At 50.0% G+C, this 70,960-nt stretch overlaps 1 protein-coding gene across 1 annotated transcript; it reads left to right on the forward strand.

Moving 5' to 3' along the window:
* Positions 1-300: 300 nt before the first annotated feature.
* NSG2 (neuronal vesicle trafficking associated 2) lies at positions 301-55,016 on the forward strand. The gene is made up of 5 exons (XM_012765517.2): positions 301-644; positions 1,531-1,681; positions 16,991-17,074; positions 52,544-52,654; positions 54,719-55,016. The coding sequence occupies exons 1-5, from the start codon at positions 409-411 to the stop codon at positions 54,908-54,910; spliced, it is 774 nt and encodes a 257-aa protein (XP_012620971.2). The 5' UTR covers positions 301-408; the 3' UTR covers positions 54,911-55,016.
* Positions 55,017-70,960: the final 15,944 nt, after the last annotated feature.

Below are 70,960 nucleotides of genomic sequence, written 5' to 3' on the forward strand. Positions count from 1 at the left end.
AACCCCATCTTGGAGATACTGTTAGAAACCACATTTTGCAAATGAGGGAAATAGTCTGAAAGAGGCTGGAAAAGTGCCCACTGCATGGGAGATACATGGTAAACACTAATTTCCCTTCTCTCCTGGCCACATTGTAAGTCTTGAACCATTCTGTTCATAATCCTGTTCTGGAAGGTCTTAGGAAGTGATCCCTTCTCCTAATGAATGTGTCTGCTTTTCTATTTTTTCTAAAGGCTCAAGGATTACTGGTTATATGATGCTTTTTTGTTTTTGTTTTTCTTTCTTTCTTTTCTTTCTTTTTTTTTTTTTTTTGGTGTGGCCAGAATCCCTTCCACTTTCTTGAAAGCATTTTGTCCCATGCAGTGGTGTGGCCATGCATAAGAAACAGCAGGTGGTGCCAGATGACAGATGGTGTGGGAGCCCGTTCCCCAGTGGGAGGGGGCGCGAGCGAGCAGGCAGGCAGGCAGCTGCCAGGAGCTCTTCCCTGCTCGCTCCCGCCTCGCTTTCAGAAGCTCGGATCCAGACGCACGCGAGGCGCTGTCCTTTCAGCACCGCAAGCTCAGGCTGAGGAGGGAGGACTCCTGGCCGTCCTCCTCCTCTTCAAATTGGCTTGAATCTGCTCTGACCCCCAAGAGTGCAGCACAGTAAGTAGGCGTTTGTTTTTGATATAACCACTCCCCAATATCCTCCAACCCCTTACCAGCCCTTTCACCCCCATGACAGCCCTGTTTTGTCTAATAACGTTCCATCAGCAGGACTGATGAGAGAAAATCAGTTGTGCTAAGCTTTTAAGGGTGGGAAGGGAGCACCATTTGACTTCCCAAGGGATCTGGAGAGGAATAAATGTGATATGTTTATTTAGTTGGCAATCTTGCAATGTGGGGGCTGCTAACTTTCCATGGAACCAAAAAAAAAAAAAAAAAAATGGCCCTTCGCTATTGAGGAAATGGAGGCATTCCATGGCTGAATAACACGATCGGGCCAAGCCAGCCTGTTTTGTTTTAGGAAATTGCAGCTCATGTCCAATCTACATATGATGTAAAAGGGTAACCGTAGAGACATCAAATGTTTTCATTGTGTTTTAGGAGTACCAGTGAAGAAAAGCCAATATAATAAAATAGCAACCAGAGTGGGGAGGTGAAATTCATCATACTGCAGGGGGACCCTGAATAATGGATTCATTTTGCACTACGGATAAGCTTTTCACTGGGGTTGTATGAACACTTTAGCTTTAGTGTCTCGGGTGTTTTAAGCTTGTATTTTTTTGTGTATAGGTCTGTGATTTTCCTTGAGTCCCCCAAATTTAAGGGCTGTTGAACCCTGAGGGCAGGTGGCATGTTTTGATGATTAAAGAAGTTTTAATGGACAATGGGAATCATGTCAGAAAATCTAGTGGAAGATCAATCACTGATCACTAGATTGAAAGCCACCCGAGCGGAGCTGTTGAGGACAGCGTTATTTTCTCTGCCGTCAGCCCTCTCTTTCCTGCCTCACCTCCGGCTGTAACCAGAACCCCACTGCTTGCCTTAGGTCTGGGAAGAAAGGCGTAAGGATGGTGAAGCTGAACAGCACCCCCAGCGAGAAGGGAACCAAGCCGCCTTCAGTTGAGGATGGCTTCCAGACCGTCCCTCTCATCACGCCCTTGGAGGTCAATCACCTGCAGCTGCCTGCTCCAGAAAAGGTAAAGCAGGTGCTCGTCCTCCCATCAGCCCCCATCGCAGGAAATAAAGCAGCAAAAAACCCCACCCCCAGCCCTTTTATTCCCTCATCTGCCAAATATGCTCCCTTTCTTGTAAAACATAGTTATTCCTTCCAGAGATAAGACATCTCTTGTGCTATTTCAGATTTATGGTAAGTGTTTATTCATTTTTTTTTTGGTTCATAGCTACGTACACAGGCAAGCAAATTAATCTTTCCTTGTTCAAGTTTTATCACAGCATATGAATACTAATAAGCTTCTAGATGATGACAGAGAAAATCCATCTCGATTATTTTGGGGAGGTGTTTCAAAAATTGACTGGTATAGATGTGAGGACAGAGGATTGGATTCACTCCAACAAGCATTCAATTTGCACCTGCTAAGGCCCTGTCCCTGTACTGGGAGATGGTTACAAAAAGACAAAATTAAAAAATCTGTTTCCACTAAGACAAATTAATATAATGCATCCCGGTAAATGCTATAACTGAGCATGACAAAGATTATGAGAGTGCATGGGAGGAAACAACTAAATTCTGTCAGGGTGGGGAGATGGAGGGAATGGTTTGGGGCTGGGACAAGGAGGACAGGTTAGCTAAACTGCAGAGGAGAACATTTGAATTGGGTTTCTAAAGGTGAGTAACACTTGGATCCAGGTAGAACACAGGGGAAAGACATTCCTAAGGTGCAGGGCACACTTGTGCAGAGCATGGAGTGCTTGTAGAGACCAGCATAACTGCAGGAGAGTGTCTTTGGGGGAGGCGTGGCTGGAAATGAGTGACTGGCTGATGGCACATCTCCTGACATGGGAGTGGTCCACGAAGAATGGAGGTGGGCATTCATGCAAAGGTGGGGTGCAGGGGGGTTATGGACACATGGACACAGGTGAGAGAAACCCTATCATTTAAGATCCACCTGAGGCAACTTGGGGTTTATTATGTGAGCTTTTGCACGCCATAAGGGAGAGATTTGGAGGGCAGTGATGAAGTTCCCTGGCTGAAGAATGAACAATGGATCATTCCATCTGTTTGACTCTCTCATTGGCACCTGCAGGAGGGCATTGTGTGTCTTAACCAATTGGCTCCATCCAATCAACAGGAGAGAAGCCAAAGCTAGATAAAGGGCCTGCAGGTTGGCTGGGGTTGAGTAATTTGTTTTGAAAGTACAGAGGCTGTCAACATGACAATGTGCAGGGCTGGGGTGGCAGAAATAGAAAATTCTTGAGCCATCCTGAGAAACTGATGAATTCTTTAAAAATAAATTGTAAACAGGCAATTAACAGAAAAGAAATGAGAGGGGATAGTATTAATTGTGTGCCTGCTACATGTATATCAGAGGTTCTTGGGTTTTGACTGCATATTAGAATCATCTGGGAAGCTCTCTAGGCTACACCCCAGAACAATTCTATCATTGTCACTGGGGGTGAGACTCAGGCATCAGTATTAGTAAAGTCTCCTCCAGTGGCTCCTGTGTGCAGCCAAAGTTGGGAACCGCTGTTTAGGTAAAAATTGCCCTGGAAGTCAGGACTATGCATTCGCATTTATAGATGGGAATTTGGGGAGTTATCCAAGCTCACAGAAGGAATAAGTGGAAATTCTGGAATTTGAACCCAGATGTAAGTGGAAGTTAAATAAGAGAATGGAAGATATTCTATTGAGGTATTGTGAAGCCAGCAGCTACAGACTTGTGGATCTGCATGTCTCTCCCTGAGAGGTATGCAAAGAAAAGGTGTGTGATGAGGTCCCTTTTCCCCCTAACCTTCCATAGTCCTACACATCAGCCAGAGATTACTATGGCCTCTGTCTTCTCTTACTCTCCCTCCCCTCCAGGGATTTATTTTTTTCTTGAGAGGGGAGACAGGCCCAATAACCCTTGAGCATCCAGTTCAGATGTCCCAGAAAGCTGTCCCCAAACCTGAAGGATAAATCCGTTGTCTGTCATGGTAGACCTGCACTCATGGAAGGGGAAACCAATGTATCCTGAAAGATGCACTGGGTCCCAGTTTGACCACAAATCCCTTACGGGGGCAAATCAAAGACTCCCTCTGATGCTCATGACAAAGTCTTTCACCAGGTGGACCTCAGTTTCCTCCTCCGTGAAGTGGGGAGAATCACGCAAACCTCATAATGGTCATAGCAAAGTTAGATGTGGCCTCATACATAAAGTGCCTGGCACAAAACTAACCATAAGAGAAAAACAGTTATCATTTTCAAGTGCTTCCCAAATGCTAGATGCTGCCCTAAGCTATATGTACACCACACACACACACACACACAAACACACACACACACACAATTTTCTTTCATCCTCTCAGTCGTTAATAGGACCCAGTGAGGGAGTTGTTACTTTGATCCATATTTTAAAGACACTCAGACACAGAATGGTAAAGTAACTTCTTAAAGCAAATAGCTAGTAGAGCATCCTGGGTGCAGGACCCAGATGGTGCTGTTCTAGAACCTTCTACCTCAGCGGGAAAAAGGAGGGAGCGTGGCCCAGACTTGGTCTCTAGCTCGAGCTCAGTCTCTGACTCGCAGTGTGACTTGATTCTCCTCCCCTGGGACTCTGCCTTCTCTGAGTGGGGAATTGTATTAGCAGTTTTCTGTGCTAATATTTAGTTTTATAATCATTACAAGAGTAAACATGCTTTTCCCCCTGATGTTAGAACAGATGTGTTAAAAGTAAATTCTGCTCAAGAAGGCAAAGCTCCTCCAAGTGCTAGAAGAGTGTGGTAGCTGCCAGCACGTTGCACTCACACCCCCCACCAGCCTGCTTGGTTGGGGACTCGGTGCGAGTTCTCAACTGCTCGGCCTCCGCCCCCCGCTGTGCGAGACAGGCGCCAGGCTTCCGGGACTCCCTCGCAGGGCCACTGCAGAGGAGGCGAGGGGCGCCGACGCAGGCCCAGCCCTGTGCGGCCACTAAGGGCTTATCAGAAAGAAGCATATTCGACCCCAGTGTGAAGTCATGGCTTTCCCCTTTGAAAATGTAACCTACGGAGCGTGCTTGGTCGGTAGTGCTGGAAATCATCTTCAGCGTCATTCATACTAAACGCCCTCTGGCAGTGTGGAGTCCGAACATCAGGAGAAAGCGTTTGGAGGCTAACTGGAGAGGGCGGGCATGTCTGAAGTACTTGCTCTGGGCTGGGGAGGGGGCTATGCCGGCATTCATGTCTGTTACTTTGGTTAATCTTCCCAACAGCCCTGTGAGGCAGGTGTTAGTGCACCCATTTCACTGATGAGGAAACTGAGGCTCAGATGAATGGAAGTGGCCTGCCCAAGCCTCACTGATGCAGAGTGGGAGGGCTAGGGTTAGAGCCCCAGTGTACCAATGCCCCGACTTTTCCTTCTGCACCGTGCTGCCTTAAGTGGAGAGAAGCCCCTGTCCTGGGAGGTCTCCCAAACTCTACAGTCCCTCGTGTGTGGCCATAGCTGCTCCTCGGCTCTCCCCGGCCGGCTCCTGGACCTGCGGGCTGGCGCTTCTCCAGAGAGAGCACCACGGCCCCCAGGGCCTCCGCCTGCCCGAGCTGGAGGGACTGGCGCCTGCCTGGGAGAGGGGTGCTCGCGCTGGCCTCCCGTCTCTTCTCCCTGCCGCTCCGCTCACTCTCCGTGCTGCTGCTGAGCTTCCTCGGGGCTGTGACCAGATCTCTCCCACGAGACGCTTTCCGCCCCCTGCACCCCCCAGGGCACCGTCCCCCGAACCTTCGCTCTGCTTCCCAGCGCTTCGTCGCCAGGCCTGTGCGCGTCCCCTCCCACGTGGCTGGCACGCAGCCGGCCGGACCTGCCCGAGCACTGTTCTCAGTGGGGCTGTCTTGCCTGCCAGGGGGACTTTGAGCAATGTCTGGGACATTTTTGTCACAACTGGAGGGAGGATTCTACTGCCATCTTATGAGCAGAGGCCAGGAATGCCGCTAAATGTCCCACAGCGCACGGGATGTCCCCCCAGGATTATCCTGCCCCGCGTGTCAGCATGCCGAGGCTGAGAAGCCCTGCCCTGGAGCTTTCCACAGTCCCCAGGCGCCGGTGCCTTCTCCTCCTGAACACGCCGTCCCTTCTGTCCAAAGCGCCCTTCTCCCCCTTCGCTTGTCCGATAAGCCCATACTCACCTTCCTGGACCCAGTTCTGACAGGGGCTGTCCTGGACCCTTCCCTGGCCACCCGTAAGTGCGGCAGAGCTGTGCTTGTCACACTGGCAGGTGTTCTCCACATCTGTCCCTCCCCCGTCCCTCCAGCCAGTCTCCTCAGGCACCACGCATGCACCAGGCAGCGTGCTGGGCCACGCAAACGCAGCCGCGAGGACAGCACGGCCGCTGTCTTTGCGGGCTTCCAGTCCGGTGCGGAAGAGGGCCTTCAAGCTAGCTGTCAGACAAACGGAAGCACACAGACGCACACTGAGAGAAGGGCTCTAAACAACAGAGTGAGGTGTTGTAATGTAAGGAAAGCAAAATTTAGGGGACCTACTTATGACGGGGGCATGGCCAGGAAGCGGCGCTGGCTGAGACCTGGGGCGGCCTGCGGGCAGGCACTGAGGAGGGCGGAGGGGCAGTCAGGGCCGGGGTGGGCTGCCGCACGCCTGGCGAAGGGGATCCAAGGGAGCGAGGCGGGCGGTGCCCATTCACATGGGGCCTGGTGTCTTCTTTGGGAAGCGGTTTAAAGCAGGAGAGGAACAGGATCAGAGCTGGATTTTGGAAGATTGCTCTGGCTGCTGTGGGCCACCGTAGGGACAAAAGACCGGCCCAGCCTCATGCCCCGCATGGGGCTCCTCTGCCTCTTTCCCTCCTATCAGTCCTCTGTGCAGCGCCAGAGTAGTTTCCCCCAAATCGGGGGGCTGGGTGTCCTGCAGCACCCCCACCGTGAATGGCGGAAGAAAAATGTGGAAGCCACGAGGCCAGCGAGAAGGCCACTGCCGTGTGCAGGAAGGAGGGTGGGGGCTGGGCCGGGACGGTGGCAGCAGGAATGGGAAGGCGGGTGGTATGTGGAGGCGGACCGGACTGGGTGGGCTGGGAGGAGAATGTGCTTTCTGCTCCGTGTGTGCACGTAGGCCTGAGGCCCCGCTCCGCGGCACCTGGGCAGCATGAGGGCCGGCGCGCAGGGGCAGTGAGGAGCACTGGCTGCACAGGGCGCCTCTCTCTTGCCTAGCTTGACGCCGGGCTCAATTTCTGCACTTGACAGGTGGGAAATCGCTCGAATCTGAGCAGCTGGGTGGCTTCCTCCAGGCCATGGGGGTGAAGTCCTGAGAAGCTGGAACATTAATCTGCAGACATCAATTCCAAGACATGCTTTGGGGCCGTGCTGCCTTTGGTTTACTGAATAACTGCACTAGCCCAGACGCCCCCACCCCCTTTGTGAGGCCGCGCTGCCCGCCCATGTCGCAGAGGCGGAAACGGTCTCATGCATCCTAGGACACACCACGGGCAGCGGGCAGCGAGACCGGCGCACGGGGCTGCCGAGACAGGCCAGTTATCGGCGCAGGTGTGCAGAAAGCAAACCTCAGGCACACACGCCGAGCCCAGGTGGAACATCGCCCTCTCCCGCCAGGCTCCGGGTGAGTGCGCCTTCCTTTCTGTTGATGATGCGGTCTTTGCGCATCCTGAAGGAGGTGGGCTCACCTGCTTGTGGGAGGCAATGGCAGTAGACAACTAGAGACCCATGACTGATGTTTGGCAGGCCTCAAGTTTTGCAGGGTAGACCACGTGCACCTTGTAGTCCGGCAGACCTGGGTTCAAATCTCAGCTAAGCTATTCACTTACTGTGTGACTTCAGGCAAATTGCTTAGCATCTCTGGGCTTCATGTTTTCTTTCAACTCTAATATAGACATAATATTTACCTAACAAGGTTACTGTGAAGAAAACAGCGTGACAATTGTCTAAGGGGCCTAGCTCAGTGCATGGCACACGGAGGGGTCTCCCTGACAGTTTCCTTCCTTTCACTGCACATGCGGAATGTGTCTCTTGAAGATGATAAGTTTGAAACAAGACTGGGGAAGTGGCACATGCCAAGAAGGATGGGGTTTTGGGGCACGTGGGGAGGTGTGGGCTTGATAGGGGAGACCCGGGAGGGTGCTGGGTAGAGGGAGTGCCACTCCTGTCACCCAGGCCTGCCACCTTCCTGGCCTCTCCCCCGGCTTCCTGCCCAAGACACAGGCTCAGAGAGCGCCAGCCCTGCCCCCGGGGGCAGCAGAGCCGCACCTCTCTGCAGGCGCAGCCCCTCCCGCCGCTGTGCTTCGGACACTCTGAGAGATGGGTTAGAAATCACCCCAGATTGGGGCAAGGGCTCTGACTAGGCAGTTTCAGCAACTAGATACAAAATGACCAATAAACATTAAAAAGAATTCTCTATTGTTTAAAAACATAATTTTAAACAAAATATAAATTTTTACCTATCGGATTGGCAAAAACATAAATCTGATAATGCCTAGTTGATGACGCTGGGGACAAACAAACCTGTCCTCAGTTCACTCTCGGTGGTTACATAATGTGATGCAATGCGCGATGTTTTCAGAGGCTATTTTGATATTGTCTATCAAATGTAACGTGTAGACACCATTTGACTGGTATGCTTCCTACCGGGGGGAAGTTACCCAGTGGGTATATTCTTTTAAGCATGCAAAGGCCTGTCTGCATTTTACAAAACTGGGAACAGCTTGGACCGTTCACGAGAAGGCCCGCCGCGCGCTGGTGCGTGGACGCCGAGCGACTGCTGCGGGAGCCAGGCTGAGCTGCGCCGGCGCGGAGAGACGCAGCAGGCCGCCCGGGACACGCTTCCACGGGGCGTGGTGTGGAGCCGTCCCGTTCGCGGAAACACACGGAGTGTGTGTATGTTTTATTTTTACAATTCATAAAACAGTTTTGGAAGGACACACAGAAACCGTTAAATGTCTGGGAAGTAGGGATGGGATAGGCAGGGCCTGTTGGAAGACTTTTATTCTGTAATTTTCATCTTTTCTCTTTTCTACCATAAGCATGTATCAAATTTTCTATTTAAAAAATCACCCCCATTCCACAGATGGTGAAGAGTGTCAGGGAGCCGACGTGGCTCGCTCACTTCCACGCGCAGGGAGAGCGACGTGCCGTGCGCAGCGCCCCGCACGCAGTGTGGCGTTGCACAGTGTGGATTCAAACCCTGACTCGCACCGACTTGCTGCGCGAACCTGGGCGAGTTTATTAGCTACTCTGATCCTCTGTTTCCTCGTGGCAGTAACATCTTCCTCTAAGAATTGTTGTAAGGATGAAATGGGAAAAACACATGCCAACTGTTTATCACAGTGCTCAGCACATAGCACATGCTCATTAGAAAGCTGTTACTATTATTGTTGCTGTTATTAACAGTGTTATCATCAGCAATTCGGTCCTGGAATGCGGTTTTCTGTTCAGAGCACACATGGCTACAGACAGCAAGGAGAGCTGGGCAGTGCAGTGGGGTGGCCTGGGCTCTGGACCACGGTGGCAGAGCTGTGGGCCTCCACTGTGACGGTTCCAGCCGAGGCAGCTCTCCTCTGCTCAGAGCAGAAAGAGCCGGAAGCCCCTGCAGCGCGCCCCATGGAGTGCACCTCCTCTTGCCCCGTCCTCTGCCTTAGACTGGCTGCGCTAGACGGTTCGTCTGAGGCCACATTGGCCAGACTTTCATTCTGCCTCTGAGAAAACACAGGCCCGACAAGAAAAAGAAGCTTCATTCCAAGGAAAGAGCTGTGGTCTAGTAGTTGTCAGGTTCCGACTAGAGACCTACTTCTGACTCTGAGTCTCCGAGTGTCCTGTGCAAACCCCTCCCCTCTCTGGGCCCCAACTCCCCATCTGTGAGGTGGTGGGGCTGGACAGCACTGCCGCCCCAGTCCTTTGAGCTCTGACCTTTCACCCTGTGTTCTGGGCCTCATACCACGCTTACCGGCCCAGGGAAAGGCTAAACCCAAAGAGGGAGTGTGGAGTGAGGTGTGCGGGCGCAGATGGGGAAGAGTTCCCAAGTAAGGCCCCAGGCTCCGTCTGGGCACCTCCACCTTCGCACTTTAGAAACAGAATATATTTGTCCCGTTTAACGCTATTTGTGGAGCCCCCATTATGTCCCGGGTTCCACAGGCTCAGAGACTGAGTGTTAAATTTAAGTCTCGGCTCTGCCTCATAGTGGTTATGTGAGGTTGTGACGTCATTTCTGCTCTCTGAGACTCAGGTTTCTCTTCTATAAAATGGGTATAATCCCTTAGCTCATATAATGATTGAAAGGACTTGCTGAGATATGGGATGCAAAGTTGTTGCATAATGCCAGGCACATAGTGGGTACCTTTTTTTTAAAAAAAAAAAAAAAACACCTTGATGGGTCGGAAGGAGCTTGATAATCTTGAGTCTGAATGGCCTAAAAGCCAGTTAGTGGATCATAAGCAAGTGATCAAACTCTCTGAGGCTAGATTGCCTCATCTGAAAAATGGGAATAATAATCACGATTTCAAGGGAGAGCACTGGGATTGGAGAGAGTGTAGTTGGAATTGTGAGAACCAAGTGAACGCACATTAGTAGGGCACCAGCACGTGTCTGGCACACAGTAGGTGCGCAGGGACCAGCCATTCATTGTCTTGGCTCTGAACCACGTTCTTCACTGCAGGGGTGAGTTGAAGGGTGTGCTTGCATCTGTTTTCGGCCTGTGCAAGTCCAGCTCATAAAAATACAATCTTGGTCCTCGTCAGCACTTTCACCCTTTGATTTATTGTTCCTGCCAATCCCGGGCCTCTCCATGTGGGAACCTCTTCATTATTGATAATCCCGGGAAGTAGTATTTTAAATTTTTATGATCTGTACTTTGCACCATCTGAACCACCATGTATTATCTGGCCTTGCCAGCAAAATGGGAATTAGATCTAGACGAGGGGTCCTTTAGGGATGAATAATTTATCCCATTTTCACAATGCCAATTATGTTAAATTATGTTCTTTCTATTAGCAGCTGACAGGACAATGGGGGACCAGTGCGTAAATATGAAAAGAAAACAAAGTTATTACTTCGCCCACATCCACAACAATATTTAAAAAACCTGGAGTTTCATTTATCCAAATACCTATAAATCCCACCTTTAATAATAAAAAAGTAGGAAGAATTTTTCCTCTCCACTCTCCCCTTCTCCCATTTCTACTATTAATCAAGACACTCAGGCTCTGTTTTGCTCTATTTTTTTTAACTTTGGGGAAAAAGAAGAGTGCCCAGAATAGAGCCTTTCTTTGCAAATTTATCTCTCTCTCTCTCTCTCTGCTTATGCAAGCTGTTCCTCCAAGGTAAAATGAATAATGATTGGCTAACATTTCTTATGCTTTTCCCTTCATAGTACCAAAAAAAGGTAACTGTTACTGTATCTTTTATAGAAGGGAAGTGTTCCTGGCTGTGCTCCATGGGAACAAACACCAGGCCCCGTGGAACTCCCACAGCCGGTTGGTCTCAGTGACTGCGCGGCTCCCTGAGCTGTCCACACTGTGTGTCTCCACCGTGGCCAGAGGCTTCTCCGCTGCCTGCCCTGCACATCTGCAAGGCCATTCTCATGCTCGTAACCCTTCCGCAGCTCCTCACTGCCCTCACGTTGACCTTCAAGGCGCCCTGCTCGGTGTTCTGAGCCTCCGCGCTGCATTTCTGTCCCCTCCTCCCCTCCCCAGCCCCATTTCTGGCTACTCAGACTGCCTCTTTGTGTCTGCTGAATGTCTGCTGGTATAGGCCTCTCCCTCCGCCTAGAAAGATCTTTTCTAGGGGGTGGGGAGGCAAGAATGGAAACAAGAAAGTTGGCCAGAGCGAAAGTCCCCAGAGAGATGACGAAGCCCTGGACTAGGGTGGAGGCCATGCGACTGGACAAATGGGTCGATTCGGGAGAAATTTTTGAGGAAGCTGGAGCTGGAATAGATGGAATGGTGGAATGAATTTGGGGACTGACGGGAGGGATCATAAGCCATCCTTTATGTGATTTGTCATAACCAGTGGTGCGGATAGTGCTGCTCTTTTCTGAGCCGGGGATTGCGTGGCTGACAATGCCGGGGGTGCCGTGGGCAGGGCAGGGGGGAGAGGACCCGGACCTTTGCTGTGGGTGTCGTAAGCGTGGCTGTGCCGACCCAAGGACAAATGTCCAGCAGGGTAATCTGGGTGTTAGTTGAGGTCTGCATGGAGGTGAAAATGTGAGAGTCATCAGAACAAAAGATGGACTTAGGAAGCGATGTGAGCAAGCGAGACTACCCAGAGGGGCTTATGGAACAGGACAGAAGAGTGGTCGTGACCTGGCCCTGAGAACTGCCAACACTGGGGGTTCAGGCAGGAGGAGGAGCCCGAAGGGGAGCAGAGGAGGGTCAGCCAGTGTGGCAGGAAGACAGCCAAGGGGAGACTGCCACCCGCCCCAGGGAGGGCAGGGAGAGAGTGAGGCTGTGAGAGCCAACTGAGGGGTCCGAGAGATGGGGCAGAGCACCGTCCGTCTGTTCCGGGCAAACGGGCCAAGGCCTTTCGGAATGGGGCTGGGAATCTAAAGAGCTAACATGTCCTCAGTGCTGAAGGCGAAATTGCAAGTAGCAGCCAGGGCGGCTGAGCTAGAGAGAGGGGCAGATGCCGGAGGACTCACTTGGTGTCAGGCACCCACCTGTCCCGTGGCCTGTGCTGAGCTCTGGGGTTTGAGGTGTAGGGCATTGAGGCCAGAAGAACTGCCTTCATTAGAAAGTCACTCAGCCTAAGCAGCATTTTATGGGAGTTCAGAACTAAGCAGGGCATGGATTTGAAGAGAGGCCTGTGGTTCCAGCTGTGTCTAAATTCAGAACCCCCTACCCCCATTGCTGCAGATGGTGAATGGTAGATGTTTGAAATAAATATATTACATATACAAATGATTATACATATAGTTGAAGCTGATGTAAAGGAAATCATACAGTATATAGAAAACCTTTTTGGTGTCTGATTTCTTTTGTTCAATGTGATGTCTATCAGACTCATCCATGTCTAGGCAGCAGTTGCTATGAGGCAGTCCATTTATGAATAAACCACAATTTTTCCATTCTCCTCTTAGTGAACATTTGAGATCTTCTTAATTTTGAGCTATTATGAACAAAGCTGCTATGAATGTTCTCGTGTGCATATTTTGGTGGACCTATTATATTTTTGAGCTGACTTTTTGCTGACACAAGCTATTGATTTTTGGTATGCTCATTTAGTATTTGGCTATCTTATTGAATTCTAATAGCTTTTTCTGTTCATTTTCTTGGGTTTTCTTGGAACACATTTGTATCAGATAGAAAGCTTTTAGTTTCAAGTAACAGAAAACTCAACCCAAATTGGATTAAGGCCCAAAGTGTATGTATTTGCCCCATAACTGTTTGCAGAGTCCAGTATGGATCTACCTTCAGGAAAGGTGTGATCCAGGGGATAGGATGTCATCAGGGCCCATCTCTATTTCTCTGGGTTCCTCTGGACTCTGCCATCCTTGGGTGCTGCCTTTGTCCTCTTGGCTCCCCCTTGGAGTGGCAACAATTGCTACAGCAGTTCTAGAATTCAAGTCCTCATCAAACCATCCAGAGGAACAGCATGCTCTGAGGATACCCACAAAGACCAAAGAAGCTTCTTTCCTCAAGACACTAGTCAATGCTGTCTCATACCTCATTGGTCCAAATTGGGTGACATGCTCATGTCTGAGCCAATCAAATTGTGCAGTCAATAGGATAGTATGCCCTGATTGCCTCAATTTCATGAGGGACGACCCTTGTCATTAAGGGAGGAGTCAATCTCACCAAATCTCATGGCTGCCACACAGTGGGGCAGTGCAGGTTCCTGAAAGCTCCTCAGGGAGCTTTTGAGTGGAGCAGAAAATGGATGCCTGAGAAGCAATGTCAAAATGTATATTGTTATGAGACTAAGAATGGTATTGCCTGTAATGATTATTCATGGTCTCCTTACGACAGGAATATTTTTTATTTCTGTCTCTTGCTTCAACTTGTTGGCTAGAACACAGGGTCTCTTAAGTTTACACAGAATGGAAATGGCTTTGAGCTCTTTCAGAGGCTCTGGGAAGGATGTGTATAAACATAGAGAGGCAGAGGGAAGGCCTAGGAAGCAAATCCTTCTTCACAGTTGGCTGCGATGTGGAGGTGCTCAGGCCAGTCCGATGGCTGTGGACTAGGAGGGGAGGCATCACGCCAGGAGATTATTGAGATAGACTGGACCACGGCAGAAGGTGAGCTAGTTTTCTATTGCTGTGTAAGAAACCACCAAACGTTTAGTGGCTTAAGAAAAACCCACAAATTTATTATCTCATGGTTTTTTTTAGGTCAGAAGTCCAGGCATAGGTTAGCTGAGTTCTCTGCTCGGGGTCTCACAGGCTGAAATCGAGGTGTTTGCTAGGCTGCATTCTCATCTAGCACTTGGGATCTTCTTCCAAGCTCACTCGGTGTGGGCAGAATTCAGCTCCTTGCGGTTGTAGGACTGAGGTCCCCCTTTTCTTGCTGGCTGTTGGCAGAGGGCTGTCCTCAGATACTAGCTGTGTGGCCTTCTCTTGACCTGTCGGTTTGCTTCTTCAAGGTCAGTGTAGAATCTCTTCCAGTCTGCTACCATGGAGTTTTATATAGCGTGATGTAAGCATGGGAGGGACTGTCCCATCACAGTCTCAGGTCCTGCCTGCACTCCCGAGGGAGGAAGTTATACAGCACATGTACACCGGGGGCAGGAATCTTCTGAGCTGTCTTAGAATGCTGCCTCTCACAAAAGGCAATTGTTACCCTAAGCCTCCCACTGACCAGGAAATAGATGTATTATTATGCATATAATAATAGATGTATTATATCTGTATTATAGATAATATGTATGCATACATGGGAGATAAAATTATAAATCCAAGTTTGTTAATATTTATAAAAATGTGGATTCAGAGAAATGATCAGACATCTAATTTTTCCAAACCACTTCATAATCTGACAGTTGATCTAGTGCTAATAACTATAATTTGTACAATATTCTTTCAGTTCACAAAGCATTTTGTCTGATCCCAGAATGTTGTGAATTAGCCTATAAGCTGTGCTTTAGCATTTGCTCTTTTGATTCCATTGGCTCTTGACTTGACTCTCACGCTTCCGTTGCGGTTCCTATGCCAGCCAAACAGGTACTTGTAGATCACATGCTGTTTCACAGTTTTGTTTCTTTGGCCGTGTGGTTCACTTTGCAGAAAATGTCTTCCCTTGCCTTGTCCACCGAGGAAACTTCTATTCATCCTTCAAAACCCTTTTTGTTTCAGGCAGGGCCGTCAGGGGCACGCTTGAACAGCACTGTTCTTTAGAAGTCCTTGTGTTGCTCTCGATGGTCAGGGTAGGGTATACCTCCAGGCTGACAGACACAAGCCAGGCTCAGCTCCACATCTGCCTCAGACGCCCACAGAAGCAGGTGTGATAGCACCCAAGGCTGTGTTCACATAAAGGTTTGCTATTGAACAGTCCGGGTGTCTAATGTGCATTAACTCACTTATGCCTCACAGCAACCCAGAGGGCCGGTTTTGCCTATTTCTCCATTTTATAGATGAGTAAATCAGGATGCAGAAGGTTTAAATGACTCAGCCAAGGTCACCAGCTAGTAAGTGGTGGAGCCAGGATTTGAACCCAGCACACACTTGTGCACACCCCAACGATATTGACAATATTGCCATCTCCCTCATAGCATAGAATTAAGTGAGCTAATGCATGTCAAATGCTCAGTGCCTGCTATACAGTAAATGTACAAAGTATGAGATTTATTGTTCTTACCTATGGTACAGAGGCTTCTGTTTTCCTATTCTTTGGGATAAAAGGTAGGAAGAAAATAAAAATATCAGAACATCCTTTTGCCCTCCCCCCTCCCTCAAGTCCTCTGTGTTTGGCTACACCACTGCCCTATTTAAAGGGGCTCTCTTTTTGTTGTTTGGAGGAACAGACAGCAAAGAAGGGGGTCACAACAGCAGAATATCCATCTGGAAATGGGTTCTCGAGGTGAGGGAGGGAGGAGTGTTGATGGGCTGGGGCCCAGGGCCTCCTTAACCAACATGTTTAAGTGCCACCTGGTAGATGTTAATATATCGTAGTGCTTTGACCAGCCCTGCCTTTTTGAGCTGCACTGAGTTGATGGCATGCATGATAGACTTTAAAGAACATTCTTCAGAGAAGAATTCTTGCTCTAGTCAGTACACTTGACTTGTCTCCAGGGAAAGTCGGTTTGAGTTTTCATGAAAATTCTGTTAATTTAAGCTATAATGGTAAGTAAGAGTGATCATGGTTAGAAGATTGCTCCCTTGTGGCTGTGTGACCTTGGACAAGTGGCTTAGCATCTCTGAGCTTCAGTTTCCTTGTCAGGGAAATGGAAATAGTAGTGGTACATAGGTAAGGTATATGAAATGTTTGATCTGGTTCTGGCACATAATAAATAGTTTGAAAAAAATTGCTCATTATTATCTTATTTAACTCTCAAAGCAACCTTATTGAATAGGTATATGATTACAATGATTGTCCGTATTTCACAGGTGAGATCATGAGGCTCAGACAGCTTCTGTGTGCCCGCTAGGGCTCCAGTAGTACCACGTGGATGGTAACCAGGCAGTAGTTATTGGTTATCTGTCGAGTTTCTTTTTCTTTCACTTTGCTTTTGCAGTGGGATGGAGTTCCATAAATGTCAGGTTGACAGCAAATCTTGATAAGATATTAACCACCTCTGCAAAAAATTCAGACTTTAGAAAAATAGGATGATACAATAGATCCACAGACCTTTATATTTTCCTTTGCACAAGTCCCCAAATCAAATTGAAATTAAGTATGTGCACAAAGCCTTAGATATAGGATCTTCATCATAACTTGTTTATATAACAAAAACTGTAGAAACAACTTAAAAATTCAACAATGAAAGATTGATTAGATCAATTGTACTATATACATAAAGTGGAATGTTACACTACATCAAAAGGCAAAATGAAATCATATATTTGTCTACATTGAAAAATTGGAAGAAGGTATAGTGTTGTGTAATAAAAGCAGGTTATAAACTACTTCATAAAGTATGAGTTTACTTCATAAAGAGAAAATATGTTTTCATAAATATTAAAAACATATATACTATGCCCACATATAAGTCTATAAAAACATCTGAGAAGGCATAACCAAAATCGTCACCTGTGGTTGGAAGGGGGAGGTACAACAAATAATTTGAATTTTTTTCTTGTGTGTGTTTGGGAGGGGGATTCTTTATTTTCTGATCTGTGTGCCATGTATAATAAATTCTGGTTACTTAAAAAAAAAGGAAGGGAAAGAATAATGCTTCAAGTTTGCATTTGTGTTGACACTGATCCAACCTTTCAGGTGATCGTGAAGACAAGAACGGAATATCAGCCGGAGCAGAAGAACAAAGGGAAGTTCCGGGTGCCGAAAATCGCTGAGTTTACGGTCAGTTTCTTGATGGTGTAGCAGAAAGAGTAAAGGTGAGGCTGGCCGCAGCCGGCTCAGCACAGCTCGGGCAGGTGACGCAGCTGCTTCTAGAGGGTTTCTTGGAGCCTCGTGGTCCGGGTTGCTGAGTTTAACCAGGTAACAAGAGCTCTGCCTCTCAGCTCTGTCAAACCTCTCGTGCTCCAGGACATTCTGATGAACCTGGTCATTAGTAAATGCCCCTTTTATTCCTTCCCCTTTCTCCTGGCCCATTCTTCCTGCTTTTCCATCACAATCTCCAGGAAATGTGATTGGAAATGCAGGAAGAAACTCAAGCTTTTGTCCCTGGACACGGCTGCAACAAATAAGAAAAAGACAAAGGAAAGCAGAGCTGGCTTCCTGGTGGTAAAAGCCTGATCATTGACTTTCTATTTCTTGATGGGCAGGGGACTAGGAGCACTGATCAATGCGTGTCACTGGTTGTGATGAGCCGCATGAAGGAGACAGAAGCATGCTGAGGGTGCAAGGAAGTGTCCTGGGGGAGCCACTTAGGAGCTGAGATAGAAGTGGGGAGCGGGCACAGGGTGCTGGTGGCCGAGGGAGCACAGCTTGTGCAAAAGCCATGCAGCTGGAGGGAGGCTAGCCCCAGCACTGAGTAGGAGCGAGAACAGCGGGGCAGGGGGCAGGCCCGGATGGGGCAGGAGAAGTGGGGAGAGGGAAGACAGTTCTAGGCCTTGCAGGCCATACAGAGGGTTTTAGGTTTTAATACCAAAAGCAACAGGAAGCCTCTGCAGGACTTCAAAAAGAGGAGGGACATGACTGACTTTGGGTTTTAGGAAAAGCATCTTGGCTTCTGTATGGCTAATGAAGTGTAGTGGGCAAAAGGGAAACTATTAGGCTACTGCAGTCGTCCAAGTAAAACAACAATAGTGGCTCAGACAAGAATGGTTAGCAGATGGAGAGATGCAGACAGACCTAAAGGATATTTAGGAGGCAGAACCAGCCATGGAGGCAGTAGAGCAAGTGGTTCTGTGGATGGGTATTGCAGTAGTCTGGCTGGGCTTGGGCCTTGTCTCCACTAGCCAAGTGGACACAAGCAGGTCGCTAAACCTCATTTGTTACAGGGAGATAATAGTAGGGTTACTGTGAAGGTGAGTGCGGAATACACACAGAGCACTTGGGTGTGCACAGGATAAGTACACAATTACTCGTAGCTATTTTGTGTCAGCTGTAACTGGGGAGTTTGAAAGTGAACACATCCCTTGGTTGGTTATCTGGGAATTGGAGCGTGTGTAGATATTGGTCTGTCTCTGTCCCTTTTTCCCTGCTCAATCTATGTTGGAGCACTGGGTATGGTCCCTGAGGGGGAGTGTGGCACCTCTGTGTGCATTCCCCAGATGCCAACCCCCTCTTTGAGGGCAGGGGCTGCTCTTATTTATTACTGTACTTCAGTGTCTGGCCTCCAGCATGGGCCTGGCAGACCCGGGCCTGGTCCCGGCTGCACACAAGGACCTGCAAGACCAGCACAGGCCTGCAGCATTGAGCGTTCGCTTTGGGGGGAGGCCTGGACTGTCTTGAGTTCCAGGCCAGGGTGTCGAGTTGACCTGTCCTTGTGCATCATGAGAAATAAGACCAGATTCACATGCAAGAATGTCTGTTGCTATGCTATTTATAAAATCTAAGTATTGGAAACAATGCTAGACTTTCGACAACTTTTCTGTGATTCCATAAATGAGACCACAGCCATATAATGAACTATTTTGCAGTTTCTTAAGATCGCTTTTTCCTAGAGAATAGTTTCTTCTGAATTATGAGCTTAGGAGATATTTATCTCTCCTTTTTGCTTTTCCATGCTTTCCTAATTTTATACAATGAACATGTATTGTTTCAATAATCAGACAAAAATGAGAATTATTTTTAAAAATTTGCTTTTTTCCCAATAGAGAGTTAAGAGTTTTTAATTAAATTATTCCTTATCCAGTAGTCATTTAAAGTGATGTCTATGAAGACATGCAATAACTTGGACAAATACTGAAGAGAGAATGTGGAGTGAAAAAAGCAAAGATTAAAATTGTACACTTTCTAGGATTAGAACTCTGAAAACCCCAGAAATATAGAGGAAAAATGACATGTATTAAGAAATGTATTAAGACACTATCTGTGGCTGTGTTGTGGTGGTATTGGGCCATTTTTTTTTCTCTTCTTTGGTAACTTTTGGTGATGTGGCTGTTTTATCATATTCGGATATGGGAGACAGGTACAATCCCCTACCTCTGAAAGGGGCATGTGGCTCAGAGAACCAACATCACCTGCTCACCCAGACACCAAGTGGCAGAGCCAGAGCGCAAAGCCCAGCCCAGCGGCCTTTCTGCTTGGCCATGGGTGGCTGCCTGCGGTAGCAACTGCTGGGCAGAACAGAACAAGTCAGCTCGGAGAAAAGGAGCCGCCAGGTCAGGGCCCAGGGCCTGCGGAAGCCCCACGTGGTGTCACTCAGTCCCAGGGGCAGGAAAGGCTTTGTGAGTCAAGGCGGCCCTCTGTGGCCCTGTGAGGTGTAGGCGGAGCGGAGCCCTGCCCCTGGGAACAACATGGAAGGAATGAAGCAAATTCTCTCGTGCTTATGTGAAGCTGGGGACATTCATGAGCCTGTCTTTTCGCTTTCTTCAAGAGAGCTCGCTGCGGGCCCTGGGAGGATGCAAGTGCGGGCGAGGGTGGACGGAGGGGCCTGGGGGGAGGCGGTGGTGGTGATTAAGCAGAGTCTGAGCTGAGTCAGCGGACGGGGCTCAGGGCCCAGGGGGCTGTCATGGAGGTGGAGTTTGCAGGACTTGTGCCTGGCTGGAGAAGGGACTTGGGGCCCTCGTTGGTGTTTGGCTGGGCTACCCCAAGTAGGGGTTGGGGAGATGCGCCGGGTGTGAGGTTCCTGGAGGCTGCAGTGGGGTGGGGGAGGTGGTCTGGCCACCCTTAGATGGAGCAGGTCTGGAGGTCAGGATGGAGCTTTGCACTGGAGCACCAGGCTGGAAGTCAGGGACTCTACAGCTAGTCTGAGCGAGCCTGGTGCTGGCAAGCAGGGCCAGGATGCCCTGCCACACACGCTGCCAGGGCCGAGGGAACCTTGGGAACTGCAGAGGCACAGTCTTCTCCTCCCAATCCCTTCACAGAGGGGGAACGGCCTGTGACTTTAAATTTAAAAATTAGCCTGGAGAGAGCAGTTCATAGCATCCACTGTGAGAGAGAAAGGGAGAGGAGAGCAGGGTGGGGAGAGATGAATAGAGAAAGATTGGCTGAAAGAATTGCCTGGAATTTCTGTCATTTCTGAAACCAAGGAGGCTCTTGCAGACATCGTAAAGGGCCACAGCACTGAAAGATTTTCATCAGGATCAGGGAATGCGGGAGCATGCAGAGAAGAAACCCCTCCTGATTTCTTAATCCTGAAATCCTACAGTCTTCTAAAGCTGATTTTGCTATGTAGGGTGCTGGACCTAAAGAGGGTGCTAGTGCCATGGAGGGTGCTAGTGCCATGGAGGGTCCTGGTTCTATGGAGGCTGCTGCTTCCAGGGAGATTGTTGTTGCCATCGAGGGTGCTGATTCTATGGAAGGTGCTGGTTCTATTGAGGGTGCTGTTGCCATGGAGATTGCTGTTGCCATGGAGGGTGCTGATTCTATGGAAGGTGCTGGTTCTATGGAGGGCACTGTTGCCATGGAGGGTGCTGGTGCCATGGAGGGTTCTGGTGCTATGGAGGGTGCTGTTGTCATGGACACTGCTGGTGCCATGGACGGTGCTGGTACCATGGAGGGTGCTGGTTCTATGGAGGGTGATGTTGCCATGGAGGGTGCTGTTGCCATGGAGGGTGCTGGTTCTATGGAGGGTGCTGGTACCATGGAGGGTGCTGGTTCTATGAAGGGTGCTGGTGCCATGGAGGATGCTGTTGCCATAGAGGGTGCTGTTGCCATGGATGATGCTGGTTCTATGGAGGGTTCTGGTGTTATGGAGGGTGCTGTTGCCATGGAGCATGATGTTGCCATGGAGGGTGCTTTTGCCATGGATGATGCTGGTGCCCTGGAGGGTGCTGGTTCTATGGAGGGTTCTGGTGCTATGGAGGGTGCTGTTGCCATGGAGGGTGTTGTTGCCATGGAAGTGCTGTTGCCATGGAGGGTGCTGGTTCTATGGAGGGTTCTGGTGCTACGGAGAATGCTGTTGCCATGGAGGGTGCTGTTGCCATGGAGAGTGCTGTTGCTATGAAGGGTGCTGTTGCCATGGAGAGTGCTGTTGCTATAGCAGGTGCTGGTGCCATGGAGGGTGCTGGTTCTATAGAGGGTGCTGGTTCTATGGAGGGTGCTGGTGCCATGGAGGGTGCTGGTCCTATGGAGGGTGCTGGTGCCATGGAGGGTGCTGTTGCCATGGAGAATGCTGTTGCCATGGAGGGCACTGGGCTATGGAGGGTGCTGCTGGTATGGAACGTGCTGGTGCATCTATCCACACTGCCAGACCTGGTTAATCCAGGCTGGTCTGTGCATGGAGCTGAGTTAGTATTTGGAGGTCATGTGTGCTAAGCTGTGGAAAGGCTTTCTGGGGGAACACCTGGGATTGAGGCTAGGCTCACCTGGGCATCTCAGATCTTGGCCTTGCCACATCATAGCTTCATGACCTTGGCAAAGTATCTTCACCCCAAGCTCCTGCTTCTTCATCAATAAAACTGAACACAATCACAACAAATTGTGCAAGTCCTTGGTGCCTTTGATGGACTGAATAAATGATCATTTTATTTACTTCCTATTCAAATCTTTTTTCTTCCTCTTATGTTCTTAGCTTCCTGCCTAATTAGCTGGATTTTGTCTATTGGTTGGGCTCTAGGCCCATCTTTCCTGACTTTTCCCCATGGGAAGGTGACTGGAAAAACCTGGAGAAACTGTTCAAGGGGCTGCCACTCCAATGTCAGGATTCCCGGGTGGTCTCTGGCTCCCGCAGTGAGCCCTGCAGCCATGTCTTTGCCCACTGGTAGATGTGGGGCATATTTTTTGGTAGGTGCTTTTCAATATGTCAGTTATAAGAAAAATAATCATAATGTCTTAAATATGCTTTTCCATCCACTTTTCTGCCTAGCAACATCCTTATGAAGTAGGACTCTTGTTACCTCCATCTTACAGATGAGGAAACTGATGCTTAGAGAAGTGGGTGGCTTTCCCAAGGTGGCTTGGCCAGGAAGTATCAGAACAAGATAAGAACCAGCTCTGCAGCTCCCTTCCCACGCGCTCTGCCACACCTGATGACACCCTGCCATTGTCCTTGCCCAGCTGTGGCCTTCCTGCCTCCTTTCCTTCCTTCTTGGTCTCCCTCCCTTTTCTTCTCTGTTGTTATTAATATTTGCTCTGGGCGAGGCTCAGTGCTTGTTGCTGGATGGCACAAAGATGGATAAGACAAAATCCCTGCTCCCAAGGAGCTTGCAAATGTGTGGATTAGACAAGAAACATTCTGGCCGGCTTCTCAGCTGTACTTTGCTTGGAGTCACCGCTTCTGGGACCATTCTCTGGTCCTCTTAGCCTGGCTTTGGGCCTCCTCTGGGCTCTGCAGGGTCACAGGGGGCCTCCAGCACCACTGTACTGGCTGATTCACAGCAGCAGCCCCCCTGGCCTCGCTCCCGGGGGCAGGGAGATGTCCGGGCACCTCTGCATTCCCAGCTGCCAGCACAGGGCCTGGCGTGGGGTGGGCGTGGGGTGTGTTGCAATGTGGGCCTCGGTCTTTCAGGATGGTCCCAGTATCCATCCCTGACCACACGTCCTGATTCAGCGTTGAGAAAATCTGTCTTCTTAGGCTACTGCCTGGGTGAGCTCAGGCTAGAGGGTGTTCAGGCTCCTGGGGGAAGAGGCTGGGGGCACCTGCGGAGCAGCGCAGAGCACAGGCCAGTGGGGAGAAGCCACAGCAGGAGGGACGGGGACTCACCGTTCTCCCAGGCAACTGGGCACATTAAAAAATATGAGTGTGGAGTGTGGACTGCAAGTGAGAGGACTAGCCCTTTTTAAAGAACCAGTATCAGTGGAAAATTATAAAAACAAACAACAACAAACAAAACAAAAATAAAACAAAACCCTGGTTGAAGTTTCAGGCCTGACATCATAAGGTATTGATTTTTGACTGTTTCATCCAATCACTGATTATTCAACTTTTTGGGCTCCTACCCCACTCCCAACTTGTGATTGGCACCTCATGTTTGCTGTTCTGCTGAACGATCCCAGCAAGCCAGGCTGGTGAGATTACTACCTCACCTGCAGAGCAAAAAAGCAGGCAGAGGAGCGGGCTGATTCCCCGGTCCACACCCAGGAGGCTGCGGAGCTGGGCTGTGCTCCCAGGCCCTGAGCTTGGGGCCCGTGCCGGGTGCAAGGGCAGGTGTAGGGCAGAGCTGCTCATCGGAGGCTGCACCTGGGGGGAGGGGTTTCCTGGCTGCACGGCTCCCAGGGGTGCTGCTGAGCCACCTCCCCCACCAGCTGCTCCTTCTCTTTTCTTCTACAATATCAGGCCGAGACACAGAGGCCTGGGCGCCCTGTCTCAGGTCTCAGCCGTGCTCACGTTCCCTCCAATACAAGCAGGGGAGAGGCAGGGGAAAAAACCAGCACCCGCCTACCCAGTGCCAGTGCTTTCTGCTCTGTCCTCACTTTGCCACTCCACTGCAGCCTGCACGCCCTCCCTCTCGGCCCCTCCCACCCTTCTCTTCACTGCCCCAAGGAGGCACTTTCTAAGGCACATGCCCCACAGTGGCATCCCTGTGCTTCAAACCCTTCCATGGCCTCAACCCTTCCACTGCTCACCTGGCCCCTCCCATTGGTGCCCGACCTCCTCAAAGCACTGGCCCTTCCCTCATGACACTGTACACTGTATGCCTCTCTGCCTTTGTCCGTGCCGTCCCTTCCAGCAGGGAGGCAGTCCCTGCCTTCATCATGGGGCCATCTCCCAGTTGTCCCCTCTGCACCCAACTCCATGGCTCCTGCATGCTTGCCTGCACCCCACGAGAGTCTGTCCAGCCTCCGCTGGATTCCTGCACCTGCCAGAGGCCCCTCCATGCTAGCACCAGTCACACGGAGTTGGCATCAGCAAGTTACCTGCTGTGTCTCCCGCTGGCGGGGCTGTGAGCTCCTTGTGGCAGGAATGCCGTCTGCCTCATCTCTGCACCCCAACTGCCTTGCCAGCACCTCGCCAGGCGAGGCTCCAAAAGATGTCTTAAGAAACGGATAAGGAGGGGAATGAGCACACACAAAATGCCCTGGCGGACTGAGCAACTGCACGTTGATAGCAACACCAGCTCTGGCTGCCTCATTGTTGATACCGTTATTAAAAATCTGGGCCCTGTCTTTCTTCCTGAGCTTCTTGCCTCTGACACATTCTCGTAACTGCCCTCTTCATGGTGCCACGTTCCTAGGGAGGTGAGACCTCGTTTGTAGAAGCCATTTTCTTCTGCCCATTTTTCATTGAACTCCAGGGACTGCCTTCCATGGGTGGGATTCTAATATTTGCTGATAGCAGCAAATGGAGAAAGAGATTTTACTTTATTATCTGTTGTCTTGGTTTTTATTGCCATCCTTTTTTTTTTTTTTTAATTCTGAGGAACATTTTTAGGCAAGTTATTAAAAACATTGCCTGCTGAGTTAGGAGCAGAGTCATTATCTGGCACGGAAAGAATTTGCACATGAGGACTCGGTGGAGCAAGGCTGCCAGAGTATTTAATGTTTATTATTCCTCTCCTGGCTAGGGTTTTATTGAAAATCAGAATGAAGATGTTGGCCTGTGTTTTTGGCTGGGTGCTTTCTTCTGGCCCAATGGGTGTATTATTAGAGCGACCTTCAAAAATGTATATTGTTATTAATTGATAGTTGAAAAGCAATTGTAGCTTAATTTTTTTAAAAAACAAAGCCTTCCTCTGGGAGGCAAAACACACACGGTACCGTCCTAGGAGGAGTGTGCTGAGGGTTTGGATGAGGGGCCAGGAGGGTCAGTGAACACCCACAGCCAATGTCTGGGCTGCTTTGATTATTGGCTTCTCATTCTCATTGATTCAAACAAATATGGATAAATAAATGCTACAATAATACAAGTCACTTATTAATAAACTTAGTGTAGAAGAAGACTTCCAGACTCCAGTGAATATTCTTGTCTCCTATGGGCCTGCTGCAAGGGAGGGCTGAAGCTGGCTCACACCCACTCCTGAAAGCTGGCTGTTCAGAGTTTGCAAACCAGTCGTTAAACTGCTGGAAGCTCGAAGCCAGTCATGGTGAAGTATTTGCACCATGAAAACCAGCAAGGACTGCAAATCTCTTTTTCTCCCTGCTAAGAGTAGGTTTATCAGCAAACTGTTGTTTGAAAGGTAACACAGAAGAGGGGACATAGGAAGATTGGGGGTTTGCTTCCATTCTTTGTGTGACTAAGACACATCATTTGACCTCCCTGAACCTGTGTTTCCCCATCTGTAAAATGGGCTAATGATGTCTACATCCTAGGCTTGGAGTGAGGCCTCAGCGAGGTAGTATCGGTTAACACTGTTGTTCCATAGCGGCTCAGTAGATGTGAGCTCTCTCTTGTCATTGCGTGGCAGATTCATTTCTAGGGAATGAGTCATCTACTGGATGGAATACTGCCATTGTGTTTGAGTCTCCAGCGGGAAGCCACACCTGGTACCTGTGGGACGTCCACCCAAGTGGCAGTGCCCTGGCTCAGCTGTTCCTCCCTTCCCACTGTGCCAGCTTCTGCCTCGTCACCTCCACCCACCCGTCGCCCATTATGAGTGAAATCAGATTAGGTCATCAGATTGCTCTCTTGCTTGAGAAATCCCTGGTGGCTCCCTGTTTCCTCTGGGCAGCAGTGTGACGTCAAGCATGGCATTGCAGGCTCTTGCAAAGGTGGTCCTTGCCGGCGGTTCCAGTCCTCTGCCACTGGCTGCCTGCACTCCCAGTCTTCCAGGCTCTCAGGGTTCTGCAGAACCGCTGTGCCTTTTCCCACCTCCAGGTCTTTCCCACGCAGTGTCCTCTGCCTCTCTTGCCATCCGTGTTTTCTACCTTGAGACCAAGTGCAGCTCTCACTTCGTCCTGGAGCCTGTCCTTGATTCCCCAAGTCACTTTCTCACTCGCTCTGGTCCTGCACCACTCGCTGCTGCGATGGCACGGCGGCTTCCCTGGGGTTCCCCTGTGGCCCGGCTGGATGGCTGACAGTGGCACTGAGGGAAGGGCTATATAAAGCTTTCCAAATCCTAGGTTGGGGTAATAAAAGAGAGATGTTCATTGAAAGTAAAACAACATCTTAAAAATCACTGTTATTAATAAATATTATAACAACTTTCATTTTATTAAGCTCATGTCATATGCCAGGTAGTTCATGAGTAATTTTCCATTTTATTTTTATTAAAATTCATGATGTGGGCATATTTTTGATATACAGATGAGAAAACCAAGGCTCAGAATGGTTAGTTAAGGCGCTCAGGGTCACACAGACAATAAGGGGCAGAGTCTGGGCAGAGGCTGACCCAGGGGTGTGTGTGTGTGTGTGTGTGTACACGTGTGTGGGTGTGTGTGCGCGTACGCCTGTGCACTTTTGTCTATACCGTCTTCTCAATTGTGAAACCCTGCACCTCTGGGGAATTGCCTATATTAAACTAAACTGAAAAATGGTCACTAGAATACTAAAATATTGCTGCAGATCCCTGTTATTTGCCAAGATTAGGTTAATTTTGCTTTGGCTCTCTTTTGTTCTTTTTTCTCTTTGAATACACTGTTTGCCAGTCAGAAAATGCACTGCTCTCAAAGGAAAAGAGGGGTGTGACAATTGCCGGGGAGAGATGCCATTTTCCTCAAGGGCTTTCGTGTGGCTTCCCTCACAGCCCCAGTCACAGCGGGGAGGGGCTGTCTTTTGACTTCCTTGATCTCTGGGCCTCCACTGCTGCAATGCATGATTATCTTCAATGTGATTTTTAAAATAAATTTTATGATGTTTAAGCTCTTGGAACTGTCAGAGGAAGAAAGGCCCTAACAAAGTAACTGTGTGTGCAGCTTGTCATGTCACCACTATGTTCTATAATTATAAGAAAACTAGTTGTCATAGCAACTGCCATATAGGCCTAGCTTGCTCCTGGAGATGCTAACAAGCTACTCAGCTCTGTGATCTGAGCAATTGGGAAGGAATTTGGTTCTCTAAGGCGATTTAACTCTCACTTGAGTGATCATGATTAAATCATTCTCATTCTCCACAATCTGGACTCAGTTTTACTCTGCAATCTGGCAGACCTGGGTTTGACTGTTGGTTCTGTAACTTCCCTGGCTGTGTGACCTTGAGCAAGTCACCTTGCCTCCATGAGCCTCAGTTTCCCTGTCTGTAAAATGGGGATATTGATACCCACTTCAGAGGACTGTTGTGCTAATTATGTGTGTGATTGCCTAGCGCAGTGCCTGGCACACCGTAGCCCCAGATCCGTATTGGACATATTCCCCTTAACCTCTTTCACTGGGAACAAAACACAATGAAAATGCTAACGGTAGAGAGGGTAGGAGTTTTCATGATCTTTAAAAAAAGTTACTGTCATATATATGGGTAGTGGTTATGGCTAGAAAACCAGGTTATTAAACAGATTTTAGGCTGAATCATGTATAAGAGATGGGGGGGGGGAAGAGAGAGATGGAGAGAGAGAAGAGAAAGAAAATATAAATGAATATTCGGGTAGGTGAAAACTGATTTGAAGGAAAATTTCTCAAACTTTTTTAAATTTTGAGACAGGGTCTTGCTGTGTTGCCCAGACTGGAGTATAGTGGTGCAATCACAGCTCACCGTAACCTCAAACTCCTGGGCTTGAGTGATCCTCCTGGCTCAGCCTCCCAAGTAGCTGGGATGACAGGCATGTGCTACAATGCTCAGCTATTTTTAAAATTTTTTAGTAGAGATAGGGTCTTGCTATGTCGACCAAGCTAGTCTCAAACTCCTGGCCTCAAGCAATCCTGTCTCAATCTCCCAGAGTGCTGGGATTAGAGGAGTGAGCCACTGCACCCAGCCTCTCCAACTCTTATTGCATTTCTCTGAGGGTAAGAAAAAAATTCCGATCTCTAAAAAAATCTCTAAACTGAGTCAGGAAACCTGGTTTCTGGTCTCAGTCTTGAGCCTCAGTTTCCCCATCTGTACATAAGGAATTTGGGTGAGATGACTCCCAAGGACCCAGAACAGAAGTTCTTACTCAGAGGTCATTTATTTCTCAGGGGATGTTTGGCAATATCTGAAGATGGTTTTGGTTGTCACAACTGGGTCTGGGGGTACCACTGGCATTTAGTAGATAGAGGCCAGGGATACAGTTAAGCATGCAGTGGTCCCCATTCTTTTTGGCACCAGGGACCGGTTTCATGGAAGACAATTATTCCACGGTCCAGGGGTGGTGCAGAGCTCAGGGGATGATGTTCAGCCCATTTCCCAACAGGCCCTGGGGTTGGGGACTGCAGACTGCAGGATGGCTCTTTACAACAAAGCATTATCCAGCCTGAAATGCCAATAGTGCCAAGACTGAGAAACCTTGGTCTGGGATTTACCTGCATGTTTGTTGGGTCTAAACCCAGAAATCACAGCACACTCACGCCACCAAGACAAGTCATATTTGTCCAGTAGTTTAGTTTCTTATCCTAGCTATCTCCCAGAGATTTGGAGCCTTAGAAAAATTAGTAAAGATAAAGACAAAAAGCCTTCTCAAAGCTGTAGGGAGCTTACTTAAAATGGCATGGCTGCAGTAGTGCGGTACTGCGTTACTCTGAACAGACCAAATGTGATTGTTTCATGTGCAAGGCAAAATGGCTTTATTTTAGGTCCATAAATAGCCTTATTATTTTTTCTATAGAGGAGGTTAAAAATAAGTCTTGCATATATTTAACTGCTCTCCTAATTTTCAGCTCCTGTCTTTGATTTTGACATCTCAAGCCATAGCCAGAGTGTCTCTCCTAAAACTCGCCTGTAATCCCTTCCTTGCCCTGCTTCAAACCATTCTGAGGTTTCCTGGCCTTCAGGGTAAAATTAGAACTCTTGAGGCTGAGCTTCAGAGCCTGTCTCCTGCTCAGCCCTTCAATCTCCTCCCATCAAGCTAAATTACCGAGGGAGTCCCCAGCACACTGCACCCTGTCTCACCGCCACTCCTCTGCAGAGCTGTTCTCTCCACCCCAGATGGTTTTCTCTCCCCCATGGGAGAGGCCTGACCATTTCCTCGTGGGACCTACTCACTGGGCAGGATTTGTCCTCCTTACCTTCGCCGTGCAGTTATTTCCTTGCATGCGGCCTCTCGAGCACAGAAACTGACCCTGATTCAGTTGTGTAGCCCCCATGCCCATGTACTCTGGGGCCTGGGGTGCAATAGGTGGTCAGTAACTTTTGCTTTTAAATGGAGCAATACATACACATGCACAAAATTCCAGCAGTGCAGAAAGGCATAAGCTGAAAAATAAAAGTCTCCCTTTCTCTCCCTTCATAATCCTTCTCCCACAAAATATCCATTGCTATGTCTGCAATGTCCAAATTGGATGCCCCTGGCCACATGTGGCTACCTATTAATACATTTAAGTTAATCAAAATGAAATAAAATTTAAAGTTTAATTCTTCAGTCACATTAGGCACAGCTCAAGTACTTAGCAGCCACATGAGCCTAGTGACTACCCCATGGACAGCTCAGGTTACAGAACACTTCCATCATCGCAGAAAGTTCTACTAGACAGCCCAGGAATATGTCTTTACACATACTATGTATGATTTTATATATGTATCATATATGTACATGTGTATATATATATTATATATGTATATACATTTGATATCCTCTTTCATTTTCTCAAATAGGACCATTTTATACGCATTCTGCTGTGCCTTGCTGTTTTTCTATTAATAATATATCTCAGAGTCTTTTCCACATCAGCTCATTCAGATCCTTTTGTTCTAGTTAATGACTGTAGACAGGATGTTTCCTAATCTTTCTCAATTAGTCTACTATTGTTATTCTCGCTTTAAGCTTTCTGTTGCTAAAATCATGCTGCAGTGAATTTCCTTGTATGTATATCTCCACACGCACACACACAAACACACTGCTATGGTTCAAATATTTGTGTTTTCCTCAAATTAATGTATTGAAATACTAATCCCTAAGGTTATGGCATTCAGAGGTGGGGCCTTCTGGGACATGATTAGGTCATGAGGATGGAGCTCTCATGAATGGGATTAGTGCCCTTATAACAGAGGCCCAGGCGAGCTTGTTCTATCCTCCTACCATGTGAGCGCACAGCTAGAAGGTGCCATCTATGAACCAGAAAGTGGACCCTCAGCAGACACTGAATCTGCCACTGCCTTGATCTTACACATCTCAGCTTCCAGAACTATAAGAAATAAATTTCTGTTGTTTATAAGTCATCCAGTCTATGGTATTTTGTTATAGCAGCCTGAATGGACTAAGACACAAATATACACTTTCCATATATTTTATAAGGATTTTTGTAGGCTATGAGAATCTACAATCTTAAAAACCTTGCCAGGGAGTATGTAAATCCTCAATTTTAATATATAGATTTTGCCAAATTGTCTTCCAAAATTTTCCACCAATCTATACATCCTCCACAGTGCCCCAAGATTGTATTCCTCCCCACGTGCCAGCAGCAGGTTTTAACAAACTCTAAAAGTTTTGATAGTCAGAAAATGGCACCTCATCCTTGTTTAGGTTTGCATGTCTTCTGCCGTCAGTGAGTGTGAACTTCCTTCCATGCCCTTATTGCCTATTTGACCTTTGGTTCCTTTCTGGAAAAGTTCCTGCTTGACTGAACCACTTGTTGTTCCTTCCTACTGATTTACCTGGCCACTTCCCAAAGCTACGAACTTAGTCTTTCTGACTTATTTGGTATTTTCTCAGTTGTCCTTTGTCTTTTGGTTTTGTTTTTGGTTCAACTTCTTTTTTCATCCTACAGAATTTCTTTCTTTTTATTTTTTATTTCAGCATATTATGGGGGTACAAATGTCTAGGCTACAAAATTTCTTATTTTTGCTTTAACTCAAGTTAATCACCAAATCTAGAAGGCACAAAGGAAAACATTGATTCATTTGACTCTGTAAAAATTAAGCCTTTTCCCACCCTAAACTCATATTTTCTTCTGGTGCTTTTATGATTTTATTTTTTATGTTCAAATTTTGATTATCTGGAATTTGTCTCTGTGTAAAGAATAAGGTGGGAACCAAACTTTCTTTTTGAATGGCAGTTTGTCAGTTGTTCTAAGATTATTAATTAATCCTTTCCTTCTCTGACTTCACATGCAACCTTTTTTAGAGACTGCATTTTCATATATATTTGAGTCTACTTCTGTTCTCTCTTGTCTTCCTTTGATCTGATTATTAATTTGGAATTGCATCCCAAATTGTTTCAGTCACATGGTTTTATTATGCATCTTAATATCTGTATAAACTATTCTTTCCTTATTCCTTTTACTTTTTAGAAACTCCTTATGTATTCTTGCATATTTGCTTCTTCAGATATATATGTACATATATACGTACACATATATATATGTATTCCAAAAGACTACTGTTACTTTTTAATTTGGACTACATGAATTTATAGATTAATTTGAGCAGAAACTACATCCTTAAAATATTGAGATTTTTCTATCTAGAAACAAGATTTAACTTTGCATTTGTTGAAGATTTTTATGACTCTCAGTTCAGCTTTAAAACCATCTTCACAGGTCTTGTTATATTTATTCCAAAGTATTTTTCTATGTGTTGACATTTATAAAAGGGAACTTTTCTTCCATTATATTTTCTAACTAGTTATTATGTATACTTTTGAATTTTGTATATTTATTTCCCACCAGGCAGTTATTGACTTCTCTTATTGTTTCTAATAATTTGTTTAAAAATTTAATTCTTTGGATTTTCTATATATGTAATTGTTTCATCTGCCTGTAATGCTAATACTACTTCTCCTTTTCTGACATTTTTTTTTTATGTTATCTCCTCTTCCCAGTTTTTAGACTCCTAATGTCATTTTCCTGTCTAAGTGCCTTGGTCAGTACCCTTGGATCTGCTGTTTCTAGTGCTTCATTTCGATGTTGATGGATTCCCTTCCCCCAAATGCCCTTTCTGCATTCATAAAGATGATGATATGGTTTGCCTTCTTTAACTCAGCATTATGGTAAATGATAGGAATAGATTTTCAAATATTAAGCTATTCTTCTGTGTCGTCATTTGGTCATCGTGTACCACGGAGTTCTGTTTGCTAACACATCACTGTATTTAAAATTTTTGCTTTAAGAATATTGAGGTTGTGTTGAGTTTTCTTTTTTTGTGTGTTGAGTTTTTCTATGTCAGGTCGGGTATTAGCGTTATGCTGCCTCTGTAAAAAAAATGTACATGCCTTTTTATTTCTCCATGCCCTAGAAAATTTGAAAGAATAGGGAATCTGTTTCTTTTTTTGAAAAATAGAATTAACCCATAAAATCATCTGACTTATTATTGGGAGGATGTGAGTATTTCCAGTAAATATGTGAAAAATCAATATACAGATAAATTTCATTTGTACCCAGCCACTTCTCTAAAGCTTTGAAATATTACATTTAGAAATGCACCCATTGTCATTCTCTTAATTGTAACTCCCTTCAGCAATTTTTCCCAGAGCAGCCCCGTTCAGTCAATAAGTATTTACAGAGTAGCTGCCATCCCAAGCCTGGGGTAGGTGGTGGTGGTGATTCATGGCAGTACAAGACACCACCCACACTTTAATGTTCCCAGGATGCTGCCAAACAGCTGCAACTTCCATTTATGTGAATTTGATTGTAAGGCAGTATCATTTATCATTGAATATTAATAGAGCTCAGGGCTGAGTATTACAGATTACCCTTTAGGCTTATGTCAGCCATCCTGGGATCTAGGTGCAATCTCTCACCCCAGGCTGTACACACTGACACGACAGATTGCCTTTCCTTCCGTGTTTGCGTCTGGCTTTGGTCCTGGTTCGGGCCTGCACAGTGGAGCCACACTGGTCTGCGGGGCGGAACCCTCCAGGCCTGCCACTGGCTTCCGGTGTGACTCACTTCCCGAGACCTCCTGAGCTGTAGGCCTTTAGGCTGCAAGACTGAGATGCTGATCTTGTTTTGTGATACTTAGATAACATATGTAAAGCGTCAAAGCACAGTTGGCACCCAGAAAATGTAAGTTCACCCCTCCTAGTTTTGGTATCTCCCAAAATACCTTGCTCCGTCCTGGGCTATTAGTATTGTGGGCAAGGGGATACTTGTTCAGGTCTGGATTATTTTTTAGAGCCCTCGACTGTTCTTCCTACCTCCCAAATGCGAACCTTCCAATTCAATTTCTGTCCAAACTGCCAAAGTAATTTTAAAATCTCACAGGGAAGACATCAACGGACACCAGGTGTTAACAGCCAGTAGCTCCCCAGTTCTCCCGACAGGCTCTCTGGCCGGCTGACGCTGCCTCCCCAACCCTCCTCTGCACCCCGCCCAAGCCTTATCCTTCGCCGCCATCGGGAGCCACTGCATGCCCGGCGCGGGCTGCTCTCTCTGCCTGGGCCACTCCTCCCCCGCTCCTCAGAGTCCCTCAGCACATGGCCTCTCACCTCGCCTTCCAAAGGTCTCTCCTGAGAGCAGAGGTGGCGTGTCTGTCGTCCCTGCACCCCAGGGCCTGGCCCTGGGCCAGCGGTGGTCTAGGCGTTCAGCCTGTACCTGTTGCCGGGTGAACGATGAGGCTTTGTGTTACATGGGAAAATATGAATGAGACTGTCTCCATTTCAGTTCTCTGGGCATCCCTGGGGAAATTGTTCTTTGAAGCACAGAAGAGAGGCCAGGAAAATCGACGGCGTTTCTTGGCTTCGGGAGATGACGGAGTAGGGTGACTGTCCTGAGCACCGCGCTATGCCAAGGGCTGGAGGCATCTTTCCTTCTAACATAAATTTCCAGGGCCCAGGCTAGACCTTGCCCTTCAGCTTCCCTCCGCTCACGGAATTCCGGGGCAGGCACGCTGGCAAGGCGCTGAGCCTCCTTGCACAGCCCTGCCTTCTTTTTAGGTAATAACGAGCTGGTTGGGCATCCTTGCCTACAATTTTACAGCTAGACACCCACGCTCCAAGGTGCTGCCTTCAGGGAGTGGAGGGGGACAGAAGGCCAGGAGCACGGCGGAGGGCGAGGACTGATGGAGGGTCTCTGGGTTCCAGGCACGGCGCTTGCGTTCGTTCGCCGCTCCCTTGACCGGCATAACTGCCCCGGAATGGGGTCGTTACCGTAATTACTCCCTCTGCACAGAGGGACGGCAGAGGGTGAGAGGGAAGTGACTTGCCCAGGGCCACACAGGTTAGATAGGAGCCGTTTGTGCATCCTCTGGGCAATCAGTTCATTTTATCTTCTGGACTCTGTGAATGTCATTAGCCGGTCAGGTTCCTATCTTTGATCAGGTTTCTGGAAACCTTGAGCCAATTTACTGCCCACCTGCTGCAAGTAGGGGCACTCTTACCACGCCTGCCTCCTGTTTCCATGTGTGCCCGTCCTGTTTCCTCCGTTCACTTCATCTCTCTTTAACCCATCTGTGAAATGGGGCTAACAACGATGACACAACCGACCACACAGGATGCCGCGACGCCACAGCCGAGCAGCGCTGCCAAGGGCTGGGCGGAACCCGTCGCGCGGTGAGCACTCAGAGCGTGTTGGCGACTACAAGGTCACGCAGCCCGCACGTTGCCTTAACTCTTTGCTGGAAAAAGATGGGGATGTAAAAAAAGCAAGATGACTGACATGAGTGGGTGGCATTTATTTACTTAGCACAGGTTATGGAGCACCTGCCACAGCCACGCCCTGGCCAGCAGCAGGGCCGCTGAGATGCGTTCTCGAGGCCTGGGCCCTCGCGGAGCCAACAGTCCAGCCAGGACCCAGGTCTGCAAAGGCGACGTCAACCGGCGTTCGCAGCCTGCTCGCTGTGGTTTCCCTCCACAGCTCCTGTCCTGCTCTCTGTGCCCAGGAAGCGGCCCACGCCTGGACCTCACCCCCAACCCCGCGGTTTGTCTGCAGGCTAGCAGAGACAGAGACGAGCTGTGCATGGAGGACAGACGCCAACGCCCGCCCACCCCCGCCTGTGATACCCTGCTCTCCCTGGCCGGGCTGCGGGTCACGGTTGAATAAGCACACAAACTGGGGACCCCAACTGCAGCTGGCCAAGGAGAGCAACTGCATCAGGTCCCAGGCGCCTCTGTAAGGCTCTGCGCAGACCTCTCTCTGGCCTGCAGGCTGGCCGTGCGTGCGATCCCGCGTCTGCTGGATGATTTTCCTGTCTGTAGAGTCAGAGCGGTGTGTAAGGACATGCATGTCCATTATTTGGAGCCAGGAATAGTGGGTGAAAGCAAGGGTCTGCTTTCTGCCCTAATAAAACCGGGAGCAAGGTAATTGGGGCTGTGACTCACCAGACCATCTTGATGAAATTAAGCAGTCCAGCCGGGCATCCGGCTATTTTAGTGGCAGGAAGTTAAGCAGTTGGCTCTATTGTGCCTGTTTAACATGTGCACTTAAATGATAATTTTTAAACATGACTGGAGTTTTATGGGAGCTTTACAGTCAGTGTCTCTGGAAGGCCTGTCAATGTGCCTGGTAGGTGGGTGTTACGACTGACACCATTTTTGCAGATAAGGAGACAGACTCAGAGAGCTGGCGTCATTTACTTAATGTCACATAGCCAATAAGTGGTGGAGCAGGGACTAGGGACCCCAGGTCAGTCTGATGTCAGGGCCTGGCTGCTTCTCCCACCCACACTGCTTGCCTGTTGAACTGCTGAGTCCCAGCCTCTGAAGACCCTAAACCAAACTGTACCCTGGACCTTGGGTAGCCTGTCATTTGCTTAATAATGAGTTAAAGTCATCATCATGGCAGCAGTAAATAAACTTCATGACCTCATTGCTCAAAGCCCATTTGCCCGCACGCTGGGACAGATCTGCAGCTAACGTCGTTACCTGTGGCAACAGCAAGGTCATGTGAGATCTCTCTCCATTTGCTGAGTTTCACTTTGAGCACAAGGACCCCAGCCAGACTTGTGATCACTTTCTTGCCTGGCCCATTTGCCTCAGATGCTAGCGATCAACAAGGTTGTGGTGAAAGCTCAGCAGTGCAGGCAAGAGGAAGATCCAGGGGTACAGAGCAAAGGTCAAAAAGTAGAGGCTTGCCCGGCCCGGCTGTGTGACCCCGGGAAGTCCTCTCCCTGCCACAGTAAGATGGGACTAATGACATCTTTACCCAAGCCTTGTTGCTGAGGACTTAAACTAGAGCAATGTGCGGAAAGCCCAGAGCCTGGCTTGTAGTAGACACTTAATAAATGTAGGCCCTTCTTCTCCACATCCCCAAATCCCTCCACTGTGGCAGAGGGCAGTGGGCGGCCCCTGTCTGGAGAGGTTTTGTGGACACTCGCTCCAGCCCTTTAACCCCCACCCTGCCCTATACAGTAAGTGGCCACAGGTGCCCACAGGGCCACCAGGGAGCTGGCTGTCCTGCTCACCCTGGACCTTGTCGAACAGATTGGGGGTGAGCACTGGCTATCTGACCCTGGACCAACCACTTTCTGGAACCTTATTTCCTAGAAAGTAAGAATAAAAAGCCCAGCTTAGCAGGGTTGTCGAAAGGCTTAAAACGAGTAATGAAAGAAAGTCACGAAAGCATCTTTTTGGATCCACCACCCCCAATTTTAAAACTGAGAAATTTCACATCCAGGTCATTATCTCTGTCTTTTCTTGAAAAATCAGAAGGTCAGACATGTTAGCACCTCTTTCCCGTCCTTGACAGTGGCTGTCTGGAGCGGTGCAGCTGCCGCCCCCTGCGGCTGGGGCAGATCCCCCAGGTCCTGTCTGTCCCCACATGCCCACCGCCTCACCCCGCCCTCTTCGCTCGCCTGTGCTGCCTGCCTGCCCCACGCCCACACAGGCAAGGCGAGCAGGGAAGGCCGGCTCCTTCCCTCCACCGGGTGGGTAGGTCTTGGGAGAAAGGTTTAGATCTACCGTGCACTTGGCTTTGCTTTGTCACCTTATAAAGGCCCAACTGTGCGAATTAAGGCCTCATCTTCTCCATCCTATAAGAGACCCACTGTCAAAGGTCTTAACATCCTCTGGCCCCAGTTGAAGGATGGTTTGAACTTTTAAAATGAAAACGTTTCAGGAGCCCAGAGATTTATCTCCAACATGATCAGGGCCCCTGGACCTTGCTCTTCTTTCTAGTGATTATGCCAATAGCACATTAATTTGGGAAATGAGTTATCGCTTTGGAACGTTCCAATTCAAATTGTGCCTTTTCTCTTTCAAGGATTCCACTAACATTAATGAGCTCCTGGCTCTCCACCCAGGGACCACACTTCTATACTGTTCCTCCTTCCTGTGGGGCGTCTTCCTCTCTGGGTTCTGAAAGAGACTCTTGAATTATTGCTCCTATAAAGTTTGAGGCCACAGATGTTTCATTTTCCTTTCCCTTTCAAAAGGCAATTTACTTAGCAGGATTCATTGGAACCCTGGAGAACGGGATTCTTTAATGGGTTTGGGGGGCCTTCCGCAGGGAGCTGACCAAACATTATGGCAATGCAATCCTTTTGGTTTGGGCATGCACAGAACCTGTGTGTTCCAGGCAGCCACAGCCATAGCAGCCGCTCCAGAGGCAGCGGAGTGAGCAGAAGGTGCACACAGCCTTTGGGGCCCCCCAAATCCAAGTCCTGGCTACGCCATTCCTCATTCGAGCTTCTCTAGGCAAGTGACTTAAACGTGTCTGGGTTTCACTTTCTTCATTTGTAAAATAGGAAAAATGATAGGACCTGCCTTATAGGGTTGGTTTGAAAATTTATTAATGAGAAATGAAGTTAAAGTAACTACATCATGTTTAATAAACCCTAATGTCCATCTTAGGCCTCTCCAGTGACATCATGCTAGACGCAACAACACTGCCCATGGACAAAGCCAACACCCCCTTTAGGGATTGACCCCGACCGAGGGATTAGACAGAATAACGGCAGTAGATGAGCCATCGACAGTTGCTCCCTCCCAGACCTGTCTTGCCACTTTAGGGCTGGCATTTCTCCCCGAGAGGGGCCTTTGCAGAAGCTGCTTTGCGTGTTCACTTAGATGCCATTTACCAACACACAGTTTCATGCCAAAGCCAGACAGGTGATCCCTATGGTCCCATTCTACCTTTCAGTGTTTTGGGATGTGAGAGAGCATTATAATTCCCATTTTATGGATGGAGAAACTGAGGATTAGCAATGTCGCACAGCATGTCTGAAGTGCAGATGATGGAGGGAAGGTGCAAGTGGACAGTGTGTCTGTTCCCAGAGTCTGCACGGGCTCCAGGCTGGTTCTGGCTGGTAGCAAAGGTCAAGTTCAGCCTTATCCCAGTATTTCATACAACCCAAGGAAACCATTTCTTTGTTTCTGACTAGGCCAAACCGATCAGCAGAAACATCATGGTCACTCTGGTTGTCTCCTATTCACAGATATGTGAGTGAGTCTGATGAATCCAAAATAGGAGAATAAGTTCAGTAGTATTGAATGCAGTCTGTGTGGCATGAAAAAGAATTATTCAAAACATAGGAACCACGGGACAGGCAGAGGGAACAAGATTTCAGCCCTACGGTGTGTTCATCTTCCCAGACCCTGGGTCTCCGGGCACCTGCTCTGTGCCAGGTGCTGTGCATTTCCTCACTGTGGCCCCGTTTCTCCCTTGTGCTAGTGCTTCAAGGTAGTTACTATGATTCCAGTTTCCCGAGGAGACAGCTGAGACCCAGGAAATGTAATAATAGAGCCGTGAAGGGGTGGAGTTAAAATCCAAGCATAGATGTTTTGGGTTTCAAAGCCGAGTCTCTGTCACTGCCCTGATTTTCTCTCTTTATCGAGACAGATAGACTGATGGGAAGTTGTTCCACCTGAAGTCACAGTGAAACATACACAGGGACCTGGGTGCATTTGGGCTTTGAGGGCAGACTCAGCTTCTAGGAGTTACTTAAAGGTGAAATTGGTGAGCCCCTCAACCAGGCTAAGTGGATGTGAAGTCAGCAATTACTTCCCCACATCTGAGGACTGATAGCGGTTGGAAAGGGGCTGTGGGTGCCAGAGTGCTACCACTCTGTCCTTCTGAGGTTTCCTGCCAAGCAGGTCTGTATATAAGGACAGACCCCAAATGGCAGGCAAAGAACTGCTCTATTCGCCTGGCAAGTCTCTGAGAATCCCAAGGGACAGCTTCTCCGGGGAGCGCAGCTGGGGCACGAGGCTAGGGCTCCCTTCGGCCTCCCTTGCCCTGGAGGGATCTCACCCTGCAATGTGAGAAGGCAGCGCAGGACAAACTCGCCACCCCCAGGGGGAAAACTTGAGATAGAAGGTAGGAGAGGGTGTTTGTTCCCAATTTCTAAGTGTCAGGCTCACATAAAGATAACCCAGGTCAGGATGCCACAGGGGATCAGACACAGAAAGAGATGGCTCAGGCTGCTCCGTCACCCTTGTCCTGCCCGGTGAGGTAAGGGCAGAGGAAGAGGTGTTGGGGGGACCTGGGTTCCGGGAGGCAGAACGCAGAAGGCACAGCGGGGACTGGAGCCTGCCCTTAAGGCACGGGTCCTAGCGACGCTTGGCCCATCGCGCTGTGACGGATAAGGTGCCTGGCGCCTTCTCCTGCAGGGGACCAGGAGGGAGACAAAGACAGCCAACCACCGCCAGGCTCGGTGAGCCTTCAGGAGGCCTCGCCGGACTCAGCTCGTGGCTGCGGGCATGGCTGTGATTTGTCGCGGCGCAGTGTACACAGCCAGCTCGGCAAAGGAGAAGGAGCACGTGGCAAAGTCCCGAGGAAACCGGGCACGAGCTTCTGAGAGGCCTGTCCCCATGGAATTTCCCCAGCAAGGAGGGGTTTTTTTAATTTAAAAATTTTAATTATATGACTATATAATTTATATGATAGCTATATATGTTTATAGGGCATACATGATGTTTTGATAGAGGTATACAATGTGAATTAATCAAATCAGGGTAATTGGTTATCCATTACCTCAAGCATTTATCATTTCTTTGTGTTAGGAACATTCCAATTCCACTCTTTTAGTTATTTTAAAGCAACCCTAACTTATTGTTGACTGTAGTGACTTTTTTGTGCTAGTCCACCAGGGGCACTTGTTAGAGGCTCAGTGCCCAGGACTGGTGGCATGGGCCCCGTCTGCTTAGCACCTACCCAAGTTCCAGACTCCGGCAGGACGGCAGGTTTTCAGCACAAGCCATGTCGTTGGTACGGTTTAGGCACAGTGAGCCACTCGGATCAGTTCTGGGAATGGCAGGAAACCTCCGAAAATCCCAGTTCCCAGACACCAGCCACGACCAGCTTGCAAGCAGGCCCGTCCGAGGGCAGCGACCTCAGGCCGGCTGTGCGAAGTCCTTTCTGTGTTTGTCCTCAAGACCCGTCCCGGGTGGAGGGTGTCTGCGTGTATTTGTCCAGGGTGGGAGGGGTGAGGAGGTAGAAGATGAAGTAGAGATTCCTTCCTCCTCACAGGAGGTAGCAAACTGCGTACAGGGACAGGAACGCCACCTCCCCCGCCGGCCGATTGCACCAGAGGAGGCACCGCCACGAGTGCTAGCCCACCGAATTGGCGGGCGTGTTTCTCACCCCTGCAGGAGCCACACAGAGATGTGCAGTAGTCGGTCTGGCACGGGAACCTCAGCGGCGTGCCTAGCGGCGCCACAGGCTGGAATTTGGAGATGATTTAATTTTCCAAACCAACTTTGCTGACCTGATTCCTTCTTTTTCTTTTTTTTTTCCTTCTTATCAATTCTTCTGCCAAGAAAGGGGACTGAGGAATGAAAGTAGCTCAATGGGATGAGCTGTTTGGGCTGCGGGGCTCGTGTCTCGTGGAGACGGCAGTGCAGGCTGTGTGGGGCTGGGGGGGGGGGCAGCGAGGCGCGGGTGACTGTGCCGGAGCGGGTTCACGCTGACAGCCCTCTGGGCAGAGGAGGTGGCCTGGCCCTGCCCTGCGGCCTGCCTCTTTGGGTTGGCCGAAGCCTCTTTGGGTTGGCGAAGCCACTGGATGGGAGTCCTTTGAAGCCCACTCCTGTGCTCCATGTGCAGGCCCAGCTGAGAGCAGGCAGGAGGTCACTGAGACACTGTCCCTGCTCTCGAGAAGCTCTTGGACGGGTGGGGCAGGCCGACGGCCTAGGGGCCATGACGACACAGAGTGATATGTGACCTAAGCCAGGACTGGTGGCCGTGGGAGCCCCGGGGGTATGGCCTGGGAAGGCTTCCTCGTGTGTGGGACCCCTGCAGGGGAAACTTGTGGAGGGCCGCCCAGCGGCAGACAGCCTGGAGCGTCCAGGCACCAGGACTGTGGAGTGTGTATGTGTGTCTCTGAGTGTGAGGGTTCCTGGGGCGGGAGCAGTAGGTGACGTGGGACAGGTAAGCAGGGGCCAGATGATGGCAACAGCACAGTGCAGAGCAAGGAACATGTGTTTTGGATCCAGGAAGATCTGGCTTCAAGGTCTTTCTCCATTATTCGTCGGCTGGATAATCCTAACAATCAGCCCACCTCTCCAATCCTCAGTTTTGCTGTTTGAAAACCAGGAATGCCAACAGCATGCTCTTTTCATAGTCCTGGGTAGGATTGAGGGAGGTGATATACCAAGTGCTGAGTAGCTGACAATTAAAGGATCAGTTCCTTACCCCCCTCTCTTGGGTTGCCAGACACAGGATGTTGATCTAGTGACAGCCTCCAGGTTCTTGCATCCAAACCTCCCGGATTTGTGTGGGAGATGCTGACTTCTGAGTGTCACGGCAAGAACGAGGCAGTCAGGACCTTGGGTGCGGCCTCAGGCCTCTGCATCACGCCAGCCTCCTCAGGTGGTCAGTAGAGCCGAAGACCCGAGTGCCCGGAGATGGGAAGTCGGGGAGGTTTACTCTCCTGAACGCCCTGCGATGTTCAGAAGAGTAATTTAGGAAGTCCCTTTGGTGGGGGGGGGATGGGTAGGGTGAGCGAGGCGTCAGGGGCCAGAGAGGAGGTGTCCTCACCAGAGTGCGTTTCTGCCCCACCGGCATGTGTCACTAGCAAACCTTTGACAGGGCAAGACCCTCAGGCCCCGGGGAAGCCCAGAGCCAGGGTGTGGTCCTGCCTCCAGGGCTGTCCGTTGGCTATGGAGGACAGGTCACAGGTGATGGCCACACAGTGTGACACCCAGTGGTCCTCGTGCCAAGCAGGTAACTGAACTAAATTCAGCCCTAATGATGCATCATTCTGACAGTGACAATGACGGCAACAAGAAGCACTAGTTTGTCACCCTAGCATTTACGTGGCTCTCTTTCCTTTTGCACTCTTCATGTGGGTTGTACCTCGTTCTGTGTAGATTCATGTAATGATTTAGAACCATTTTACAGATGGTGAAATTGAGGTCTGTCTTGCTTGAGGGGTGGCCCAAACTTGGTATGTGACTGTAGAAAGCTGGAGGGGCTGAAGTGTGTAAAATGGGGTAGAACAGAAGAAATCAAGGTGTACGCTGGATGCATGTGGACAGGAACAAGAAGTAAGCATGTAAAAACAGACGGGGGCTGGCGGTGGGATTATAGTAGGTGTTTTCCTCCTGGTTTTTCAATATTGTTCTTACAATAATTGTACAATACATTTAAAATAAAAATAAAGCCTAATGTGGTTATAAGTGTATAGGCAGTCTAACATATGGCTAGCCGGCTGGACTTCTGAGTCAGACAGATCTAAGTTCAAATTCTCACTCTGCCACTTATATACGAAAGTGATTCCATCTGCCTCTGATACAACATCTGTGCAATGGGCACCGTGGCAGTACCCACCTCCTAGAGTTGCAAGGACAGGTGTGCACTCCACAGGTGCCAGCTAAGGTCATTCTCGGGACAGGTGCAGCTAGGCCTGTCCTGAAAGCTGTTGTGTGCCACCATGTTCAGCCTTACAGCAGCCAGTGTGAGGCAGCAGCCGGCACCACCTCCATGTTAGAGAGAAGTGAGTCAGGGCTCCCAGGGTGAGCAGCTTGCCCAGGGTCACGCTGTGGATAAGCAGTGAGGCTGGACTTTCAGTCTGGACCTTTGGCTTCAAAGGCTCCGCTCCATTTACTACTCGGTGCTAGGGGGCAGGCTGGGAAACCGGGTGTCACTGGTGGAATTTATGGAGCTGCCATCCCCTGCACTTTCTGCGAAGCCTATTGTCCGGATCTTTGGGGCCCAGCCAGGACAAGGCGCCCAGAGGCCTAATTTTGTCTCTGGAGGTTCCAGCCGCCATGTACAGAAGATGAATGTCTGTCGGGCAGCTCTGTTTTTATCTCTCGACCAAGTTTAATTTCCCTGATGTGAGCGGCTCTATTGCTTTGAGGCTTGCAGGGTCTGCATTCTTCATAAAAAGGGCAGCTCATTGCGTATTGCAGTGCCGAGATGCTGCACGTCTGCCTGTTAATGAGGACCGTGTTTCCTGGTGTCATCAAGGCCTTAGATCAGCATCCTGGCTTGACAGTGGGAGAATTTTTTATTTTTCTTCTCTGCCTTCCGGACTCCTGGGGTTTCCACATCTTTGCTGGCGTATCCTTCTAGAATAAGTTTACAGTATGTATTGTGCGTGACACCTTGCTTCGTTGCATGATTGCAAGCAAGTGCAGCTGTAGGACAGAAAAATATTTATCTAAAGGCCAGTTAGGTAACATAGCGGTTGGGGTTGAGGGCTTCAGAATTAGATGTTCCAGAGTTCCAATCAGGTTTATGCCCTTAAATTAAATTTTAAATTAAATTAATTTATTTATTGAGACAGAGTCTCACTCTGTCGCCCGGGCTAGAGTGCAGTGGCATCATCACAACTCACAGCGACCTCAAACTCCTGGGCTCAAGTATTCCTCCTGCCTCAACCTGCTGAGTAGCTGGGACTATAGGCATGCACCACTATGCCTGGCTAATTTTTCTATTTTTAGCAGAGATGGGGTCTCACTGTTGCTCAGGCTGGTTTTGAACTCCTGAGCTCAAGCAATCCTCTTGCCTTGACCTCCCATAGTGCTAGGATTACAGGCGTGAGCCACCATGCCCAGCCTTATTCCTTTAATAACTATGTCACCTCACACAAACCACTAACCCCCTCTGTGCCTCAGTTTCCATAGCTGTAAAATGGAGGTAATCATTGAGCTTATAGGCCTACCATGTGGTTTGAAGGAATAATACATAAAAAATTGCTCGCCACAGTTCCCAGTCAGCAGGTGGTTGCTATCATCAGTTAAGCCCAGAGGGACGGACAACGCTATGCAGTTTATAGCTTCCTCTCATTTGTTCTTCACGCCAGTCCTGTGGGGTGGGATTGTTTTGTCCCCATTTAACAGATGAGGAAACAGGGGCTCAGAGAGGTGAAGCATCTTGCCTAAGGTCACACAGCTCGTCAGAGGCAGAGATGAGCTGGGGGCCCGTTGGGATGCAGCCATAGCCACAGAGAACCACCGGATATCGTCCAGAGAGCGGACCAGGCTGTCCCAGCCGTCAGAGAGGAGGAGATCATTTCAGGGGTGACTGATAATTCTTCCCGCATCAAACAAACTATACTCCAGACGACCTTGCAGTGGTGGTTTCCACCTGGGCTCTTCCTCTGCCTCAGTGCCCTGCCAGGCTGCGGACCAGTTTCAGAAGGGTCCTGGCCACTTGCTGCCGGCAGTGCTTTGTGCCGAAGAGCAGGGAAAGGGTGCGGCCAGGCAGTGTGGGATACGCACTCGCCTCTCCCCTCTGTGCTAGGTCGTGAGCTGGATGCTGGGGCTGCAGGGACGAGCAAGTTATGGTCCCGGCCCACACAGCACACACCGCAGAACGGACAACTGTGAAACAGGGGGCTGAGGGCCGGTGGTGGAGGGACGCACAAAGTGTAGCGGGGGCACAAATAGGCAAGGGAAGGCTTCCTGGAGGAGGTGACCTGTAGTGAGTTGGGTTTTTAAGCATGACTAGGAGTTCAGCAAGGGGAAAAGGGCTGAAAAGGCATGTAGAGCAACACATGCTGCAAACGCCGCAGTCTTTCTGGGCGGCCGGAGCTCCTGAAGCACATGCAGAGGAGCCTGGCGCAGTTGCAGCACGTACGGCCGAACGGCCACAACAAATTACCGGAAACCACGTAGCTTAACACAGCAGAACTTTATCCCCTCGTAGTTCAGGAGGACCGAGGTCCAAAATCGAGGTGCTGGTAGGATCGTGCTCCCTCTGAAGTCCCAGGGAAGGAGCTTCCCTTGCCTCTTCCGGCTTCTGGTGACTTGGTTTGTAGTTTTCTTGGTTTGTGGTTGCCTCAGTCCAACCTCTGCCTCCTCCTTCAAATAAATGGCTTCTCCTCTTCTCCCTGCGGGTCTGTCTCCGCTGTGTGTCTCCGAGAAGATACCTTCTCCTGGATTTGGATTATGGATTATGCCCACCCGCACATCCCATAATCCAGGATTACGTCTGCGAAGGCCTCCTTTCCAAACATGGTCACATTCACAGGTTCTGGAGAGTAGGGTAGGACATACGTTTTGGGGGCCACCCTCACATGCACTATCCGATTTAATCCTCACAACTCTGAGAGGCGGATAAACTCCTCCCCTTTGACAGAAGAGGAGCACTGTTGAAAGGGATTAAAGGTGGACGTTATGAGGGCAGGCCCGCCCCGTCCTCTTCAGCTCTGTATGCGCGGTGTGTGTGATCATCTCCGACACACTGTGGTGCTCAGCTAATATTTGGTGACTAACTAAAATCTCAGCCCATGCTTTACGAGGAGCAGAGCATAGGCTAAGAACCCAGGCCACACCTCATGGAGTATTACTGACTATATTACTTAACGAGCTGTGTGACCTTGAGAAAGTTATGCAATCTCTCTGTGCCTTAATCATTGCATCTAGAAAATAAAGATACGCTATTACTATTTCACAGGGCTACTGTGAGGTTTATAAGAGTGAATCTGTGTACAACACTGGGAACAGCACCTGGCAGGTAATCGGTGCTTAGTAATGGACGTGGGCAGTATCACCCCACACTGCCCCTCCAGGGGAGGCAGCCGGGTGAGGTCAGTTACTGGGAGAAGTGTCTCAGAGAGCTGTAAGCAGACAGGGCAGTGGCTAAATATTGCCCGAGGACTTGGGGGAGGACTTCGGAGAGGAAAGCTAGCTGGGCTGAGTCTCGGATGGGCAGGGACTCGGGCTGAGAGGCGGAAGCTGACATTCCAGGCAGCGGGGCCAGCGTGGGTGGGGAAAACTGGAGAGCCTGGAGGGAAGCGGTTGAGGTCAGACTTGGTCCTGCAGGTGTGGCCGTCCTGCGTTGGGGAAGCAAGCACAACCAGGCTGGCTTGTCGCAGAGTCTAGGGCAGCTAGAGGCTGAGAGGCCGAGGCCAGGAACAAGTGAGGAGGCTGCGGCACCCAGGGCTGAGGCCTTGGTGGTCTGGCCCAGGCTTGTGACGAAGACAGCAGGGAGAGCTAAGTAAGCTGAAGCTGCCGGAGCTCGTGGCGGACTGGGCACAGCTCTGGGGGGGAAGTGGAGGCAGAGGTGGCTGCAGTCAGGCCCTGGAGGTGGCGGGCAGTGCTGCCTCCACTGTGATTGACAGGGAGACCCAAGGCTGGCTGTGAGCATGGTGGTGTCAAGGTGCCTGTGAGACACCTCGGTGCCTTGTCTGGACTTCCCTTTACCAACTGGGGGACCTTATGCAAGTCACATAATCTCTCAGAGCCTCAGTTTCCCTACCAGCAAAATGGGGCTGATAATTCTACTTACTATATGTGATTGCCATGACAGTATCTAGTAAGTCCCAGTAACTCTTAGCATCAGTCACTGCTGTTGCGGCCATTACTGCTGGGACTCTCCTTATTGCCGTCACCGTGTGGTGTGTGGGACAGGGGCAGCGCTCACTGTGACTCCAGTGGCAGCGCGTCCTTGCCGCAGTGGCCAGCCTCACACTTGAGTCCTTCCTCTGTCCTCTCTCTGACCTCAAACCGTAAAGAGCAATCCTGGGAGTGTCTTAGTGGAGGCTAACCCAAATGCCGGTGTGTTCAAGCTGAAGGTGCATGTGTAGGATTGGTGGCAGAGGGGAAAGAAGAGGACAGAGGCGACATGCAGATATTTCAGTGCTCCATCCCAGCTCACACAGTGTGGTTTGCATGTCTGTCTGCCTGCATGCGTCTGGCGGAGCATGTGTGTGTGTGTGTGTGTGTGTGTGTGTGTGTGTGTGTGCGCGCGCGCACGCGCGTGGTCTTGGTTCAGTTCAACACTGCGGCTCAGGAGATGTTTCTGGTCCCCACTTATGAGTCACCACGCCGGCCACAGAGCAAAGGTGAGATTTCCCTCTGCCCGAGGCTTCCCAGCAGACGCGAGGCTCGGAGTGCGAGGTGGTGAGGGTGGCGCCGCGTGCCTCCTCGGAGGCCAGTGGAGCGGGCCCAGCTACAGAGCGGGAGGATCGGGCTTCAGGGCTGGCCTGCGCTGAGGCCCAGAGAAGCATGACCGGGGGACGCTCCGCGGGCTGGGGCTGCAGGGGCAGTGTGAGCCGGGGCTGAGCCCCTGAGGCTGGAGCCAAGGGGCCAGGCTGGGTGGAGACGCATCCTGACAGCACAGGGCACGCTGGGGAAGCTCCTCGCTCAGCAGGACGAGGGGGATTTCGGCCTCCAGAGCCCTGCAGGGCAGGTCCCTGCCCCTCCCAGCCTCACTTCAGCTCTGTCTCCTCCTTGTCCCCACCTTGTCCCCTCTGTCGCAGCCACACTGCTCCTTCCAGGCCCCCTGGGGCCTTGCGCTCCGCCCCTTTGCAGGGTCTCTGGGCGGGCCTGGGACGCCCTGGTGCTCTGGCCACCTCGGCCTGGCCCCTCCTCCCCGCCCCGACCACCCGTCAAGGCTCCCTCCCTGGGCTCTCTTCCGGATCCTGCTCGGCTCGTGTTTTCAAATTGCTTGCTTGGCTATTCGCTCATTTGATGTCAGACTCTTTCCTTCCTGTCAGCTCCTGGCAGCGTCCGGCTCACAGTAGGCCTTTTACTGCGTAGGTGCCGAGTGACCCAATGGTGACCAAGCGAGCGGGTGGGGCAGGTGGGGGACGGGGCTGTCACGTGGTGAGGATCCATGTGCTCAAGTCTCGCACCAGAGAGCTAACGAGCTGTTTATTGCCAGGCCCGGCTTGTTAAACTCCAGAGGTGAAACCAAGGGCTTTAGAACATCTCTGAGGAAGGAGGTTATATAAACCAAGTCAATAAATATTGATGTGGCGTCAGGCTTTCACATTCAGAGGTGCTTTGTGAGGAAGCGGGAGTTTCTCTCCCTGGCAGGGATGGAGCACACAGGGCCACTGAACTCCATGAATCTTCCAGAAAGGGAGAGGCTGGCTCGGGGCTGCCGCACTGAAATCCACCTGCAGGAGATCTCAGCCTGGAACCAAGTCAGAACTCTGCAGCTCCCGCCCCCTCCCCCCTGCAACGGGTGCTGACTCTGTCGCGGCAGCGTCCTCCCTGAGCTGGCCGCCCTCCCACCCCCCTTCCCCCCTGCAACGGGTGCTGACTCTGTCGCGGCAGCGTCCACCCTGAGCTGGCCGCCCTCCCGTCCCCCTGCACCACGCTCGTCTCCTAGGCCTTCCGGGCCACCGACTCTCCACCCCACCGCCCAGGTATGCCCCAGCACTTGGGGCACCCCAATGCATCCATCTCCGCACTGCCCCCCACCCCCGCCTCCAGCCTCACCCCTGCAAACTGCCTCCTGTTGCCCTGGAGACATGCTTCCAAAACAGAATTCCGATCCTGTCCCTTCCCTGCTTGAAACCTTCAGGGACTCCCTGGCACCCTCCAGGTACAGTCCAAGTTAATCTGTTTTCTTCCCTCAGGCTGCTCCCTCACCTGCACCCTCTGGGCTGCCATACCGAGCTGGGATGCTTCCGGAACAGCGTGCTTTCTCCAGCTTCTGTTCCATGGCAGATGCCATTCCCTCTGCTTAGAGCCTTCTTCTTCCCCACCCTCGTGTTCTTCCATGAGGTCACTTCTGGGTCTCGTGCCTGACCCCCTGCCCCGGCTGGTCACGTCCAGTGCCCCCTGTGCTAAGGGTCCCTGTCAAGGTGCCACCTCTGTGTTGCAAGTGCCTGTGTCCTCGGTCCGTCTCCCCTCCCCCTGCGGACTGTGGGATCTCGGGGGCCGGTGTCTAAGCCTCCAGCACGTACTGTCTGACTTCCTAGACTCTTAGGGAATGATTGGCGTTGAGTTGCAGAACCCACCGAAGTTCAGGACAGAGAGGCAAACTCATCATCAGCTAAAGCACCCACCATCCGGCAGAATTCTGGGGTTCCAGCCCACGGGAGCAGCCTGGCAGGAGTGAGCTTGGCCCAGGCAGGTCCCCGCGGGAAGGGACCCTTAGTCCACAGCCACAGAGGACACCCCGTCCAGTGATTGCACACAGGGACTACCTTGGGGCTTCAAAACACCCCAAGGCCTGGACTCGCCCCAGAGATTCTGAGGTACCAGGTCTGGGCTGGGGCCAGGGCATCAGGGCTGTCTAACACACCCAGGTGGCTCTAACAGCGTGCGGCTGGCGTGAGAACCACTCACGCGCAGTGGCACTGGTTGCACGTTGCAATCATGCAGACAGCCACGTCCGGGACCCATGAAATTAGAATCCTGGGGGTGGGGGGAGGGTGGAAACCCAGCCACCAGCATTTAAAAGCTCCGCAGCCACTTCTGATGTGAAGCGGAGTTGAAGCCACTGCACTGTGGGGACTGGCCTCCCCTCCCCCTCCTTCCCTTTGTTTCCAGAAACACTTGCCGAAGGCCTGCTCTGCTTGCGCTTGAATCTCTGTGATGCTTTGGGGACTCGGACCTTCCTTCTCCTAGGTGGGGGTTGTTAACGCAGGGAATGTCAGGAGTGGAAAAGCCCACCCCGCAAGGGGAACTTGTCTCATGGACGGGCACGCTGGGCCTCTCACTAACCTGCTGCCGACCAGGGGAGGCGTCCTGTCTGGGTACGCTCATGCCTGTATTGGAGACCTTGTCCTGCTCCCGGGCCTGCCAAGAGCCTGGGGCTTTGCTTATCAGGATGGGGTGGCACATGGTCCTTGGCGTGCGAGGCTTGCTGGGGGCCCCCCAGACGCTGTGTCAGGCTGACGGCAGTGGCAGGTGGGGCTGCAGCTCTCGCTCCCTCCTGTGCGTTGCTGTCCATGGACCTGCTATGCCTCTGTCTCCAGTGTCCCCACCTAATAGTGTCCCAGCTCTCGTGGCCGGGCCCAGGCAGTGTTCTCTGTGAGGCGAGGAGATGCTAGCAGGACTTTAAGGTCCTTTTGACAGAAGTAGTCACCACTTAGGAAAATAGCTCCCTGTCCCTGGGATAGAACTATGGTGCCAGGCTGCTGCCTGGGCTTTGGCATTTATTTTTAAAAATTGAGGTAAAACTCACATAACAGAAAATCAACCACTTTAACGTGAACAATTCAGTGGCATTTAGCACTTTGACAATGTGGTGCAGCCATCATCTCTTTTTAGTTCCAAAACATTCCCATCATCCCCAAAGGAGACCCCATACCCCCGAGCAGTTAATCTGCACCCCTGCCCCCAGGCCCTGGCAACCACCGGTCTGCATCTGTCTCTGTGGCTTTGCCTGTTCTGGATATTTCGTGTAAATAGAATCACAGAATGCATGACCTTGGGGGTCTGGCTTCTTTCCTTTAGCATAATGTTTTGGAGGTCTGTCCGGGCTTGTGGCATGTACTTCATCCCCATTTATGGATGGATAATATTCTGCTGTCTCACTAGATCGCCGTTTGTTTATCCATTCATCGGTTGGTGGGCATTTGAGCAGTTTCTACCGTTTGGCTCTTGGGAAATCTGGGCGTTTGCAATCTCCGTACAGCTGTCTACCGAACATCTACCGACTGGGTGTTGCCAGGTCCTCAGCATGGAAAGGTGGTGGTCTTGGGCAGCCCCCTTTCCTGTACTACTCAATGCTGTCGTTGGGGGTTCCTGGGGATGGGTGAGTACGTCTCCCGGTATCTCTCACTCCAGCTCCAGCCCCCACTGACTTCTCCGTCTCAGCCCCACATCTTGCCTGGTGCTTCCTGCACCCCACACCATTATCACCCCGGTCCTGGGCAGAAGGCTCCTACTGCAGGCCTGGGGTAATGGAGGGGTGGACACTGTGTCGACAATAGTTTAAAACTGAATTTTGCACATCGCCGTCCTAAGACTTCAACACGCACATGCGTGAAGAATTCCTCACAGACAGACTTCCCTCACATCCACCTTTCTCTTTGCCTTTTCAAATTCCCCCCGTCCAGCACGAAAGCTGCCAAGAGGCAGCTCCGTTCGTTTGGAGCCACGTGGACTCCCATCTCCTCCTGTCCTTATACACACGCCCTGGGTGGGAAGGGGGGGGACGGGAACCCCCAACCTTGATTTTGTTTTTCTTCTGAATCAAAAGGAACCTTCTTTCCAGGAGAGGAATTCTGCCATATTCCTAGGCCAACTGACCCGAAGGGCCACTGGCTTTTAAAAATGACACGCACAAAAAGTCTACTGATGGCACTAAATGCCCCAGTATCACCGGCTACCCAGGGTGTTTGCTCACAGGCAGTGAGATGGGCCAGTGCAGGCCTGGAGGCGCCTCTAGAATTAGCCAATCACTCCTTCCTGACAGATCCGATGGTGGGCCCAGTTTGTTTGGCGTTGCGTCATTGTGTTAAAGGTGCTTGCTGCTCATGGATGAGAGCTGGGAGTGTACCCCAAATGAGTTGGAGACTGTGCCTGTTTTGGGCAGACGAGGGCCGTGGCTTGCTCAGGCCTCGCGAGGATCTCTCCGGCTGCCACGCACTGCACACGCCAGAGGGCGAGAACGGCTCTGGCCAGAAGGCTGCTAGGTGCTCAGGCGACAGGTGTCGGGGGCCTGGGCCAGGCTGGACGTGACTAAGGTGGAAAGAACAGGTCAGACTGTGGACGTGTTTCGAGGCAGGAGCGATGGCTCCTGCTGGCATTGGGTGAAGAGCGTGAGAAAAGGAGAGGGTAGGGTGACTTCGGGAGGTTTGGGCTGAGGGACTGCCGGGCGGAGCCCATGTTTTCCGAGCTGAGGAAGAATGGAGGTGGAGCAGATTTGGGGGGGGAGGAGAGCAGGGGTTCTGTGTGGGGGTGCGTTTCAGGCCCGTATCAGATGTCCGCGCAGGGCAAAGGGGCAGCCGACACGTGGGTGGAATTCCGTGGTGGTGCTGCGGGTGGTGAGGGAAGGCAGGAAGCACCGGCAGTGACGGCCTAATGGCCAACCCCACTCCCTACGGGCGGCAGGACAAGTGAAATGAGGGGAAAGTCACATGTTGGGTCAAAAAAGAGATTACCCCGAAGAATGGGGAAACTGAGTCCTAGAAAGTACAGGTAGTTTGCTTAAGGCTGCAAGTTAGAGACAAAGCCAGGATGCAGGGGGTTGCTTGGGCCCTGGGCCCCCTACCCCTCTAACGTGCCCCTCCGCCTGCCAGTTCGAGGCTTGCACTCGTGGCTGGAGGAGGCAAGCTGTGGCTGGGTGACTCTCGGTTTTGTCTTCCCGCAGGTCACCATCCTCGTCAGCCTGGCCCTCGCTTTCCTCGCGTGCATCGTGTTCCTGGTGGTTTACAAAGCCTTCACCTACGACCACAGCTGCCCAGAGGGGTTTGTCTACAAGGTAAGGGGCTCGTGGCAGGTGGGCAGGCGCAGCTCACTGCCAGGTTCAGTTAGAGGGTTCATGGATATCTTCTCTTCCTTGGTGTCCAAATCTGGGTATGGCGGCCTCCCTACCACTGCGTAAAATGCAATCTGTGTCTGGCAAGGAGTTCTCAGGTTTTCACGAGGGCCTCAGTCTCCAGCAGGCAGTAGAGTTCCTCCCCAAGATGGTGCCCTCTAGGGCTGGGAGGCGGTCCAGCTTTGGGCTACACATAGTGGGGCGGGGGACCCACTACCACTTCACGTTGACTGCTCCATCTTCAGACACCTCTGCTGGGCACGTGTTTTCCTGGCTTGGGGGCTGGTTGCTTCACCCCACAGCGGCCCTGCAGAAGTGTGACGACAGCGAGCTGGTGCTTTTGAGGCTGTCTGAGGTTCTGTCCCCAAGTTTCCAGCTGGGCGCCTTCCCCCGCTCTCCCTCTGATGGCACTCCTTCCTTAATGAACTGCACCAGCTCATGACTTTAGGAAGTCTCCTCGCCCTCTGAGCCTCAGTTTCCTTGCCTGCAGCATGGGGGCTGATAATGCCGGCCCACAGGACTTTTAAGGCGACAAGTTAAGTAAAATTACTTAACAAAGGACCTGCTAGATAATGGACTCTCAACAAATGTCAGTTGCAATAAAGACAGAGTCTGTTTTAGAGCTAGAACAGGTGACAATATTAATATTTATAGTTACCGTTTACTAAGTGCCTATCCTATGTCAGGCCCTTGCTAGCCATTTTCATAAACATTGTCCCAGTTGGGTTGTACAACCTTTCTGCAAAATAGGTATTATCACCCCCATTTTGCATATGAGGAAGTTGATGTTAAGCGTGTTTAGTTAAAAGGGTTCTCCAAGACATCACAGCTATTATGTTTCAGTGTGTGGGGGGATCAAATGGGAAAAATTCCAACTTGAAAACATATATCTTTGGTTCCACTTGTGACTACCTAGGACTACACAGCCTTAGTGGTTAGCAGCCGAGTTCCCCAAAGATTGGAAAGATTAGAGGACAGTGGAACAGACCATGATATATCCATACAACTGCAGAAAGAAGTGAGGAAGCCTCTATCCATGGACATAGACTATCCTCTGAGATAATAGGACAAATGAAGGAAAAAAGGCTCTATCTTTGTGTGAGAAAAGGGGAGATAAAGATATTTGCTTTTTTTTCCAGAAAGAAACTCTGGAAAGATCAATTTTAAAAATTAATAAAAATCGTTTCTCAGAAGGAAGGGAGGGAGAGAGTGGAGGGACAGGGATGGAAGTGAGGCTTCTCTGGATAGATCTTGCTATATATTTGTCCTTGAAATATGTAAATGTGTGACATATTTATAAAATAAATAAATAAGAAACATGGCAAACAAAGAACTTAATTCTATATCATGTCGAGGCCATAAACCTGCAAAGAAAACAAATATTTCCAATGACCATAGAGTGAAGTATATTGACTTTGCCCCCTTGGTGGATACATTCTAAGGACACACAGAGCTGCAGAGAAATCCCCAAGTCCACTCAGTGGTCTAACTCTTAGTAATGACACTGGTGTTATTTTGTGACTGTTCTATACATCGTGTAGGATAATGCAAATAGACATTTCCATTAATGTTGTTAGGAGCTAAGATTTTTGATATAAGAGAAAAGAGATATGAATAAAAAAATCAAGGAATTAAAATACAGTCAGTGGCTGTGAGCGACGGCCCAGAGAGGCGACCAGAGGACGGATGAATCAGGCGGTAGAGGGGCCGGGCTGGGGTACCGGCGGTGTCCACCTTAGCCGCACAGTGCGCAGCGGAGGGGGCTGGCCTCGAAGCAATAGCAAGGTCAGGTTCAGGTCTTCCCGCTTCATTTGAGAGGCCGCTTTGGTGACGGTGGTGATGGTCCTGGGCAGGCCCTCTGCGTGCCAGGCTGGGGTCGGAAGCTGTCACCTGCTCTCTGGCTGAGAGCCTGATGCAGCGGTGGCTCCCGGACGGGGCGGCCGTGTCTCTGAGTGGGCTGGAAGCAGCTCCCTGAACGACCCCTGACTCAGTCTCTTTCTTCCGCAGCACAAGCGCTGTATCCCGGCCTCCCTGGATGCGTACTACTCATCCCAGGACCCCAACTCCAGAAGCCGCTTCTACACGGTCATCAGCCACTACAGCGTGGCCAAGCAGAGCACCGCCCGGGCCATCGGGCCGTGGCTGTCCGCAGCCGCTGTCATTCACGAGCCCAAGCCGCCCAAGACCCAGGGCCATTAGAGGCCTCCCCCAGCCAGGATGGGGGTGGCCTGGAGGGGGGACCCCGTGGGCTACGCCAAACTCCAGTTACAAGACAACACTGTACTAAGGGATTTGGGGGTGGGGGCGGGGCAGGGTGGGATGGGGGAGGAACTCATCGAAAATATCGTGCACTGGAGTTGTCTGAATCAATATTTCTTTTTGTCCCTTGATATTGTTGATTCGTCCCCAAGTCAGGCTCATGTACAAAGGCATGTTTCGTGTTGATTGTTCCCATGTAAGATATTTTCAAAGCCACTGCTTATTCTTTGTTAGGAAAATGTAAACACAAAAGGAAAGAAACAAAGAAAAAGAACAAAAAGCATCAAACTGGCTCCATGGGGAGATGTTGAAGGGAAAGAGCACGGACGCCGTGGGCTTCTTAGAGGAGACGGCACTGCGGCTCCAGCGGGGTCGGGGGTGCAGATGTGTGAGTGGCAGGCGGGGTGTCTGGGCCGCCTCTGTCTGGTGTTCAGGACAGGAACTTGGGAGGTTAGGGGCGGCCAAGCCGGAGAGAAGGACTGACTTGGCGTTACTAAGCCCAGAGTGCGCAGTCAGACGCAGGGCCTCTGGCGCCTTTTGCCGGCTGGACGGACTTCCGGGCCGCGAGCGCGCCGGGCAGACCCACGCGCGGGCTCTGCAAGCTCGCCCTGCGGGGAGGGGTTTCGCGCCAGCAGACACTGAGGAGTGGGCAGATTTTCTTTGTATTTTTTTTTTGGTTTTTCTAGACCCGCCTGGATCTTGCCCACGTTCAGGGGCAGAGAGGGAAGAAGGAAGGAGAGAGGCTTTGAGGAGAAGGAGGGCGCAGGACAGGCATGCGGCACTTGACCAAGCCATAAGCACAGTCTCCCAGTTTTTAGATGTTTGTTTGTTTGTTGTTTCCCAAAGTGCTAATCACAACAGCAACAACAATAGGGTTGTAACCAGGAACCTCCAGTGACAGCCAGGAAGAGATTTAAGGTTGGGGCTGCAACAATGCCAGATCATTTCTGAAGGAAGCTCAGAAATGTGACTGTCTTTTGCCCACTCCGTTGTGTTGACAGGGACTTTCGTCCAAACTCCCCACCTGGTTCTAGAAGCTCCTGACGAGGAGGCAGCGTCCAGACTTGACCAGGCCTCCCGCTGCCCTGGACGGCTGCAGCCCCCGCCTCCCCCACAAATGCCAGTGTTGCGGGGTGTCGGCCCCAGGCCCCAGGGGCCGGGCGGCGGGGGGCTGGCCATCTGAGGTGCGGTGCCGGCCCCGCCAGTGTCCGCAGGCCGTGTCAGGGCGCTTTGTGGCTTGCGCTGTGGCTGCAGTCGCACACAACAGCTGGTGACGAGACTAGCGTAGCTCCACTCCCCTGCCAGATGCTCCCGTCCAGTCTCCTCCCCGCCTCCGCCCTCCCATCACCTGAGTCACCTGTAAATGCATTTGTCATCCGAAGCGGAATAACAAATCGTCCCTAGCAAAACCGCTGAGCGCTTTATAATTTTGTGGTGTATTTTTGTCAGTAGGTAGCAGAGGCCGAAGTATTTTTTGGTGTAATTCTTGCAATTTTCTGACAGGAAACAAATAAAGATAGATGTGTCCGAGAGTCTCGACTTTCCTTCACAACGTTTAAAGTCTTCTGCTCGGCAGCCTGAGGGGAAGGACTCGGGGCAGGGCCTCAGGGCAGGGCGTCGCGGGCCGGAGTGGAGCCGGGCAGGGAGGGACCTCGTTCTCAGCTGGGGCCTGTGAGGACACCGGGCCGGGCAAGGGCCAAGAGAGCCTCCTGGGTCGCCTCGCCGCCCAGCGCCCGCCCTCCTGCGGCACCTGCTGGGCACCGTCTGAGGGCCAGGTGGCGCAGATGTGGGACCCACAGCCACGCAGGACTCCGAGCCAGGCCCTCAGGTCTGGAGATGTCGTCACAGGCGGAAATAGGCAGCTGCGAGAGAAGGGTCTGGTGACGCCTTGACACAGGGGAGCTGGGGTTTAGCCAGCCGCCACCGAGGAGGGTGACAAGCCACGAGTGGGGTCTTTGCAATCAGCTCCTTAAAGGCTTGTTAGGACCTTGGCAGGGAGGGGTTGTTGACCCATCAGACAGATGGAGAGACTGAGGCCCAGAGGACCGAGAGACTGCCTTGGGGCCATAGCAGAGGAGCGGGGACCCAGACCAGGTGTGTGGGACTCCCGTGGCCCCATAGACAGCAACACTATCAAGGTTAAAGTTCATGCCCCAGAAGGTCAAATCGCAGTTATCATAAACGTGAACCAGCTTAATCAGTATTGATGGTCAATGTTAAGAGCAGCAAACGCGTCAATGCCCCTTGCTCCATGCCGAGTTCTAAGTGTTTTATGTGCCTCAGTGCATACAGCCTCCCACCAATTCTGTGAGGTGGGCGCCCCCACCTTTGGCGCCACTGCTGTCCCCATCGCCGTCACATCCCCATCTAAAGATGCAGAAATGGAGGCGAGAGCACGGGGGCAGCTTGCCCAAGGTCGTGTGCCCAGAAAGTGGCAGAGCTGTGATCCAACCCACCCCTTTGGGAGCAGTGTCTCAGCGCCTGCTGTTCAGCAGTGCCCCCATCTCTGCGTCTTGCTCTGTAGCTTGGAGTCTGTGTCCACACACCGTGTCCTCACACCTGTTGGCAGGCCACGTGAGGAAGAGACCAGGATTGATGGGGGGGCTGGAAGCAGAGGCCCCAAGCATGTGGCTGTGCTGGGGGTAGCGGCCAAGTGTGTGGTGGGCAGGGGAGACGAGGGGCCCCAGAGGGCACCGGACAACCCTACCCACGGCCACAGCCTTGCACTTCCAGGCTGGCCTTCGGGGACAGTGAGCCGGAGGGCACAGGGCTCTGAGCCGGCAGCCCACTCACGAAGGCTGGTTGATCCATATGGCCATCACGGAAACGCCCAATATTTTTTCAATTACACAAAGTCAACTGAAGACTCAATGAACACATGTTCAAACATTTTGTCATAAATGGATTTGCCACTCCATTGCTTCAAAAAATAAACCAAAGCTATCTCTTCTCTGGAATGAACAGGCTATGGGTGTACGGCTGGAAACAGGGAGAGCGGGAAGTATAGAGACGGGTGGCAGATATTTCTATTTTAGGAGTGACCCTAGGGCCATGTGCTATTCCTGGCAGAGTCAGACTTTTCTCATCATAATCAAGGAGGAAACCTACCTCCTCCCACAAATACATCCAGGGGGTGGGACATCAGGTAGAAGAGTTCAGCCGAAGAGGTTTGGGGCGGGGGAAGGTCCTCTGAATCTCGGAGGACGGTGTTGCAGAGCCCAGCCTCGGGACATGCAGTGATCATAAAATCAGCACCTTGGTTTGTAGAACAAGCTCTGTGTGGCTTTTTTTTTTTTTTCCCCATTTTAAACCCTAGTCACCAATGTTGGGAACCTGTCATGAGAGTCTCCCAGGGAAGACGGGGGAAGCTGTGCGGAGAAGCCACAGGGCAGGGCAGAGCTCTGCGAGGGGAGGGCATGTCGTGCAGGTGTCAGCCCGGCCTCTTGGAAGAACTGGCCTTGGAGCCTGGCCTGGGAGGACGGGTTGCACGATGGCAGGAAGGATGGAGGAGGGTGGAAGAAACACACCGCAGAGCTGCCCTTCCAGGCAGTGCGGCAGCATCGCAGGCTGGGCAGGAGGAGAGCCCGGGGCTTCTCCTCCCAGACTCTCCAGGAGTGCCACCTGTGCCCACGCTGGAGGTCACGGGCAGCTGCGTCTGCCCGCCGGGGGCCGCGGTCGGGGGGGGCAGGCAGCGAGGCAGCGGCTGGACAGCAGTCACGTGCTGGGGAGAGGCAGAGATGGCGCCGGGTGATCCTAGTGACGGTCCGGTCCGGAGATATTTAGGGAGACATACATTTTTTCTGGAAGACGGAAAGACTACCGTCGGAGCTGCTGTTGGTTGATTTATGTCCCTTCTGCTCCCACGGTGCGCTCTAATCTGATGGGGGAGTTGTGTGGAAGAAGCAGCAGATTCAGTAATTTTCCCAAGAAGCACAAAATACCATCTCTTTTAAAAACAGCAGTCCTGAGCAGTTGAGGGAAAAGGACTGGTTTCCATGGCAACGTCAATGCCATTTCCCATGGAGCAGACTCGGTCTAGCACAGCAGGGTGTTTATCTGACTGTCCTTTTGTCAGAAATGATCTCTTCCTGGGAACACAGACGTAGAGTTCAATTAGTCAGAGTTGCCCTCAGAGACACCCGCCCGGCCACCCCCGCCTCCCTGCTCTCTGTCGCCTCTCTCTGAGTCTGTCTTTGTCTGTTTCTGTCTCGGCCCCCCGTCTCCTTCCAGGGGAACAGTGACAGGGGCTGTGGACTCGGGTGACGTGGGTTGTTTTCCAGTTTGCCCCCTGGCGAGCGCTGTGCGGTCTGGGGGCGTGGGGAGTGCGTGGAAGAGCCTGGGAGGAGAGCGGCCAGCCCGGGGTCAGCCAGCCCGGGGCCAGCCAGCCCGGGGTCGGCCAGCCCGGGGTCGGCCAGCCCGGGGTCGGCCAGCCCGGGGTCGGCCAGCCCGGGGTCAGCCAGCCCGGGGCCCTGCGCCGGGCCGGGCCTGCGCCACTTTCCTTCCCGTCTTTCCACTGCAGCTTCCTCATCTTTAAAATTGGGTTAATAATTGTCCCTACCTCATTTCGTGAGAGTTCGATGAAGCAGTGTTTAAAGATTCACCTGTGGCAGTCGCTCGACACCTGCAGCTACTGTGGATAAGCTCGCACTCAGTCTCCTCATCTGTGAATTGGAATTATTGATAAATCCCTCTCTGCTCCTAATAGGGTCGCTGAGGGTGAAAATAAGGTAATGGCCTTGAAATGACCATAACATAGAAACCTGCTCCCTCCTGTCTGTCCCAGGCCCCACCCCTTCCCCCAGGTCTCCCTGACATCTTGTGCCATGTATGTCCCAACACAAAGCCGCCGCCGGCTACCCTGTGTTCCCATGTCTGCTAACAGTTTTAAATTACTAAATTTAGTTACACAAATACATGATTTTTAAAGATAAAATTAACTTACAGTATTGCTTTGGGGTCTCTGCCACATTTTCCAAAACAATTTTGACCAAAGTCTTTATGTGCATTAAAAAATAACAAAACTACAGACTTTATTCAGATCTCACCAGTTTTTCCCCTAAAATCCTTTTTCTGTTGCAGGATCTCGTCCAAGCACCCACGTTGCATTTCATTATCTCCTTAGTCTCTTGGGATCTGCGACAATTCCTTAGTCTTACCTTGTCTTTCATGACCTTGACACTTTCGAAGTGCTGATCAGGCATTTTGTGGACTGGCCCTCAATTTTGTCTGATGTGTTTCCAGGATTGCACTGAAGATACGGGTTGTGGGGAAGAGCTGCAGCGAAGCAGTGTGCCCTTCTTAGAGCATCCTAGCAAGGGGTATGTGGCTTAGGTAAGTCCTACCCCTGGTGAAGTTACCTTTGATCCCTTGATTTAGGTGGGGTTTGCCAGGTTTCCCCATTACAATGTTACTATTTTTTCCCTTTGCATTTAGTTAAAATTTGAGGCAAGTTACCTTGAGGATCATGCAGATACCCCGTTTCTCCTCTCACACATGAATTTGAGCGTTATTCAGTGGGTCTTGCCTGAGCAATCACTACTATAGCGTTCTGATAGCAAGTTCCCACTTCCCCCATTTCTTTTACATTTATTAACTAGAATTCTCCTCTGTGGAAGAGTTGTCCCTTCTCCACATTTATTTATTTATCCAATCATTCATCTATATTAGTATAGACTCATGAATATTTATTTTTTCTTTAGATTAGAATTCAATGCTATATTTTCTTGCTCAATTATTTCAGTTTTTGTCATTGAGAACTCTTTCAGATCAGCTCTTGTGTCTTTTTGACACATGTCATTTTTTTAAACACTTCTTTACTTTCTGGCATCACAGGTACGGTGGGCTCATCATGTATTTATGCTTTCCTGATCCTTGAATCAACTGTGTCTCCAGGCAGCCCTGGTTCCTTTTATGAGAGAATGATATTTAGAAACCAAGATTTGGATGTTAGATGTGCTCAATGCTATAGGGGTGTAATAGCTTCTCGTCTCTCTTGGTATATAAAGCTAGGAAATTACAGATATGCACTAACCCATGTATACAGTTGTCATCCATCTATCTATCTATCTATCTATCTATCTATCTATCTATCTATCTATCTATCTATCATCTATCTATTTCTCTCTAAATCAAACAAACGTGAGTTTATTTTGGTCCCTCTTACTCTAATGCAAAACCATAGGTTTATTCTAGCATTCTGTCTTCGCTTGCTTATAACATTTTAACTTGTTTCTCTGACACTGGGAAATATGACTGTATTATCTACAATATATTTTCTTATTCATTCATAGCTAGCATACATGTAAAGTCATGTCAGCTACATGTTATTTGTGGCATTTAGAATTTCTGACCCTGCTATAGACACTTTCTGAGTCATTAATGTTGTGTTGGAGAACATACCATCTTCCTTTGCATTTGATTGTAAGGACTTATAAATAAAGCCACTTATTTTCTGAAGGCTAACATTTTTGGAGGGAGCAACCACACATTGCGTTATATTTAAGCTGAGTTTCCCAAGGACTTACCACTAAGAATAGAGATGGGGTCTTATCAACAGTAATACCTTAAATGTCATAGATACCTACCCCCATCTGCTCATGTAGATTCTGACTCCCTTGTAAAGACCTCCCTGGCCAGCCCAATCTGAGTGTTTTTGAGAGCTCCCGGTAGGGTCGCACATGTGCTCAAGAGCAGACGTGTACCTGCTGGGCTTTGCTGCTCTGCCAAGCTCCACGGATGCCCGGATGTTCTCGACTCTGATGGACAGCTCCACAGATGCCCTGGACAACTTGCAGTTTCCAGTGGCTCCGGCCCTGGTGGGGTAAGTGAAGAAGGCATTCTTTCTCCTTTGATCTCATTCTACTATCTGGGGCCCACTGCAGAACTGCTTGTGCCTCCTGTGTTTTGCAGAGCTTTTCCCAAAACAGTTGTCTTTGCTGTTTTTGTTTTATCCACAGCACCCCACCTCCACCCTGCTCTATGGGGGACCCATGCATGAATCCACGGAGGCTATATTGAAAGACAAATCTGAGTCATAGCTGTCATGCTTGAGTTATAGGTAAATGGCTCACACGCCCTAACTGTTCCTATCTGCACCCGTAGCAGACTCTGCAAATCAGTCACATCGCTCTTTCCTGCTGAGCCCTGTTGCAGCCAAATAACTTCCCTACACAGTTCTCTGTGCTCCCTTTTCTTACTCAATTTGATGCTGATGGTGACAGAGATTGGTGGCTCTCTAGAAAGCTTCATGACCCCTGTTCAAAGCATAGAGTTGTCACCAGGAGGACCTTGACTGGTGGGGGATTTCCCAGCACCTCTTGTTCTAACCTTGTTTACATACAAGTAATCAAACTTGAGTGGAAGTGATGATGTCAATTCTAGGTTGGTGCTTATGCAAGTGGTAGGAGTGTTTCTATTCTCTCTTCCTCACCAACCCTCCTGACCCTGCAATGTCTGGAAGCCGAGGACTCCCAGGCCTTAGGGGATGATGGGGCCATGAGATGGAAGGAGCCTGGATCCCTGAATCTCCATGTGGAGGAGAGCCACCTGCCCACACTGGGCTGTCACTTGGGTGAAAAACAGCCTTCACAGTGTTATCAGTGAAACTTTTGGTTTCATTTGTGATAGTAGAAAGAATCACCTTGACCAGTACACACATGAAGTGCATTTTCCGAGTGGACCTCATACCTGGTTTAAGGTTGGTTGTCATGAGGGCGAGGCTTGTGATGCTGACTCCCCTCTCCCTGAGAGGAGCCCTCTCCAGAAAGCTCCACCGCCTCCAGGCTTTCTCATCCACCGGGCACATTCCGGTCGCTACTTCAGGACTCAGGCCAGGGGTCACTTTTCATGAAGTCTTCCCTGATCTCTCCAAACTAGGCAGGATCCTCCACTGTGGCTTCCCCAAATCCTGTGTCCCTCTGTCATAGAATTATCACAATCAATTTTATTATCAGATTACTTGTCTGTGGGCTTCTGGATGGGTGTCTGAATCGATGGATAAAAGAATCGTCTCTTTGCCAACAACTCCAAAATGTCTGTCTCCAGCCCAGACTTCTCTCCTGAGAGTCACTGCCATAGACACCTCTTCCTGCTGGTTATTGCTAATTGAATATCCTTTCGGGCACTTTATACTCAACATGTGCCCTGAAACCTTTGTCGTATTTCTCCCAATATGCTTCATTTTCTTTGTTTCTTAAATTGGGTGATGACTTCATCAACTACTTCATCCAGACTGGAGAAATGGAGGCTCAGAGAGCTTGCTTGCTGGGGGGTGACCCTGTTCTGCTGCCCGGTGCCTGGCAGGTGCCTGCACCCCTGCTGTGGGTTCCCTTGGTGCTGCTCCACCCTCCTCCAGGCTCCCTGTGGCCCTCCCCTGCCCCGTTCTCCTGCAGGACTGACAGCAGCCACTGGCGTCTCTGCTGGGCTGCCTCTCCCCCTGCAGCTTTAAATAAACACATTTGATGAGGAGGATGTGCCTCTCTATGTTGGTAATTTATTCCCTTTGATGCAAATTCTCCTACTCATTAAAAAAGAAAAAACAACACAATTGAGACCAGTGAGCTCTTGAAAGAGAAAATGAAGATGCTATCAGCAAACTGATCCAACTCCCGAGCGTAAGGTCGGACAGACCGGGGTCTGAATCCAGCTCCACTGCTCTCAGGCTGTGGGGTCTTCGACAGGCCATGCCACCAATCTGAGCCTTGCTCTCCTCATCTGCGAAGTGAGGACCTTAATCCCTGCTCGCAGGGTGGCTGTGAACATCATTTGAGAAAGTGTCTAAATGTTTTGGGAACTCCAAGATGCTCTGGAAGAAGGGGAGAAATATTCCTTTACGTTCAATTGCACAAAGGCAAACCCTGGCCCATGTACCCTTTCAAGGACACTAGAGTGTGTGCTCACGCTGTGGGAGCTCATGGAGTCACGACTGACTCAGGCCCATCAAACTCAGCTGTGGGTTGAATTGTGCCCTCCCCCGGAAGCTAAACCCAAGTCCTGACCCCCAGTACTTCAGAATGTAGCTTTATTTAGAGATAGAGTCTTCACAGAGATAATGAAGTTAAAATGAGGCCATTGTGGTGGGCTCTGATCCAATCTGACTGGTGTCCTTATGACAAGGCGACATTGGATGCAGACGAGGACCCAGAGTGAATGCCCTGTGAAGACAGAGGGTTGGGTGACGCACCTGCAGGCCCAGGCGTGCCAGGGAGTGCCAGGAGCCCCCCAGGACCCGGGCGAGAGCATGGAACAGATTCTGCCTTGCATCCCTTGGAAGGGACCAGCCCTGCTGACAGCTTGAGTTTGTACGTACATACATCTTAAGCCACCACTGTGGCATCGTTATAGCAGCCCCAGCTAACTAATACGGACTCCAAATGCTGTGCCCTTTCTCTAAACTGCATACTGTGTAGTCATTGTAATAAATAAATACAAAGTTGAGTGAATCTGCCCAATGTAGTGTTCTCTGACCTCTAGCCACATGCAGGGTCTCTGCTAGGAGCCGGGAAGCCAGTGATAGCTAAAATGCAGAGCCCCACCTTCAAGGCAATGGTGGCAGATCCGAGCACTTACAGCTCCAAAGCGGTGCTCTTTCATTCTTACGTGTCCCACAGGCATCCGGGCAGTGCCAGTGCTGCCCGGGTCAACTGGTGGAGGCTGAAAGGGGAGGGCCTGGCCCTGTGCGACTCCCAGATGGAAGCTTGTGGGGCAGGCCAGAGGGTTGCACAAAGCTCAGAGAGGATCACGTGAAGGAAGTGTCCCACCGCCTCTGTTGCCGGGGTTTCGCAGTGAAACAGGAGTGGGAGGACAAGCCACAGACAACAACACCATCGTGCTGACAGTCCCAGCAGCCCAACCACAAGCCAGCCAGGAGGAAAGCAAAGAAGGAGAACTTCGCTTGGACCAGGGAAGCTAGGAAAGAAACTCTCTTTCTCATATACTTGCTGTTAGCTCTCAAAATCCTCTTTTGTCGTCATGAGAGTTAGATAAAATCGCAGCAGCAATTTGGGCTTGAAATCAGCAAAGGTAGTTGGCATTTAATTGCATCTGGCACGAAAACAGAGGAACATCTTTTAAAATCATTATTGTATTTTCTCCAGCGTGAAAAGTGGTGCATTTAATTAGCTGTTCTCTGACCCTTTCCTCAGCAATTCAGATGAAAGCTGGTTGAGCTGGGCTCAAGCCAACCCAAACCCACTTCCATCCTCCCTGCCACACTTCCTAAACAAGTGGAGGGGGCAGCCGCTGGTGTAGACGCCTCCCCACTGCAGAGAGCGCTGCCCTCCAAGCAAGCTGGCAAAGAGGCCTCAGACCTCGCTGTGGAAAAGCAACCAGCGAGCAGCGCTTCTCGATGGGGCTCTGGCCGGCGGCCCCTCCGCAGCTGCAGGAAGAAGCTTCTTTCCAACGCGGCCTGGGGATGAGCACAGAGGAAAAGGGCACCGCGGGATTCTGCTGCTCGCCACACACCTGTCTTTCACCTGGCCTGTCACGCAGCTTTGTTGTGGCGGATGGAACCCTTTGCAAATAGGTTTCCTTTCCTGAGAGCAAGGGTCAGCTTATTACCCGCCTCCCCCTTCAGTGAGGTGGGGAGAATCCCATTCCCCGTCTCCTCCTGAGGAGAAACCGTATTTATTCGGAAGAAAGGCCTTGAGAAGCCAGTCGGATGAAGGAGGATAACCTCAGGCACAGGTCTTCAAAACATTTTCCCCCCAAACAACAATAATTTTAAAAATTATGTTTTCCCTTGACACTTCCAGTGTGATGTGTAAATTGTTTAAATCACAAATTGAATTTTTCAAAATTTTTGATCGCAATATGTAACTTACTATTTATTGCACTTAAATATGTGTTTTAAATATATTTTCTTTGAAACCTGGAAGCTACACATTTAGCTCTTTCAATTTTGGAGAAATGTCGGCCACGCAGCCTCGCCGGCAAGGCCATCTATTGAACCCTCAGCCACAGACCGTCTGCCAGGACACGTCGGACCCCATTGCTGGGTGCAGACACACTTGACCCGGACACAAGTATCTCATTCCCAAATTCTAAGTTAGATAGACAGACAGAGACAGACGGATGCACGGATGGGTGGGTGGATAGGCAGATAGGTAGAGAGAAGGTGGATACAGACAGGAGCCCTGCCAGGAGTTTGCTTTTGTATCGACTCACCGAACGTGTTGACCTTGCTCTAGCGACCCCCTCTCTGGGGCCATCCTTGAATCTTTCCCTTTATTTGAGCCCGGGGAGCTTTGCCCTCTGAGGCAATTCTGGCTTTTGCCGAGTGAGCGGAGGAGGCGCTGGGGAAGCAGCAGGTGGCAGGGCGCAGGCCGGCCCGCAATGGGGCAGACGGGCTGGGCTTCGCCACTGGAGATCCGGAAATGGATTCCCCGAAACGTCCGAGTCTTTGTGTAGCAGGGGTCGGCGGGGCCCACTGGAAGATTCTCTCCCAAATGTAAGAAGAACAAGAGAATGTTGAAAGCTTGCTAACCGGTTCGCAGGTTCGCCGAGGGGCTAGAGAGCCGGCCTGCGGTGCGGGTTCCGACACAGCGCCCGAAGCCCGGGCAGGGGGCCGGCCACGAGGCCGGTGCTCCCGGCAGCAGCTGCGGGAGCACGGAGAGAGACAGTGCCGGACAGCTCCCTCCCTCCCAGCCCACGCCACTCCCCGCAGCGCTAAATAGGTCAAGCCTTTTTAGAGTTAATAAAAGAATATGCTAGTGTGGATATTAAAATATTCTACATTTATAGGTCTTTTTTGTCTCCAGAAATGACTGTCTAAATTAGGAATGGTCTTCTCTTCCCGAGCCCCGTCTGGTGTCTTCGCAGTGGTTTGGGAGTCCTCAGAGCAGGTAAACAGGACCACAACCACGCTGTGCTGTCACCCTGTGGAGGGCGAGCGAGGTCCTCGCGACCTGGGAGGTCTTGTCAGGCTCCCGTCGCCCCTCTCCGGAGCCTGGCAAGAGTTCCCAGCCAGTCACCCGCCAGTCACCCGCCCGAGTGCGCTCCTTTCTCCAGTCCGTCTTCCTCAGAGACCGCCAGAGTGAACTGCCTTTTACAAAATCTTAAAAAAATTGTTGGTAGAAGGGTAGAATGATACAGCTACTTTGGGAAAAGCTCTGAAAATTTTTAAAAATAAAACTAAACATATACTTCCCCTATGACCAAGCAATTACAAGGAACATGAAAGCACATGTCGCCATGAAGAGTGTCTAAGAGTGGCCACAGAAGCGTTTTCCGTGCTCGCTGAAACGGCGGAACAGCCCTGGAACGGGGCAGTGGGGAACGGGTAAAGGGACTGTCCCTAGCCATACAAGGGGATCCTACTCACGACAGAGGGAACGAGCCTCCGCCGCGCATCAGGACACGGATGATTCTCGCAAACATTACGCCGAGGGGAAGAAGCCCCACCCCAAAGAGTACGTACTGTCTGATTCATTTACATAAAACTTCACGTCAGTCAAACGTGTCTCTAATGACAGAAGTCAGAACGACGGTTGCCTCCCAGGGGGGGGGGGACACGAACTGGGAAGGAGGCACAGGGAAGGTTTTCAGGTGCTGGAAACATTCTGCACTTTGAGAGCTGTGTGCATTTCCCGGGGGTATCACTTGTCAAAGCCCATCAAACAGGTACTTTGAAGGTTTGTGCATTTCACTGTATTAAATTTTACCTCAAAATATAAAAGAATTGTAAACAAATATTGCATGCTGGTCAATGATTGCATGCTGAAATGTCTAGGAGGAAGTGCCAATGCCTGCAACTTACTTTGAAATGCCTAAAAATTAGGATGGAGTAATGGATGGATAGCGTGGATGGATTGTTAGAGAGGTATGAGATAACGGAAATGCAGCCAAATGTTACTTACATGTAGGTGGTGGGTGCTGGTCACTGTACGGCTTTTCTAGGGCAGGCCTGTCTTGCACACCACTCTAGAGCACCGTGAGTTTAGCACTATGCCTGCCGAGACCTACTTCTCAGGCAAGTTGCTTGTTGAGTTGTCATAATAATCATATAAGGTATACATCATCTTAGGTTAGAGATGAGGAAACAGAGGTCCAGCGGGGCTAGAATAACATGTGCAAATTCACATCCTCACTTAGACTTACGTCTAGCTAGAACCTGGGCAGCCCACCTCCAACACCCACACTTTCATCACCTCACCAAGCTCAAAGTCCACCCTGTTGGAGGTTGGTAGCTATTTGAAGTCCTGGGAAATAAGGCTGGAGAAACCAAAAACTGTGTCCTGTTCTCTAGGGATACATTTGACAGAGGCTGGTTGACTTTGGCACAGTGCATTTTGTTCTCTTACATGGCCCCCACTGTTTCTCCTTTGAACATTTTTATATTGAGGCAATGGCTGTTTTGGGTTGAATTGTGTCCTGCACAAATGCTTATGTTGAAGTCCTAACCCGCAGTACTGTGAATGTGACCGTATACGTAGATAGGGTCTTCACAGATGAGGAAGTTAAGATAAGGTCATTGGGGTGGGCCCTAATCCAATATGACTGGTGTCTTTATAAAGACGGGAAATTTGGACTCAGACACAGGCACATGGGAAGAATGCCATGTAAACATGAGGGCAGTCATGGGGTGATGCATCTACAAGCCAAGGAATTTGGAAAATTGACAGCAAACCCACAGAAGCTAGAATACAGGCATGGGACAGATTTTCTTTCTTTCTTTCTTTCTTTCTTTCTTTCTTTCTTTCTTTCTTTCTTTCTTTCTTTCTTTCTTTCTTTCTTTCTTTCTTTCTTTCTTTCTTTCCTTTCTTCTTTCTTTCTTTCTTTCTTTCTTTCTTTCTTTCTTTCTTTCTTTCTTTCTTTCTTTCTTTCTTTCTTTCTTTCTTTCTCTCTCTCTTTCTTCATATTCTGGGGGTACAAATTTTAAGGTTTCAAATAATGCCCTTGCCCCCTCTCCTCCTACAAGTCTGAGCTTCAAGCGTGACCATCCCCCAGACGGTACACATCTAACTCATTATGTATGTATATCCCCGCCCCCCCCACTCCCATGCACCAATACCCAGTTAATGTAGTTCCTATGTGTCCACTTAGGTGCCAGATTCTTTCTTATAGCCAACAGAGGAAACCAGTCCCATTAATGTCTTTATCATGAACTTCTAGCCTCCAGAACTGTTAGGTAACACATTTCTGTTGTTTAAGCCATCCAGTTTGTGGTACTTTGTTACAACAGTCTTAAGAAATTAACACAACATCCAAGTAATTCTTAGTCCTAGGGCATTTTACTCTGTGACTTGTTTTGAGAACCATCTCACACACATACACACCCAACCCCCCATACACTTCAGTTTATAATATATGTTTAGTTGAATTCTTAAATACAATATGGCTTCCAAATATGTTCCCAGGGAAACTTGACTTTGATAGCATAATTAAGGCTAGGGGAAGACAGGATTTAATTTATATAAATCTATTTTCCAGATGACCTTTCAGGAATTATCTATATGTGATATACTCCCATGGAGATTCTGGGAGTGAAAATGAGACTATTTAATAAAAACAAACCATTACATTTTCACTGAGTTATACTATCAATATGTCTATGGGAAAAGTACTTCATGTTCATTTGAAAGAGTAAGAGACTCAGGTGAATAGAATTTTTTCTTACTTAAAGAAAAAAAACAGGGCACTTTATCTTCCTCTGTCTCTCTTTCTTCCTTTCTTCTCTTCCTCAGCCGAGCTCCTATAACATGTCCAACCCCATGTTGGCTGCTCGTGACGCTGTGTGGCAGACATGGTCCAAAAGGGATTCCTACATCCCTTCTATGGAGTGAAGTTATTGTAGGAAGCAGCATCTGAGCTTTGGACTACATTCCCCAGACTCCTTTGCATCTAGGAAGGGTTCATGTGACCAGATTCTGGCCAATGGAGTTTAGGAGGGAGTGTCAGCCATTTCCCCATCAGCCTGATTCTTTATAAATTAGAAAATTTGGTCCACTTAACTGAAGATACCTCACTTTATTGTGGTGTTTTTGGTTGCCATGACCAGAAACATTTTAGTAGTTAAGGAGAAGGAAAATATAAAGGCTGTCGGGAAAGGGGACACCAAAATAGAGGTCCAGCATGTAGGGCAAGTGGTTTCATGGCTTCCCACAGGAAAGAATTCAAGAGCAACAGAACATTTTTGTGAGTTTCTGGGGCCTTATTTTATACCTCTATTTAATTTTATGTTAAGTGAAGTGAGGATTATTCATAAGATTTCTGGGAAAGAAAGAGTTTTTATGAAAGTATGAAGAGTTCCTGGAACTGGGGGTCCCTCCCCTTTCTAAACCATATAGAGTAACTTCTGGGAGTTGTCATAGCATTTGTAAACTATCATGGTAAGGGTGGGAGTTTCTTTTAGTGTGATAATACATTACAACTAGCATATAATGAGCAGTGAGGGTAATCTGAGGTCATTTTTCAGGGCCATCTTGGTTCTAGCTGGTTTTGGCCGGCTTCTCTGCCACCTCTTGTTTTATCAGAGACCTTGGTTTGGGTTTTATGACTCTTTATCTAGCAGGGCCTGCCATTACCCTATTTCAAAAGGAGGAACTTATTCAAACACTAGCTTTTAAAGGTACCCCTGAGACAAGGAAGTGCTTTTAGGAGGTTGGGGAAAAAGCATTTAATGACATTGAATTGCACCAAGAGAAGGTACAATTTGTTCTCTTCCTAAATCTTTATAAATCTTGATACATTAAAGAGAAAGTATCAATTTAAGTCTATTTTGTCTTCGTTCATTTCTATGTGTCTCCCTCCTTCAGTGTGAGATGGTACTTAGCTAGTATTTACATTGTTTTAAGTATGTATACTTTCATCACTACTTCTAGATATAGCAGATGGTGCTAATTTTCTATTTACAGTCTTGATATGAAGTTTCCTCTTTAAATAAAGAGTTTTAAGCAAACATATCTAGTCACTTCAAAGAAAAGTATTAAGTAAATGGTAGTAGATGTGGTGCAAGGATATGGCTAGGATAAAGGTAGTATTTGAATGCCCAAA

The sequence above is a fragment of the Microcebus murinus genome, chromosome 21 (genome assembly GCF_040939455.1).
Source record: "Microcebus murinus isolate Inina chromosome 21, M.murinus_Inina_mat1.0, whole genome shotgun sequence".
Lineage (NCBI taxonomy): Eukaryota > Metazoa > Chordata > Mammalia > Primates > Cheirogaleidae > Microcebus > Microcebus murinus.

Bases quoted from the DNA above. Each gene is read 5' to 3' on its own strand.
- NSG2 (XM_012765517.2), top strand. From the start codon at position 409: ATGGTGTGGGAGCCCGTTCCCCAGTGGGAGGGGGCGCGAGCGAGCAGG. The intron at 645-1,530 runs GTAAGTAGGCGT...TGCTTGCCTTAG, and splicing joins ACCCCCAAGAGTGCAGCACA to GTCTGGGAAGAAAGGCGTAA. The intron at 1,682-16,990 runs GTAAAGCAGGTG...CCAACCTTTCAG, and splicing joins AGCTGCCTGCTCCAGAAAAG to GTGATCGTGAAGACAAGAAC.